Source organism: Phocoena sinus, chromosome 19 (assembly GCF_008692025.1).
Source record: "Phocoena sinus isolate mPhoSin1 chromosome 19, mPhoSin1.pri, whole genome shotgun sequence".
Classification (NCBI taxonomy): Eukaryota; Metazoa; Chordata; class Mammalia; order Artiodactyla; family Phocoenidae; genus Phocoena; species Phocoena sinus.
This window is the reverse complement of record NC_045781.1, coordinates 14,454,512-14,519,071: the sequence shown is the minus strand read 5'-3', so window position 1 is coordinate 14,519,071 and position 64,560 is coordinate 14,454,512. Positions and strand designations below refer to the sequence as shown.

The 64,560-nt window shown below is 40.9% G+C and overlaps 2 protein-coding genes across 7 annotated transcripts in view; one reads left to right on the top strand and one right to left on the bottom strand.

The window, feature by feature from the left end:
- Positions 1–8,459: 8,459 nt before the first annotated feature.
- On the bottom strand, positions 8,460–42,574 carry ZNF585A (zinc finger protein 585A). 3 transcript variants are annotated; one of them, XM_032614452.1, is made up of 6 exons: positions 42,466–42,543; positions 40,679–40,734; positions 39,649–39,846; positions 32,156–32,282; positions 27,826–27,918; positions 8,460–8,797 (listed from the first exon to the last, which is right to left on the bottom strand). In XM_032614452.1, exons 3-6 carry the CDS (start codon positions 39,724–39,726, stop codon positions 8,781–8,783), a joined length of 315 nt encoding a protein of 104 aa, XP_032470343.1. In that variant the 5' UTR covers positions 39,727–39,846; positions 40,679–40,734; positions 42,466–42,543; the 3' UTR covers positions 8,460–8,780. The 3 variants fall into 3 exon arrangements, with proteins under 3 accessions (XP_032470343.1, XP_032470341.1, XP_032470342.1); XM_032614450.1 differs by lacking the exon at positions 8,460–8,797 and adding an exon at positions 19,321–26,565 and having other exon boundaries at positions 42,466–42,551; XM_032614451.1 differs by lacking the exon at positions 8,460–8,797 and adding an exon at positions 19,321–26,565 and having other exon boundaries at positions 39,649–42,574.
- Positions 42,575–54,617: 12,043 nt separating this feature from the next.
- The window catches only part of ZNF383 (zinc finger protein 383), a 15,734-nt gene continuing 5,791 nt past the window's right edge, over positions 54,618–64,560 (top strand). Inside the window, exons 1-4 of one of the 4 annotated variants that reach the window (XR_004347098.1) lie at positions 54,618–54,894; positions 59,040–59,217; positions 60,446–60,502; positions 62,687–63,217. Coding sequence is in view for 2 of the 4 variants with exons in the window: in XM_032614596.1 (XP_032470487.1) it covers positions 60,494–60,502; positions 62,687–62,813; positions 63,122–63,217 (232 nt within the window). In the remaining 2 variants the exon portion in view is untranslated. Of the gene's footprint in view, positions 54,895–59,039; positions 59,218–60,413; positions 63,218–64,560 lie in introns of those variants that run through there. The other 3 variants (XR_004347097.1, XM_032614596.1, XM_032614597.1) reach the window with 3 other exon arrangements.

Below are 64,560 nucleotides of genomic sequence, written 5' to 3'. Positions count from 1 at the left end.
GTGATGAGAGTTTCTCATTGGCTGAGTTGCTGGGGTAGTGGATTTCTTGTAGGAGATGCAATGCACATCTCTTCTTGCTGAGGCCTGTGATTGATGATTCTTTCCTGTTGATTCTTCTGTTGGGGTCAGTTTTTCCTGTAATTGACATGGAGTGGTACTGCCTGAGAGCTCCCCTTTCAGGCCGCCCTACTCCATTTGAGTGAGGATTTCCTTTATTTTCATGCTCCAGAAGACGACTTGAAATATTGGTGTGAGTGCCAGCAGTTTATTTGACAGGTAGAGGATGGGTAAGTGAGACAGGGGAGGGATGGAAACCAACACAGAGTGCATCCATGAGCCAGAGTACCCCTGTGAGCAATGGTGGCTCAGTCCTGTGGGGAACTCTGGGAGATTGTGTAGAAACCACCTCCAAACTGCCCCACTCAAGGGTTGATGAAGCTGAGATAGTTATATGTCATGTCTGTTTCCTCATTGTTGAGGGCTATTGTAAGGGCCTTAAAGCTGTAGCATTTTCAGCCTGCCTCATGGGCAGATCTGAGGCAGAGTCTGTAGTTGGGAAGAAGCCAGCCATCAGCATATGGGCATGGTGAGTGCCCAGGCAAAGTGGTGGGGTAGAGACAGCATTCACCAGAGTCCTGTTTTTAATGCATCCAAAGCAGTGCTCTGCACATCACAGGCATTGTTTTGGAACATCTCTGGAAATGATTGCCTTGTCCTATGAAAATAGCTTTAAAAAAAGAAATTCTATTTGGTGGTCTTACCAAGTGGTATAATAGCTGACCTGTAAAATAGCTCTCAACAATTCCTACCTCCTGGTAGTCACACCCTTGTGTAGTCCCCTTCCACGTTGTACCAAGGCAGATTTGTGAGACTAATAGTATACAGTAGAAGTGATGTAACTGCTGAGATTAAGTTGTAAGTGACACCTCAGCTTCTGTCTTGGAGGTGCTCATGGCCTTTCTCTCAAATAACTTACTCTGGAGAAGTTAGTTGCCATGTCATTGAGGACACTGAGATAGCCTATGAAGAGGCCCATGTAGCAAGGAACTGAGATCTCCTGCCAACAGCCAGGGAGGAACTGATGCATTCTTGTATCAAGGGGTCATCTTGAAAGCAGATCCTGTACCCTAGTTAAACCTTGAGATGACTGCAACCACATGAGGGACTCAGAACCACCCAGCTAGCAGATCCTTGACCTTCATATAATGTGTAAGCTATTAAATATTTGTTTTTAGCTGCTGAGTTTGGGAGTAACTTGTTATGCAGCAATCGGTAACTTAGATGCTGTGGTAAAAATGCTATAATTGACATCTCTGGATTCCTTAAACAAGTTCCTAAACTTGTGAGATTGTTCTATCAAATCAGAGGGGATTATTAGCAATTTCCTCTTCTCCTGCATGATAGAGAAATTAAAGGCCTATGGCTCTGCTACATACTTAAAATTTAGCGAAGAGTTTAAGAGTCTTGCTTCACTTGAATTAATACAAGTGGTTTATGTGACAGTGCTTTGAAGTGATTATAGTAATTAACAAAAACGACCATTTAGAGAGTGCCCGTTACATGCCTGGCCTGTTGCTGGCCTTCTCACTTCAAGGGCTACCCTCATTCTAGCACCAGTCATAAAGGCAGAAGGAAAGAGAGCCTTGGAATGTCTTATGCTGGGAATTAAATGCTCTGCTTCAGAAATGACACATATCATTTCCTCTCACTGCTCACTGAGTAGTCACCCAACCACATGATAGAAATACAATCTTACCATAAGCTTGGAATGGGGAGAGCTAGAAATATTTAAGGAACAACCTTAAAAACGTCCACAAACACTATGAGAACAATGTTATCATCACCATCCTAAAGAAAATGCACTATAGAGGTGAGGTGACCAATCCATAATCACTCAGCTAGAAAGTAAAAAAGAAGGACTCTGAGCCAGGTATGTCTATTTTATACGAAGGTAAAGGATCATTACCATTATTGTTAAATTTTTTACTTCAGTATATTTAAGGCACTGAATTAGGGAACAAAGAGAAGACTGAGGTCTCCAATAAAAATAAAGGATACTCAAGATGTTGAGGTCTGGTGGGGGGCGGAGTACACAAGGAAAGAGAAAATGGGTAAAAGGAGAGTGTTTACAAACGAGTATACACTGTAGGATTCAATTTATGTGAAGCTCAAGAACAGGCAAAACAAATCTGTTGAGTTATAAATCAGAACGCAGTTGACTCTAGTGACTGTTGAATTCTCTGAAGAGAATTTCCTGGGGTGATGAAAATGTTCTATATATTGTTTTGGGTGGTGGTTTCAAGAGTTGTCAAGACTCATCAAAGTAAACACTTATGATTTGTGCATTTATCATATGTAAATTGTACCTTAAATTTTTGAAGAAAAAGAGTGTTCAGGGTATTGAGTGATCGTGTGGTCTAGGGAAAAGAGAGAGGCATGGAAGAAGAACTGACAGCACTTTACTGTAGTCTGTGGAAAGATGAGACCCTGGCAAGACCATCATGAACACTTATGGCTTATGGCAGTGCCCCCTCTAAGCAGAGGAATTAGAGGAAGGAGCCTCCAAGGATTTGTGGTTTGGCAAATTAAAGGCTCTGGGCTAACCCAGCCTGCACTGACCATCAGCTCTTATTTATTCCCTCAGCTAATAGATCTCAGCCTGTTGAACCAGATGTGGTGGCCCTCTACACTGTCATCATTTAAAGGGATACCGGGCCCCAAATGTGGCCTAAAAGGAGGCATAGCTCTTCCCTGTTCTGGAGCAGAAAGGACTGTGCCCTGACCTGAGTAGGAATAGGGCTTTGCCCTTGCATGAGTGAAGACTGTTCCAGATCTAGATAGGATGTGATGGATGTGACTGTCCCCTGGATCAAGATAGATCTTGAGAGTAGCCTGGCATGAGCTGAGGCTGCACCCCATCCTGTTCTGTCTGGAGCCAGGGGTGGTGGTGCTGGTGGCAACTGGCGATACAAGTCTCAAAGTATAATTTTCAAAATGTTGAAAATTAGAGTTCTTACAGGTATTCAGAGATATACTTAACTTACTAATGAGGGAACTAGCAGGATTGGAAATTTGGTTCAAAGTAAATAGGTATTTAGTCAGTGGAGTAAAGAATCTTGGAATAAGATTGCAATGTTAGATACAAAACTAATGTCCTACACAGCAGTAAAACTATAACCTTTAAGGTTATCTTCTCTTCACAGAATCAGTTTGCATCTATAACAGACAAATATATGAAATGTACCAGTTGTCTCCAAGTTAACATTTATCTATATAGTCTGCATCCTAATTAGTAGTAAAAAGCCCATCAAACAAAGTTACGTTCTGCTAGAGCAGTGGGTTCTCAAACTGGTGCAGTTTTAATCCCCAGGGCACATTAGGCAATCTCTGGAGATGACTTAGTGGGAGGGGAAGTGCTACTGTCACGTGGTGGATAGAGGCCAGGGATGCTTTCCACCATACAGAGGACAACCTTGCACAACAAAGAGTTATCTGGCCCAAAATGTGAACAGTGCTGAGTTTAGGGAACTTTTCTCTAAAATGATTTGTTAGACTTTGGGTGGGTTTGTTAGACCATGCTCTAGCATGACTTTGAAAAGGCACACAGGATAGTTTCCTTTGATAATTTTTAACACAAAATTGGGGAAATGCTGATAATTGTTGGATCTGGGTAATGAATACATGGTGATTAATCTTTTCTCTCTATTTTTGTGTATGTTTGCTTTTTTTTTCTTTTCTATATTAAAAGGTAAAAAGAAAAAAACAGTAGATTCTGGTCTTTTGCTTATGGTCAGTGCCATGTACCAGTGACCACAGCTAAAGCTCATGTTTAGACATAATATTTAAGTTTAAATATGTTTCTCTTTTATGACTTGGTTCCTTTACCCTGCGCATCTCCCAAGTCCAGGGGCTGTCAATTCTAGCTACATCTTAAATTCACCCAGATTTTTAAAATTCTAATGATTGGGATCCACTCTCAGCAATTCTGGCTTGCTTTTCCTGGGGTAAGTTTCTTTTTTTATCCTTTGTGAAGTTTATCAGATATGGGACATTATGGACTCACAACCTGAATCAGTCAATTCAGGAACTTCACACTATGAACTTGATTTGAGGTGGGCTTGTACCTTGATGGGTAGTATTTTGCAGGGCAAATGAGAATACACTCTGAAGGAGGGCATACCTATATTAGGCCTATGCCGCCACACATAATGTTCTCAGGGACAGTGACCAGCAAGCTGTCACAGACAATCAGTCATGCAAGGGAACAGAACCACATGAGTGAGAGCCTGCAGAAACAATAGTCAGTATAAGCAGTTCCATCTACTCGAGGCTGTGTGCCCGGCCTGCCCCTATTACAATGCTAAATGAAGTAAGTCAGATAGAGAAAGACAAATATCATATGATATCACTTATATGCGGAATCTAAAAAAATGATACAAATAAACGTATTTATAAAACAGAAACAACACACAGACATAGAAAACAATCTTATGGTTACCAAAGGGGAAGGGGGGAGGGATAAATTAGAAGTTTGGGGTTAACAGGTATACACTACTATATATAAAATAGATAAACAAGGATCTACTGTATAGCACAGGGAAATATATTCAATATCTTGCAATAACCTATATGGGAAAGGAATCTGAAAAAGAACATCTATCTATCTATATGTATGAGTGTATATGTCTGTGTGTGTGTATACGTACATATATATATATATATGAAAAACTGAATTACTTTGATGTACACCTGAAACTAATACATTGTAAATCAACTATACTTAAATAAAAAAATAAAAATTTTAAAACTGAAATTACTTACATGATTCTGAAACAAAATTATCTTAGGGAACATTTAGATGATAACTGATTGGACCAAACCAATGAAAAATGCGATCTCTTTGATCAAATGGGAGCCAAGGCATAATTAATTAACTGGAAGGCAAGCCACCACCAAAAGCTGTATTCATTTTTTATTGCTGCATAACAGACCAAAAACTTAACAGCTCAAGAGCATATCCATATATTAGCTCACAATTCTGTAGGTCAGAAGTCTGGCATGGCATGCTTGGTTCTCTGCTCTGGGTATCAAAAGGCTGAAATCAGGGGCTTCCCTGGTGGCGCAGTGGTTAAGAGTCCGCCTGCCGATGCAGGGGACACAGGTTCATGCCCCAGTCCCGGAAGATCCCACATGCCGCGGAGCGGCTGGGCCCGTGAGCCATGGCCGCTGAGCCTGCGCGTCCGGCGCCTGTGCTCCGCAACGGGAGAGGCCGCAACAGTGAGAGGCCCGCGTACCGACCGCAAAAAAAAAAAAAAAAAAAGCTGAAATCAAGGTGGTGGCCAGGCTGAGTTCCCATTTTGAAGGGTCTGAGGGAAAACCCACTTCCAAACTCATTCTTGTTGTAGACAGAGTTTAGTCCTTATGGTTGCAGGACAGAGATCTCTGTTTCCTTGCTGGCTGTTAGCCAGGAGCCACTCTCAGCAACTAGAGGCCACTCTCAGGTTCCATCCATATGGCCAAGGGCCCAGGAAACAGTAAATAAGAAACTATTTGAGGGGCTTCCCTCGTGGTCCAGTGGGTAAGACTCCATGCTCCCAATGCAGGGGGCGTGGGTTCGATCCCTGGTTAGGGAACTAGATCCCACGTGCATGCCGCAACTAAGAAGCCTGCATGCTGCAAATAAAGATCCCATGTGCCGTAACTAAAGATCCCACGTGCCGCATGAAGACCCTGTGTGCTGCAACTAAAATCCGGCGCAGCCAAAATGAAGAAATTTTTTTTTTTTTCGGTACGCGGGCCTCTCACTGTTGTGGCCTCTCCTGTTGCGGAGCACAGGCTCAGCGGCCATGGCTCACGGGCCCAGCCGCTCCACAGCATGTGGGATCTTCCCGGACCGGGACACGAACCTGTGTCCCCTGCATCGGCAGGCGGACTCTCAACAACTGCGCCACCAAGGAAGCCCTAAATAAATATTTTTTTAAAAAAACAAACTATTTGAGCACATGGGAATCTTCTTAAATTTTCTGTGCCATAGTTTCAGCATCTTTAAAATGGTTATAATAATTAAATTGACATGGTTATTAAGTATGTTAACAAAATGAAAAAGAAAGATCCTTAAAGCCTGCCCACTCCCACATTTTAGGTTTTTATTATGGCCATAACCCACTTCCAGTTATGTTTGTCCAAAATCATCACACTTCATACTTAAAATGAGTGTATTTATTTATTTTTATTTTATGCAAGTCATACCACAATAAAGCTAATTTAAAGCATACAGCCTGGATACAAAAGTAACTATACCTAATATATAAAAAGATATAGACAATTTGAGTTTTGGCAAAGAAAGCTGTTATAGAAGGAAAATTATCCAAATGGGGATTTTCGTGGCATTCAAATAACTGAAAGAAAGGACTCAACAGATAGGTTGAACAGAGATTAGACATGGGGGAGGAAAATGTTAGCCAAGTGGAAGAGATGACATGAATTCCAGAATAGAGTATGAGGAGAAAATGATAGAGAATTAAGACCTAATACAAGCACAAGGTATACAGTACCTTGTAAAAGTCTCACATTTGTGAAATTGGGATACTAGAAGGTAAAAAGACAGAGAAAGTTCAGACTTTTGGAGATTCCAAAATTGACAGATGACAACAAGGCACAATTTTAAGATGCACTTAGAACCCCAAGAGGACTAGCAACAACAAAAAATCCTAATTAGGATCGTAAAAAGGAAATTTGCTAAAGGCAAAAAACAAGATCTTAGAAGCTTCCAGAAAAATAAGAATGGCCTTCAAAGGAGCAAACATTGCACCAAGTCCATTGCATTGGACTTTTATTTTTTGCGTTGCCACGTCTTAGTTCCCCTACCAGGTATTGAACCCATCAGTGAAAGCACCGAGTCTTAACCACTGGACTGCCAGGGAATTCCCTAAGATGGGCTTAATGAAAAATAGTAGAAGCCATGAGATAAAGTGCTAATAAGAAAAAGCAAAAAGTTAAACACAATTGGATATATCTAAGAATGAAAAATGGTCGTATTGAAAATGAAATCACTGGACAACAGGAATAAAAAGGCCAAGAAGAACCATGAATTCATGGCTTCATCCCATTGTATTGATATGTGAAGCAAGCTGAAATGGGATTTTGCATCGAAACAAAAATTAATTCTGTACAAAGACAGCATGTCAACAGAGACGTATATGACAATAGCATGTCCCAGAAGAAACAAATATATGTTGGTGAGAAAAAATGATTTAAATGACAATAAAGAATTCTATTATAATTTCATTTTAATTTTTCTACAACTTACACAAAATAAACATGCATAAAGGTCATGAAAGATAAGGAGAGACTGAGGAAATGTGGAAGATGGCAAAAGGCTAAGGAGAAATAACAGCTGAATGCAAAGTGGATCCTGGATCAGAAATTTAAAAAGACATTAGTGCAAAAGTGATGGTCTTGTAAGGCGAAAATCCATCGACCTCAAAGGCAGCACGTCCCCATGGGCAGAGGAAGCCCATGTCCTGCCTTTCGCAGTGCCTTCTAGGAATCTGTTAAAAGCCCCTTCTCCCCGCCATTCTTCCTCCCCAGCCCCTCCCCCAACCTCTCTCTCCCACCCCCTTTAATCCTGTTTGGTAAGCCTAGCCTGGCCGGGCTTTCCTCCGCTCTCCGGGGCCCCAACAATCCATAAAATCTATTCATCCATCCAACTATCCATTCATCCATCCATTTTTCTATCCATCCATATCCTTCCATCTATCCGCTGGACCACTAGAAGACACAGGCCACAGGCCCTTGAGAAAACACAGGCCACAGCCTTCACCTGGCCCTGTCAACAGCCTAACGGCGCGCCGGCTTCCCGACAGCCTAGCTTACCCTTCCAATGACGACTGTGCCTGTCCTTCCGAAGCTAGCTGTCATCGTGTCCCGCGCATGCGCAGTGGGAGGGCGGGCTTCAACCCTGGCAAGCCGGGTTGTCAGAGAGTAAGAAGAAGAGGACATACAGGAGATGATAGGAGGTAGGGAGGGTGTGCCAGCCTTTCTCTCCTTGGGTTACCAATATCCCGGATCTCTGAGTATGCGCTGCCATCTTTGACGCCGCCGCCACCGCGGTAGCTGCTGGACCTGGTGGCGAGACGCAAAGTCTACCTAATTCTGGATCTAGATGAATGATAATGGACTCAATTGGAGTTGGGGAGAGGGAGGATGAAATCTGGTGTGGCGGGCGGCGATAAAGATCCCCAAGTCTCTGCTCAAAATTATGGTCGTGTAGCCTGAAAATCCGTTGGCCTCGAGAGTGGTTCCCTCCACTAGACGTGGGCAGAGGATGCCCATGCCCTAGCACCAAATGGGGCGCGGGACTCTGCCTCTCCCAGTGCCTTCTAGGAATCTGTTGAAAGCCCCTTCTCCCCGCCATTCTTCCTCCCCAGCCCCCTAACTTCATTCCCCCACTCTTAATCCTGCTTGATAAGCCAGACCTGGCTTTCCTCCACTCTCAGGAGGCCCAAAAATCCATCCATCTATTCATCCATCCGTCGATCCATCCACCTTTCCATTTATCCATCCATCCGTGCCCTGGACCACTGGAAGACATAGGCCACAGGCCCTTCATAGAGCACCAGACACAGCCTTCGCCTAGGCCTGCCAATTGCCGAGATCTCTGAGTCTGTTCCACGAAGCCACGGTGGCGCTCTCCCAGAGCCTAGCCAACCCGTCGCATAGCAACTGGCCTTGTTGTGTTTCTGTCCCCGGCACCAGCGGTTGGAAGGCGGTCTTCAACTCTAGCAATCTGGGTAGTCTGAGGCGAGAGGAGACAGGAGAAATGAGGGGAGTTGGTGGGAGGTAGGGAATGTATGCCAGCCTTCCTCTTCCCACGTTACCGACATCCCAGATCTCTGTATCTATGTCGCCTTTTTGACGCTGCTTGCGCTGGCACCGCCACCGCCACAATGGCAGCTGCACCTGGTGGCGAGATGCTGTGTAGACCCAAATCCAGATCCAGGTTGGTGGGAATGCTGTCAGATGAACGGAAGTGTGTGGGGGGGGAGTTGTCATGAAATCTAGTACTGAGCACGGCAAAAAAAGATCCCCATGTCCCCGCTCGAAGTGATGACCCCTGTCGCCCAAAAATCTATTGACCCTGAGAGCGGTACCTCCCCTAGACATACGCAGAGGAGGCCTATGCCCTTGTGCCACACGGGGCAGGAGTCCCTGCCTTTCCCAGTACCTTCCAGGAATCTGTTGAAAGCCCCTCCTCCCAGCCGTTCTTCCTCCCTCACCCCTCAACATCTCTCCCCCACCCCCTTTCACCCTGCTTGGTAAGCCTGGCCTGGCCGGGAGCCTCAACAATCCATCCATCTATTCATCCATCCATCTTTCCATTTATCCATCCATCCATTTATCCTTCCATCTATCTGCTGGACCACTAGAAGACATAGGCCACAGGCTCTTAACAGAGCACGGACACAACATTCCCCTGCACCTGCCAACAGCCAAAAGGCGCTCACGCTCCCCCAGAGCCTAGTGGACCAGTTCGATAGCAACTCCTTGTCATTGTGAAGCCAGCCACGCTCATGTCCCGCGCATGCGCAGTGGGAGAACAGGCTTCACCACTTGCAAGCTGGTTTGTCAGAGGGTAAGGGTGAGAGGACAGAGGGGACGTGGTGGGAAGTAGGGAGGGTGTGCCAGCCTTCCTCTCCTTAGGTTACCGATGTCTCAGATCTCTGAGTCTGTGCCGTCATCTTCCACGACGCCGATGCCACGGTGGCGGCTCGACCTTGTGATGAGAGGCTCTGTGGACCCAAATCTGAATCTAAGTGGGTGGTAATGGAGTCAAATGAAAAAAGAAGGGGAGATGCAATCTCATCGGCAGACAGAGATGAAGACCCTTGAGTTTCAACAACTCATTTGCAGAGGGTAGCAGGTAGAGGACAGAGGGGAGGTGGTGGGAGGTAGGGTGGTGGCTGGACTTGGTGGTGAGACACTCTGTGGACCCAGATCCGGACTGGAGTGGGCAATTATGGTGTCAAATGGAAGGAACGGGGCGGGGGGTGGGGGGAATGAAATCTGTTGCGGCAGAAAGCGATGAGGATCCCTAGTCCCCGCTTGAAGTGTTGGTCCTTGTCGCCCGAAAATTCATTGACCCTCAAGAGCTGCATCTCTCCTAGACATGGACAGAAAAGGCCCACGTCTTGGCGCCACACGGGACAAGGGTGTCTTCCAGGCATCTGTTGAAAGCCCCTCCTCCCTGCCATTCTTCCTCTCCAGCCCCAACCTCTTCCACCCCCTATAATCCTACTTGGTTAGCCTGGAAAGCCTTGGAAAGCAGGGCTTTCCTCCACTCTCGGGAGCCCAACGATCCATCTTTCTATTCATCGATCCATCCATTTATCCCTCTATCTATGCACTGGACAACTGGCAGACGCAGGCCACGGGCCCTTTAAAAGAGCACGGGAAAAAAAAAAAAAAAGAGCACGGAACACTAACCCTGCCAACCGTCAAACAGCGCTCTCGCTCCATCGGAGCTTATCGGAGCTTCGCATTGCAGTGGCAATGTCATTGTGAAGCCAGCGGCGCTTGGTCCATTTTGCGCAGTTGGAGGGCGGGTTCAACTGTGGCAAGGTGGGTTGTCAGTAGGGAGGAGAGAGAGGACAGAAGGAAGATATGGTGGGAAGAAGGGAAGGTGTGCTGGCCTTCTCCTCAGGTTACTGACATCCCAGGACATCCATCGATTCATCTATCTTTCCATTTATCCATCATTTATCCTTCCATCTATCCGCTGGACCATTGGAAGACACAGGTCACAGCTTTTGTCTGCACCTAGCACATGCCCAGAGCATAGGGGACTGAGTGCATAGCAACAATAGTGCTTATCATTGTGAAGTCAGCTGCAATCTGGCTTACATCCCACATATGGGCTGTTGGAGGGTGGGCTTCAATTCTGACAAGCTGGGGAGGAGAGAGAGGATGTAAGGGAGATAGTGGGAGGTAGGGAGGGTGCACCAGTCTTCCTCTCCTCAGGTTACCCAGATGTCTGCCGCAGCAGTGACTAGACATGGTGGCCAGACGCAGTCACGCCAGGTACCTCTGTGGACCTAAATCTGGATCATGGTGAGTGGGAAGGTGGGAGTGTCAAGTGGGAGGAAAGGAAGGGATTATACAACATTTTAAAAGTGGTGAGTGGGAAGGTGGGAGTGTCAAGTGGGAGGAAAGGAAGGGATTATACAACATTTTAAAAGTCATTTTATTAGGTGTATTAAGGTTTCTTAGTTACGTATTTTTAAGTTTTTACATATTAGATAGATACATGGAAGAATTTATCTTAAAAATGTTGGTGGGGGAATAGATGAAACAAGATTGATAATTGCTAAAGCTGAGAAATAGGTACATGAGCAAGCTTATTATACTATTCTCAATTTTTTTTTTTTTTTTGTCTGTGCCATGCAGCATGTGGGATCTTAGTTCCCTGACTGGGGATTGAACCCGTGCCCCCTGAATTGGGAGCCCAGACTCTTAACCACTGGACCACCAGAGAAGTCCCTGGGCAAGCCTTTCTTGGCGTTCTGTCCTGGCAAGGATATTCCTCCTCCTGGAGGGAAAACTCCAAGCTGTGATGTGAGGCTGTGTTTTGCCAAGGAAGAAGGGTGGCCTGGCTTGAACCAGCCAGCAGGGAGATACCCTTGGTCCTCCTCCCCAGAGCAGAGTTGGCAAACAGGGCCTTGTTGCAGCCACTTATTTCTGTCAGGAAGTGACCTGGGCATCATTTGGAGAGGTGGGCACACATGGTAACTGGCTGTGTCTGGGGGCCCAGTGTTAAGGGAGACAAGCAGGGGTATCTGGAGGGAAGATATGAGTCCAACACTGTAGTAAGAACTAAGTGTGTTTGGAGGTTGACCTGCTGTGTTTATTTCAGGGCAAGGCATCTTAGTCTTAGGTGTGTCTTAAGATGGACAGAAGAGCTTGGTGGTGATGTGCCAGGACTCCAGACTTTGAAGACAGCTGTTCCTGAATCCTGGCTCAGACATGTACACTGGTGGGTACTTGGGTCACTGATTGAAATTCTGTGTCAGGCCATCGTCACCTCCACAATGGTGATCATAAGAAAAGGTCGCTAATGGTTCCTGAAGGAACCACAGTGAGGAATAAGCAGTTTCTTCCAGGCCCCAGTGATTTTCACCATCAGCTCTTTCAAAGGCTTTCTGGGCTCTATCCCCTCCCATGTTCAAAGTTCTGGTGGTGGCAGCACACCACCCCCCGGTACATCTGCTAAAATTCATCACACACCAAAGGGAAAAGCAGTGCCTTTCATTTGATGTGGATCATGATGAAAGACAGTTCATTGATAGGAGCAGGGAGGTAAGAACATACATTCATCATAGGTAAGACACAGAAGGGAAATGCTCAGTCTGGACAGGGAATGGAGTCTCTTTGATGAGGTTAAAGACAAAATGGAACAAACCAAAGAAATGGAAATAGGGTATGGCCAAATCCAGATTGGGGTGGGTGGGAATGGAGTCTAATGGGGGAGGGGGTGATGAAATCTGGTGAGGTGGGGGAAACGAAGATCCCTGATTCCCCACTAATGTGATGGTAGTGTCAACCCCAAATCCATTGACTGTGAGAGCGGTACCTCTCTAAGACAGTCCCAGGTGCACCCTCAACACCATCATGAGGAAACGCTACCATTGCTAGGCCTCTGATCCCCTTGGTCAACCTGGCTTTGCCTTCTTCCACTCTCAAGAGTCCTAAATATCCATCCATCCTTCTATACCTCCATCCATATATCTGTCCTTCCCTCCATTCATTCACTGGACCCACTGGAGAAACTTTCACAGCCTGCGCCCGCACCTGGCCTCTGCCAGAGGGCAATCCTTCTCCCACACAGCCTGGAGGACTCTAGCTTAGTAACCTTGGTGGTCATTGCGATGCTCACAGCACTCCTTGCTCGCACATGTGCAGTTCAAGGGTCGGGTGCAACTCTGGGAGGCTGGGTGGAGTGGTGCGGGGGAGGGGCGGCAGATGGCGGGTAGTTAGGGAGGGTGTGCTCACCTTCCTCTACTCAGGTTACCGAGATCTCACATATCTGAATCGCTGCTGCCACCACCACCAGCACCACAGCCACCGTGGTGGCGGCTGGCCTCAGTGGCTAGACAAGGACACACCAGGCACCTCTGTGGATGCACTTTCGGGTCGGGGTGGGTGGGAATGCTGTCAGATAGTGGAATGGGGAGGGCTGGAATATGGTGAGATGGGGGCAATTAAGTTCCCTGAGTCCCCACTGAAAGTGATGGTATCCACCGAAAATCCGTTTTCCCTGATACCAGTACCTCCCCTAGTTGTGGGCCGAGGAGGCCCCTGACTTGGCGCCATACCCCAGGGGACGGTTCCCTGCCTCTCTCAATGCCTTCCAAGAGAATGTTCAAAGTTTCCCCTCCTCGCCTGTCCCCAACCCACCCCACCCCCCACCACTACCACCACCTGGGCATGATTGTGGGGGATCTGGCCATGGAGGGCATTACTTCCTGCCGGTCAGGCACACCAGTTTTCTAGCACCTTCTTCCCTGGACCGGGGCAATGGGAACACAGTGAAGAGCAATACATGCAGGAGGTACAGAAATGTAAGTCTGACATGCCCAACTGGGATCCTAGAAGGAATGGACAATGGAGAGGAAGAAGTGTGCTTCAGACACAGCTTTGAGGATCCTTGGACCAACCATGACCCCAAGCCATGCTTTGAATCCCCCTAAGACCCCAACAATTGTCATGAATGAAAACCATAACCAGGACCACAGAGGAAATGCTCTGAAGGCCAACCCAAGACGTGAGAGGCTTGGGGAGGGGATTGTGTGAGGAGAAAAAGCAATAAAAGAGTGATTTCAAAGGAGCAAACCTCATCTCAAGGATCTCTGAAATTTTAACTTCTCAGTGAGATCAGCTGAAGCCAGAAGATTAAGTGTTCATGAACAAGAACACACAGGTAAAGTGGAATTGTAATTCTACCACTGAGGAATGGAAAGGAAATTGCAAATGAAATACTCAGGGGACTTCCCTGGTGGTCCAGTGGTAAAGAATCCACCTTACAATGCAGGGGACACGGGGTCGATCCCTGGTCAAGGAACTAAGATCCCACATGCTGCGGGGCAACTAAGCCCACGCGCCACAACTACAGAGCCCATGCACCCTGGAGCCTGTGCGCCACAACTAGAGAGAGAAAACCTGCACGCCACAACTAGAGAGAAGCCTGTGCACTTCAATGAAAGATCCCGCATGCCTCAATGAAGATCCCGTGTGCCGCAACTAAGACCTGATGCAGCCAGAAAAAAAGAAAGAATGATGAAGTAGAAGGTGAAGGACAGTCTAGTATATACATCTCATGATTTATATATAGACCTTTGATTTGGTATGGAAGCCGAGTTCCTTTATATGAGGTAAGAATATCAACCGAGACACCTGGCTAATCATTCAGAAATATATGTTGATAAGGAAAACTGATGTAACTGACACCATAGAATTTTGGCATTCTTTCATTAGGAAGCTTTTCTTCTTAACACCAAATCAACACAATTTGAGGTCATGAAGGACAATGAAATACTGAGGAAATTTTAGAGGCTGGAGGCAGCTGAGGAGATATTACTACTTGTATCCAATCCAGGAGCAGAGAACAGGACATTAGTGAAAAAATGGTGAATTTGCCATAAGGTCTCTAGTTTAGTTAAGAAGGTTGTCTCAGTTACTTTCCTGTACATGGTGTTTGCACTATGGTTTGGTAAGTTTTTTCTTTCTGACAATAGATTAAAAGAAATCAATAACAGAAGGAAAATGGAAAATTCACTATGTAGAAATTTTAAAACACACTTTTGAAAAACCAGAGATTCAAAGAAGAAATCAAAATGGAAATTAGAAGCGATCTCAAGACAAACACAAAACAAAAATACCAAATACCGAAAGCAGTACTAAGAGGGAGGTTTATAGCAATAAATGCCTAAAAAAGAGGAACTATCTCAAAAAAAACCCCCCACAAAACCCAAACTAGATTTACACTTCAAGGAACTAGACAATGAAGAACAAAACCCAAAGCTAGAAGAAGGATGGATATAATAAAGATTAGAGCAGAGATATTTTTTACTAGAAATAGAAAAATCAAAGAAATTAAAAGTTGGCTTTTTCAAAAGATAAAGTTGACAAACCTTTTGGCAGACTAATAATGAAACTAAATAAAATTGGAAAGAGGAGACATAACTGATACCATAGAAATAAAAGGGATCATAAGAGATTACTATAAACAATTATATACCAACAAACTGGATAAACTACAAGAAATGAATGAATTCCTAAAAATATACAACCTACCAAGACAGAATCAGGAAATAGAAAGTTTGAATGGAGTTATAAGTACTAAGGAGTTTGAATTAATAATCTGAATCCTCCCAAGAAGGAAAATCCCAAGTAACAGATGGCTCCACTGGTGAATTCTATCAAACATTTACAGAAGAATTAATGCCAATAATTCTCAAATTATTCCAAAATTTGAAGAGGAGGGTAAACTTCCAAACTCATTTTATGTGGCCAGCATTACCCTGATACCAAAGTCAGACAAAGATATCACAGGAAAAGATAACTAGAGTAGTAGGGTTCAAGATGGCCACTTAGGAGGATCTTGAACCCACCTCCTCCCGTGGACACATCAAACCTACAGCTACATACAGAACAATTTCCACTGAAAGAATCCCCATAACTAGCTGAGTGGCTCCTACACATTGGGTGAATGAGTAAAAACCCACGTTGAAACAGGTAGGAGAGGCTGAGACACAGTCTTGCCATAAAGACCACCTCTGCCACAGTGACCCACAATGAGGAGGGAACTCACAAACCTGAGCTTCTCCCTGAGGTGCAAAGGGTTTGAATCCCACATCTAGCACCCCAACTTTTAAGACCTGTACATGAAAGATGAGGTCCCAAAACCTCTAGCTCTGAAAGCCAGTGGGGCTTGCACCCATGAGAACCATGGGGCTCTCTGAACCAAGGAAAACTCCAAACTCTCTGATGCTGAAGCTGTACAGTCAGAGACACTGCCCATCCCTTGATGACTGTAGTTAACACCACAGATTTCAAAGAATAATGTCCTTTGGAGTGTGCTATGGACTGAACTGTGTCATCCCAAAATTCACAAGTTGAAGGCCTGATGCTTCAATGTGACTATATTTGGACATAAGGATTTTTTAGGAGCTAATTATGGTTAAGTGAGGTCATAAGGGTGGGGTCCTAATCCAATAGGATTGGTAGCCTTATAAGAAGAGGACAGAGGAAGATCGCGCTCTCTCCAGGCATGTACACCTAGGAAAGGCCATGTGAAAACACAGTAAGAAGTGGCCAGGTAGGAAGCAAGTCCTCGTCAGAACCCACCCAGGCTGGCACCTTGATCTTGAACTTGCCAGGCCCCAGACTGTAAGAAAATTAATTTCTGTTGTGTAAGCCACCCAGTCTATGGTATTCATCTAGGCAGCCCAAGCTAAGACAGGGGGGACTTGGATTAGATAGGACTCCATGGAGCTACTCTTTATTGGCTTCATGCACCACTAAATGCTGATATAAAGCTCAGGTAGGAAAAGACTCCCAGGTAAAAATAAATTTTAAAATGAAGCCAAATCATACAAAGATTGAAATGTTAATCATTCTTATAATAGGCATAGTTATAATAATGATGTTAGTAATTTACTGTTTCTATAGGGCGAGTGAGGGACAGGGGTAGAGGAATAACCAGGCTTTTCAGATAGAAGTATTACAACCACACTATAACTACTCCATTATAACTAGAGTCTAATTGTATACAACACTATGAGTGACCATACTAACACTGACCTTTCAGAGTCACATTGCATGGGGGTTAATACAATGGACCTTGTAGCCAGCTGGCCTGGGTTTGAATTCCCCCTGTGCTATTTACTAGCTTTGTGACCTTGAGCAAGCTCCTCAACTCTTAAGGAGTCGGATACCTCATCTGTGAAATAGGGATAATAATTGAGCCTATCTTAAGCACTGTTGTGTGGACTGGATTGAGCTTATAGATTTAAATTGCCTGGAACAGGGACAAGTGCACTCAAATAGTAAAATTTGCTGCCATCATCATCATTAGCACTGTGGACTGAGTTCCATGTCATTTAAACCTCACAGAGACCTTGTAGTGTGGACCATCTCCCTTCGGTTTACAAGATTGTCATCATTCTTAATAGTGGTATCAATTATTATGATAGTATTAACATAAATGCAAATAATCACACTGCCAGCATGGTAGCCAGCCTGCAAGATTTCCCTTAATGAATCTTGCCTCCTGGTATTCAAACTTCTGTGTAGTCCTCTTCTACAATGAATAAGGTTGACCAGTGTAACCAATCCAACCACCATATTGTGAATACATTCAAGAAGACTTGTGGGGTCCATGTGGTGAGGTATTAAAGCCTTCTGCCAATAGTCATGTAAGCTAGTTTGGAATCAGAGCCCACAAACCCCAGTAAGCCTTCAGATTACTGCAACATCTGGCCAACATCTTGACTACAACCTCAGGACAGTTCCTGAGCCAGAACCACCAAAAGCTAAGCTGTTCCCAGATTCCTGGCTCTCAGAAACTGTAAGAGAATAAATGTTTACTGTTGTTTTAATCCATTAAGTTTTGGGTACTTTGTTACATAGCAATAAATAGTTAGCTAACCTACTCAGCAATGCATTATAAATGTGCCACTTTCCAGAGTGCAATGGAACCCACCATGGGTTCTCAGAATTGGCATTAATAATAATCATAACCTTAATATAATTCAAATGATTGTATTAATGTTGGGCTTACATTGTCCTGTTTCTTAGATGGGAACAGAGAACACCAGTTTTTGTTTTAGTAGCAATGTCCAATATTATAATATTAAAATAGCACAATAATATCAATAAAGGAGTAAACTAATTGTGCCTATTTCACAAAGGAGAAAAAACATTGCCCCTAGGGGTGGGGCTATTGTTGTATTAATATAATGCAGACAACAACCAGAAGGTAGCAGAAAGCAGAAGGGACATGGGATTTCTTAGTATCAGAGTTGATGTTATTCATGGTATCTTAGTAATTTGAGGCATACAATAAATAATGACAAGGATTCTGATATTAGTTATAAATTATAACTATTAATTATACTTCAATAAGAATATAATTGTAGAATTAAGTAAAATAGTTAATAAGTGGTATGGTATGGTACAGCATATGGTATGGAAAGTGGGGTGAGCTCAGGTGGGGTAGGATATAATATAGATAACAGTCACTCCAGCTCAAGTAGCCCTATTGAATGCTGAGGATGCAGGTCTCAGCTCACCCTGACATTAGGGCAAGTGCCCATGACAACATTGGCTTTAACCAGACCTTAGCCACAGGGTCCACGCCTGCCACACTAGGCCTGGAATCCTCCACCCTGCCACCTTCCCCTTGTCCCCTGGGTTTCATATCCACTGGTGGCTCTTCTGATAGAGCAGGCAGGGCAGACTGGACTGAATGATGGGTTATGAGATTGAAAGTGCTGGGGTGGATGCTGCCAGGATGGCCCCCTGCCTGCGTGTCCCCCACTATTGTCCTCCCTGCTCTACATAGCCTACCCACCACAACCTGGAGGAGGCTTAGTAAGGAGACACAGTGCTAACTTGTGGATGCTGGGGGAGGATGCAGGTCAGATACGCTGGGGAGGGGAAGGATGGGATGGCCAGGGGAGAAAGGGCGTGGTTGTGCCGGGGCATGAGGAGGGGAATTAAATCTCAAATTAGAGGACCTATAACCAACCCACCCTCCTACCCCCTCCTTCCTCCCCACAAATTTAGCTCACCGTGTGGAGCACTTGGTCAACCTCACTGCTATTGCTATCATTCATTCATCCATTTAACAAATTTGTACTGAGTTTCTACTTTGTGCTGGAACCATGCTGGCTGCCTTGGACACAGCAGGAGAAAGACAAAGTCCTGACATCATGAGGGTGATGGTCCAGTGGGGAGGAAGGAATGATAAATCAAAAAAAGAAACATTTAATATTAGGTCAGACGGTGGTACTTGCAGCACAAATATAGTACAAAATAGGAAGTGACTCCAAGAAGTGTGTTACTTCATATACAATGGTGTGTGTATGTGTGAACTCTCCAAACAGAAGAGGACAGCAAACTGCATGAACACTGGGGAAGCAGAGTACTCTCAGAGAACACAGCCAGGCAAAGGCCCAAAGAGAAACAAGCGTCAGCCATGTTAAGAACAGCCAGAATGGGCGTGTTGACAGATAGTAAAAACGTTGACCAGCTACAACTGCAGGTTCTTCAGACCCTATGGCCTCTTTTATTATAGTTATAACTTTACACTATAAACATTAAATGTAAACATGTAAAAATACAAATAACTGAAACTTTATGTGAAAAATTGATATACAAAATAGAAAAAAATTACATACTCCAATATATAATCATACAGTACATATTACATACATATAAAATAAACATTTTTATTGTAATAAGAAATATACAATAAATGGTATTACAGTGTACTATATTACAAATATACATTATTATAGTATATAATGATATGGAGTATAAAATTATAACTAATGTACAAGTCTAATTATGTATAGATATTTATAATCTAATTTCTAATAAGAAGTCTTTTATCAAACATAATTTAAATTATCACACAGTAAAACATAATACTTTTGAGATTCATCCACGTTGTAACTTGTGTCAGTGAATCATTCCTTTCTCTGGTGTCATAAATCAGCCTTTTTATGGCTGAGTAGTATTCCATTGTACAGATGTACTACATTGTGTTTATTCACCCACTGATGGACATTTGGGTTGTTTCTAATCTTTTGGTGATTATGAATGCGGTTTCTGTGAACATTCGAGTATATAATTTCTCATTTCTCTAGGATAAATACCTAGGAGTGGGATAGCTGGGTCATAGGATAAGTATATAGTTAACTTTATAAGAACTTGTGAAACTTTTGTCCAGAGTGGATACCATTGTATATCATTCCCATCAGCAATGCATGCAAGTGTCTATTGCTTTACATCCTTGCCAACTTTTGTACTGTTATTTATTGCCATTCTGATAAGTGTGTAGTGGTATGTCATTATGGTTTTAATTTGCATTTTCCTGATGACTAATGATGTTGAATGTCTTTTCATCAGCATATTTCCATTTGTATCTCATACAACCATATGGATGAATCTCAAATACACTAAATGAAAGAAGTCAGACTCCAAAGGAGACACATTTTTACATATATATGGATACACACACATTTATATGACATGTGAAAAAGAAAAAACTATAGAAACAGGAAACGGATCAATGATTTCGAGGGGTTGGGAGTGGATAGAGAGATTGATTAAAAAGGGATAGGAGGGAATTTAGGGGAATAAAGGAACTGTTCTCTTGGTTGTGATGTTGATTACATGATTGTACACATTTGTCAGAACTGTACACTTTTAAGGGTGACTATTACTGTGTGTAAATTATACCTCAATAAAGCTGACTTTAAAAATATCTCAGTACTATAATATTATGTTACAGTAAATATAAAGGAGAAATAATTGAAAGTAATTTACAATAAAATAATATACATTTCCCTGTGTGAGGTTTTGGTACAGCCATACAGAGGTTGATCTTGTGTCAACTTATAACTAGTAATATCATTAACAACAGGGACCCTCTCATTGGTCTCCACTAGCCCTACTCCCCTCAAGTGACCCATATTAAGTCACTTCATCCTCCATAACTCTATTTTACAGGTGAGGCAACTGAGGCTCGGGGGAGGTTACTGGACATCAGGGTTGGCACCTGGATATTAATCCACATTGACAGCTTTCACTATTCTGCTTGTTTCATTCCTCATGTAGTAAATGGGAAGCTGTTTGTGATCTCCTGGGTCTCCCAGATCCTCCCCAGCCTACTCCAGAACAATTCCCTGGAGGGTGTCTATGAGGCTAGGACCTGATCCTCATCCCTTCTCCATTCCCCAGGGTTCCTGTCCAGGCAAACAGTGGGGACTTGGAGAAGCAATACTGGGGGACTTGCAGTAGCCACACTAAGTGGCTTCATGAAGCAATGTGGGCAACGGGGAATCAGTAGACACTGTGTTACTGAGGGCCAATAGGGAAATAGCAGATATTACCAGGATTTAATGGAAGAGTCACAGATACTGTATTAGTGGGTAATGAGCACCAACAGACTTTGTGCCAGTTGTTAACGGGGGTCCTACAGAGATGGCTAATGTGAAGTTTATGGTGCCTTATCAGTCATTGCCCTCATCTGGGGAGAGGGAAGCAGGTTAATGGCACACACCAGTGTTCAGAGAGTATGGGGGCATCACCACATACTGTGTTGGGGATGGTTACAAACACTGTTAGGTGGAGTAATGGAAGATAACTGGTCACCATCATTGTGATGGACAACACATGGAGGGAAACACAAGCCATCCTGATAGAGGTGTAATGAAAGAATCAGGAGATAATGTTAAAAGTTGGATTAGGTGGGGTATATCATGGTTTCCTACTCTGAGGATTGTAATAAGCAGTCATCAGTTACTATTTGGTGAAAGTGGTAATAAATGGGGAGTATGGAGGTTACCAGACTGTTTCACAAATGTGGTGAAGTAATACACATTATGCTGGAGGTAACTGGAAGAAGTAATGAGAAGATCTCCAGACACTATTTCCTGTAATAAGAGGTGACAAACACAGCGATGGAGTAAAGTCAAAGGGGGATAATGGAGGGTGTCCAGACATTGTGCTGGGGTAGGTTAAGAAGGGGGTAATGGAGAGATCTCCAGACACTCTCCTGCGGGATCAGCAAACACTGTCCTAAGTTGGGGGAAGATGGTGGGTCGTAAAACATTGAGTGAAGCCCCAGAAATAGTGCTGAATGAGTTAAAAGGGAGTAGTGGGTCACCAGATACTGTTCTAACATAGAGAAGGGTGTACAGTGGCTCATCAGATACTGTGAAGGGGTGAGATAAAGGGGAGCTAATGATGGATTAGACATGGATCTAAGGTGTGGTAATGGGGTATGTCACTAATCACTGCCCAATTTGGGTGAGGGGATTACAGGAAAATCCTTAGACCTGTCCCCTTAACCAGGTTCTGTCCCCATTCTCAACCCTCATGCTGCTATTCACAAAGGTGAGAAGATTTCTGTACAACCCAACTGTTTCCCACTCTCAGCATTGCCAATGGACTGACTTGAAGGAACCATTTTGCTGGTTCATTTGGCCACCCAGCAGCTGAGCTTTCAATCAGACCCTCTGCATGCATCTGTGAGACCACTGCTGCCCCAGTCTTAGGTTGCACACCTAACTTTTAAGGAAGGTCAACCCTTCTCTGCTCTTGGCCTCTCCATATTATTAGCTTTGGGCATACCTGTCAGGGCATGATAAGCAGGTCTGTAGGTCAAGTTATGGGGTAGACAAGGCCCCATCAAGGTGCAATTGGGGTAAGGCAGGACTGTGCATGCTCGGGCAGTGTGAGTGGGCTCTTTTGTGATCACTTTGGAGCTGACTGTGGTATTTCAGAATCATTGAAGGGAATCCTGAAACATCAAGCATCAAGTCCCATCCATGTGGGAGTGATTTCCTGTGCCTCAGTCCCTTCTTTAAATGGGCTGGCGTCAGAGCAAAAGGTTTACAATGATGTTACAACTTTTAGAACAGGAAGGAGGCACAGCCCAGGTAAAGACTGGGGGTGAAAAAGCCTTGTGTGTTTTAGACAAGTTGGTTCTCCCCATCGGAGCATCTTATGCTGCAATACAGAAAGGATCAAAGGGAAGTCATGGGATGAGCATGGTCAACACTCCACAACGTGCACTCATAGAAGGACTGTTGTATGTCAGGCATGGGTCTAGGCTCACAATGGTGAACAAAATGGGGAAAAACATTCTAGAGTGGGAACCATAGACAAGTGAAATATACAGGGCATCATGGTAATAAGTGTTATGGAGAGGATAAAGGAGGAAGGGGAGGATGATGGAATTTTAAGCCAGGCAGGCAGGGGAGGGCAGGGCAGGCCTCTGTGAAGATATGCCATTGGAAGAAAGACACAACAGAGTAAACCACACAGATATAATGAGGAACTGTGCTCTTTGAAGAGGGCACTGCAAATGCAAAGGCCCTGAGGCAGGATCTAACCTGATGTGTTTGAGGCACATGGGGGAGAAGGTCCTTGAAGAGTGCATGGAATGAAGATGGATAGAGAGAAGACAGTGAAGGTATGTTGGGGTTTGTTTTAATGAGTTATTGATTCATTATTGTCATTATAAAGGTCAAGTCATTAAGGAAGGCAAATGAGCTGGAAGCACTATAAAACTGTAACAGCAAGAGGGAGACCAAGGTGAAGAGTTGACTGAGGTGACCTGAACATTCTTACTTCAGAAGCTTTCCTGAAGGTAATGGGAGCTCACAGGACACTATACTGGGGGCTAATTAAGGGTCAGTAAGTCTGGGAGATAATGGTAGTCAACACGAATAGGCAGTCATAATGCAATTATAGGGGTCAGAAGACAATGTGCTGTATGAAAGTTGAAAACACTCTACTGGTGGCTAATAAGGCGGGGGTACCATTCATGGTGCTAGAGGATAATGGGGGAGTCAACATACACTCTGAGGTTTATATCTGTATACATAAATAATTTTTTTATTGTGGCATCCCTTTCTTGATAAAAATATGCAATGGGGGATTAGATACGCAGACCACGTTTGATTCAACAGAAGAATGACACACAAAATTCTGTTAGGCAATGTGTTCTGCAACAAACATCTCACAGAACTTAGGGTTTATCATTATCGTATATATTATGCTGTTCTACCATTCAACTTGTTGGCATATTACCTATTCCACAGTAAACAGGATTATCATTAACATGACTTCACATAATGTTTCCAGTGCAGAATTTGCTAACAGTGTTCCATTACAGTTTTCATGAGAAGGCTTCTTCTAATGTACCAAACTGACAAAGTTCCTTCTCAGTATGAATGCCTCAAGGTTTACTGAGGCTGGTGACAATATGGGAAGGGGTCCTCCCATTCAGGGTCCTTTCAGAGGTCCTCTTCTGTATAGTAATGTATGACATTCTGATGGAGCATTTCTAGTTACGATAATATGCATATTTTTCTGTTGCATGAATTCCATAATGTAAAATAAAATCTGATCTCACTGAGGTTTTCTCAGAATGTTTCTCTCAAGTGTGAATACTCTGATGCACGCCGAGGACCGATTTCTGAACGAAGCCTTTCCCACAGACTACACACTTATAGGGTTTGTCTCCAGTGTGCGTTGTCTGGTGTTTGTTCAAATTTGATCTGTCAGTGAAGGCCTTCCCACACTCAGCACACACATAAGGCTTCTCTCCTGTGTGAATTCGTTGATGCACTTGGAGCTGTGATTTCTTAGTGAATGATTTACCACAGTCACTGCATTCATAAGGTTTCTCTCCAGTATGAATCCTATGATGTATAATCAGTTCTGACTTTTGTCTGAAGGTCTTCCCACATTCAGAACAGATGTAGGGCTTTTCTCCGGTATGAGTTTTCTGATGTTTACTGAGATTTGACCTGCCACTAAAGGCTTTCCCACATATAGCACACACATATGGTTTTTCTCCTGTGTGAATTGGTCGATGCACCAGGAGCTGAGACTTGGAGGTGAAGGATTTCCCACAATCATTGCATTCATAAGGTTTCTCCCCAGTATGAATTCTCTGATGAGTAATAAAGTTTGACTTCCGGATGAAGGCTCTTCCACACTCAGTGCACACATAGGGTTTCTCTCCTGTATGAATTTTCTGATGCACAATGAGTATTGATTTCTGGTTGAAGGCTTTCCCACATTCATGGCATTCATACTGTCTCTCTCCAGTGTGAATTTTCTGGTGTATATTGAGGTGTGACTTCTGGGTGAAGGCTTTTCCACAGGTATTGCATTCATAAGGTTTCTCCCCAGTATGAATTCTCTGATGTGTAATCAAGTCTGACCTTTGTGTGAAGGCCTTGCCACATTTAGGACATATATAGGATTTCTCTCCTGTATGAGTTTTCTGATGTGTAATGAGATTTGACCTGTTGGTAAATGCCTTCCCACATTTAGTGCACATATAAGGTTTCTCTCCTGTGTGAATTCGTTTATGCACGTGAAGTTGTGACTTGGAAGTAAAGGATTTCCCACAATTACCACATTTATAAGGTTTCTCTCCTGTATGAATTATTTGATGGGCAATCAAGTGTGCCTTCTGGATGAAGGCTAGCCCACATTTCATGCATATATATGATTTTTCTCCTGTATGAATTCTCTGATGCACTGTGAGTGCTGACTTCTGAGTGAAGGCTTTTCCACAATCACTGCATTCATAAGGTTTCTCTCCGGTGTGAATTCTCTGATGTATAATCAACTCTGACCTGTACGTAAAGGCCTTACCACATTCAGTACACATGGAAGATTTCTCTCTCATTTGTACTTTCTTATGTGTATTGAGGTTGGAACTATTGTTGAAAACCTTCCCATATTCGTTGCATATAGACGGTTTCATTCTTGTGTGAGTTCGTTGATGTACCTGCAGTTGTGACTTGGAAATGAAGGACTTCCCACAGTTACTGCATTCATATGGTTTTTCTCCAGTATGAATTCTGCGGTGCGCAATCAAGTGTGTCTTCTGGATGAAGGCCTGTCCACATTCAATACATATATAGGATCTCTCGCCTGTATGAATTTTCTGATGCATCTTGAGTGTGGACTTCTGCGTGAATGCTTTGCCACAATCACTGCACTCATGGTGTCTCTCTCCAGTATGAATTTTCTGATGTATACTAAGATCTGAGTTATAAGAGAAGCCTTTCCCACACTCACTGCATTCATAGAGTTTTTCTCCAGTATGAATTCTCTGATGCCTGAAAAGAGAAGATACTTGGAAAAAGGCTTTCCCACATTCACTGCACTTATAGGGCTTCTCTCTAGTATGAGTTCTCTGATGTGTAATGAATTCTGGCTTCTGTACAAAAGCCTTCCCACAGTCAATACATACATACAGTTTTTCTCCTGTATGCACTTTCAGATGTACCTTGAGTTGTGACTTCTGGGTGAAGATATTTCCAAATTCAGCACATTCATAAGATTTTGCCCCAGTATGACTTTTCTGATGTTGACAGGGTACTTGTTTATAGCTGAGGATTTTTCCACATTGATTATGGCCCCATAATTTCTCTCCTGTTGGAGTACACTCATGTTTAGTACAGGAGGAAATTTTACCATATTCAGTAATCTTATTAACGTTCTTTGATCCACTGTTTCTATTATGACCGTGTAAATCTAAATTATGGCTTAAAGCATTTCCATATAAGTCACACTGATGAGGTCTCTTTGGGGAAGGAATGTTTTGGCTCACATGAATTATTTTTCTGTCTTTATATTCATAATCCCTCTTTATAGTCAATATTTTCTTGATGAAAGCAACATCTCTTAAAGATTTGTTTTCTCTTTGTTGATAGCTCTCTATCTGGTCATCAATCTGCCACAATCCTTCTAGAATAAAATACAATAAAACGTCACTTGTAGCATCACCTTTCCTCTCAATGTAGAAAGAAGTTTTTCAGAAATTCTCTGTGAGGTTTGAAACCGAAACTCTCCTTCTCAAAGGAGAATAAGATGATTTTAGCTCAAATAGCAGCTAGCAGAGGCAAGAGAAGAGGGTCATATGGTTCATCCAGGTTGAACACAGTGAAAAGGGTGAGGGTGAATCATTGGCTGAGAAGACTTGGTGATAGTGGTGATAGGAAACATTCTGGGATACAATTCAGTTTATTTAGAATATGAACTCAATGCACTGTGCCAGGAAGTGAAAAAAGGCAAAGAACAAGATATATAGCACAATAATATTTATATAAACTAATAATACATACCCCAAGTCACTTTAAATATGAACTTAAAAATATGCTTCTATCATATAAAACAATTGCCTATGATGGGAAGTGAGAAGAGTATGGGGAAAAGAAGGAATAATGAATAAATTGAAAAAATAAAATAATAGAGAATCCTTACCCATACTGATGATGATAGTGTGTCCTGAATGAAGACATGATTAAACTCAAACCTCATCATATGAAGTATAGAAATAAAGCAATTTCAAAAATCAGCCAACCAGGCAGACAGCCCCCAGTCAGTGTGAAGTCTCAAGCAACCTTGGAAGGAAGTCAGAAAGGTACTCCTAAAGGTTAAGCAACAGTGACCTCTAAGTCATCAGTTGGATGAAAGACATGGGGAATGGGAAAGTGAGAAATCTTAAGTCAGTGACTATGGAGAAAAAAGGAAGAGAGCATGATTGGAGATAAAGTTCCAAAGCATCTCACAATGAGAAAGAAAGAAATGAAAGAGGACTAGCAGGAGTGGGACTGTGTGACATATAGTAACTTTTAAAGAAAGAAAATCCATGAATAGCTGAATACGTAAAGAATGAATCTTGGACAATGCGAAAGGCAGAAAGAAAAAAAGAATGTTATAGAAAAGGAGCATAACCAAGAAAAAAAGAAAATATCTATTGAGGCAGATTGGCATGTGATCCAGACGCCAAAAAGCCAAGGAAGAAGACAGTTAGAAATGACAAAGGCATTTTTATAAAGGCATTTAGTTATTTGAGAGGCTGATATCAAGGGTCCTCAAATAATACAAAAAAATCAGAACCTTCCAGAAGAGTCAGCTTAATAGCATTTCAAAGATGCCAGTCTTTCTCAAGATGGCTGAGATTTACTTCCCTGTCTCCCATCAGTCTGGGTCACACTCACTCACCTGGACAGCTCTGATGTGGGCTCTCACCCTGCAGTGCCCATGGCTCCTTTCCTTGCTCCAACATGAAAACCTCTGTTTCAGGAACTTGATACCCTGTTCATGAGAAATGATAAAAGTTCTGGGTCCAGCTAATTGTGTTACAGAGCCCAACCAATAGTCTTGTTCAATGAGGCTTTGTTCTACAGGAAAGTAACAGTGTATCTCTGAGAACAGAGTACAGTTAACCCTTGAACAACAGGGCTTTGAACCACATGGGTCCAACTTATAAATGGATTTTACGGAAAATATTGGAAAATCTTTTGGAGATCCGTGACAATTTGAAAAAACTCAAACTTCATAGCCTAGAAATATCAAAAAATGTTTTTAAAAAGTTAGGTATGGGCTTCCCTGGTGGCGCAGTGGTTGAGAGTCCGCCTGCTGATGCAGGGGACACGGGTTCGTGCCCCGGTCCGGGAAGATCCCACATGCCGCAGAGCGGCTGGGCCCGTGAGCCATGGCCGCTGAGCCTGCGCGTCCGGAGCCTGTGCTCCACAACGGGAGAGGCCACAACGGTGAGAGGCCCGCGTACCGCCAAAAAAAAATAAAAAAAAAATAAAAAAAAAATAAAAAAAAAAAAGTTAGGTATGTCATGAATTTTGTAGCCACCTCCTATTGCTATTGCAGTGAGCTCAGTGCTGTAAATATCCACTTAAAATGCCCTAATCATTGCCTCATGAGCAGTCCCTCTCTCCAGTAAATTGTGTATAGCAGTAAAAAGTAATCTCTCTGGGTTCTCACATATGTTTCATGTTTATTGCAATACCATAAACCTTGAATAATATCACAGGGCCCATACTAACATACTAAGTGCCACTAGTGATGCTGGAAATGCTCCCAAGAACAGAGAAAATTCATGACATTACAAGAAAAAGCTGAATTGCTTGATTGAGGTCTGCAGCTGTTGTTGCCAGCCATTTCAAGATAAATGAATTAAGTGTAAAAACCATTGTAAAAAAAAAAAAAAGAAAGAACTACATGAAGCATATACCAGCAGACAAAAAAACCCTGCATCTTTTTTTTTTTTTTTTTTTTTTGGCTGCACCTCATGGCTTGTGGGATCCTATTTCCCCAACCAGGGAGGACTGAATCCAGGCCCTGAGCAGTGAGAGAGTAGAGTCCTAACCATTGGACTGCCAGGGAATTCCCACCATGCACTTTTTGAGAAACACTTTTTTTAATCTTGTATTAAAAATGTAGTTTGTATGTGGGTACAGGATTGTTATAAGGAAAGCATTCCAGGACTTTGCTGGTGATCCAGTGGCTAAGACTCCATACTCCCAATGCAGGGGGCCTGGGTTCGATCCCTGGGCGGGGAACTAGATTCCACACGCCACAACTAAGAGTTCACATGTGCAACTAAAGACCCCGCATGCAACAATGAAGATCCTGCATGCTGCAACTAAGACCTGGCACAGCCAAATAAATAAATATTTTTTTAAAAAGCATATCTATAGATTCTAATATGATTTGAGAAAAAGCAAAGTCCTTATATGGTAACTTAAAGCAAAAGGAAGGTGAAGGGCTTAAAGCTAGAGAATTTAATGCCAGTAAAGGATGGTTTGATAATTTTAGAAAGAGGCTTGACTTTAAAAAGAGATAAGAGAAGCAGCTTCTGATGACCAAAAGGCAGCAGATAAGTTCCTAGATGCCATAAAGAAAATCATTCAGGAGAAAAAAGATATCTGCCTGAACTGGTTTTTAATGCAGATGAAAGTGCCATATTCTGGAAAAAAATGCCACAAAGGACTAAGGAAGAGAAGTGAGCACCAGGACAGGAACCTAAATCCTAACTAACTCCCCTGTTTCGTGCAAGTGCAGTCAAGTTTATGATTAGGACAACCCTTATCTATAAAGCTGCTAACCCCTAAGGCTTGAAAGGAAAAGATAAACACCAGCTGCCAGCCTTTTGGTTGTAAAACAAGAAGGCCTGAACAACAAGAACTTTCTTTCTGAATTGGTTCCATTGATGCTTTGTCCCTGGAGTCAGTAAGTACCCAGCCAGTAAGGGACTGCCTTTTGATATTGGACAATGTCACTGGTCACCCAGAACCCTGTGAGTTCAACATCAAAGGCAACGAAATGGTCTACCTGCCCCCAAACACAACATCTCTAATTCAGCCCCTAGATCAGGGGGTCACAAGGACCATTAAGGCTTATTACATATGGTGGTCTATGGAAAGGACTGTCAACACTGTGAAAGAGAAACTTGATAGAGAGAACATCATAAAAGGCTGGAAGGATTACACCACTGACGATGCCATCGATGTTATAGAAAAAGCCATGAAAGCCATCAAGCTTGAAACAATAAATTCCTGCCAGAAAAATTGTGTCCAGATGTTGTGTATGACTGCATAGGATTTACAACAGAGTAAATAAGGGAAATCAAGAAAGACATTGTGAATAAGCCAAAAAAGGTGGGGGTGAGGGTGTGGAGGATTATCTTGGAGAAATTTAAGAGCTAATAGACATCACAGCAGAGGCTTGATGAATTTGAGGGCTTTCGAACCAATGCCAGATGATTAGAAAGAAAACATGAAGAAGCAGTGCCAGAAAACAAGTTGACATTAGACAGTCTGGCAGAAGGTTCAGATTTACTTAAGACTGCTTTTGATTTCTTTTACCACATGGACCTTTCTATGATATGGGCACTGAAACTAAAGCAAAGGGTGGAAGAAGAGTTGGTATGGTATAGAAATATTTTTAGAGAAATGAAAAAGCAAAAAAGTTAGAAATTATGATGTATTTCCATAATGTTACATCGAATGTGCCTGTATCTCCTGCTTCCCCTCTTCCACTTCCCCCACTTCTTCCACCTCTGCCATCCCCGAGACAGCAAAACCAACTCCTCCTCTTCCTTCTCCTCCTCAGCCCATTCAATGTGAAGACAACGAGGATGAAGACCTTTATGATGATTCACTTCTACTTAAAAAGCAGTAAAGAATCATCATGCTGTACAGTTAATAAACTTATCTGTTGTGTATACATGTGTCTTCCTGTAAAAATCTAATAACTGTACGGCAAGAACTGTATGAAGAGTTTGTGTGTCATCGTCATCATCACTGACTAAGTATTCATCACGTAGAACATCATGTACAAGACTTGTATTGAGGTGGACAGCCTATCCTTACATAGGCATAAGGTGAGTGTCATTTAATATAAAATTAATAATGTGTTAGTTTTCTTACTGTTTTATAACTCTGCTTTCCAAGAAGTGCATTATTGTACAGTATGCCTCTCTTGTAATTGGAGAAACTGGGTATCAGCCTATCATCACAGGTAAGTGGTTTATTCTTAATGTAACAATGTTTCCAATACTGCATTATGAATATGACTATAATACTGTATGCCATAAAAATTTTATAACACTTTATTCATTACTGTATAGGCTAGGCTACCATGAAACCGTCATATCAATTACACTAGGCTACCATAAAGCAATGATATTGCTACTTCTTCATTATCAATACATGAATCGTTCATTACACCTATAAATAAATATGAATTTCATTTTCACATTACCTTTTCATTTTTGATGTCTAGTGTTGTAATATATATAACATCTATAGTGCTTTGTATCATTTAAGACAATATTGATGTAGGCATTGACAGACGATTCACCTTATAAATAGATGACATAAACTTATGGTATTGATAAATATAGTACAGTAAATGTATTTTCTCTTCCTTATGATCTTCTTAATAACCTTTTCTCTAGCTTACTTTATTGTAAGAATACAGTATATAATACATATAACACACAAAATATACGTTAATTGACTATTTATGTTATTGGTAAGCCTTTCAGTCAACAGTAGACTATTAGGAGTTAAGTGTTTGGCAAGTCAAAAGTTGTATGTGGGGCTTCCCTGGTGGCGCAGTGGTTGAGAGCCTGCCTGCCGATGCAGGGGACACGGGTTCATGCCCCGGTCCGGGAGGATCCCACATGCTGTGGAGCAGCTGGGCCCATGAGCCATGGCCGCTGACCCTGCGCGCCCGGAGCCTGTGCTCCACAACGGGAGAGGCCACAACAGTGAGAGGCCCGCGTACCTCAAAAAAAAAAAAAAAAAAAAGTTGTATGTGAATTTTCAACTGTGCCAGATCTGCACCACTAACCCTTGTGTTGTTCAAGGGTCAACTGTAAAATTCAGAGTGCCCAAAAGGGATAAAGAATCCTGGACAAATCAAGGACAAAACCATCATATAAGTCAGGTGTCTCACAGCATTCAGCAACTGAGAATAAAAACACTCTCAGTGGGGCCCTTCTTTCAGACACTCAGGTAACTGTGCTTACCTACTGAGAGCAGGTGGCTATAGGTCTCCAGCATCACATCCCGGTACAGGTTTTTCTGATCAAGGTCTAGCTGCTGCCACTCCTCTCTGCTGAAATCTACAGCCACATCCCTGAAGGACACTGATCCCTGTAAGGGCACATTCCTGTTCAGCATGAATAGTTAGTTTTGGGGGATGGAGAGACTATATTTAGGAATATGGAACTTAGGTTTTGTTGTTATTAATTTACCTCCTCTTTTTAAAAACTCACCCCCCATTTCCCTAACATTTTATTATGAAATTTTACAAACATACAGAAAATTTAAAATAATTGTGTAGTGAAAACCTATATAACCACCACTTAGAATCTATCCCTAACAATTTACTCTACTTGTCTTGCCACACATTTACCCATCCTTTTACCCATCAATCCATATTACTTTTTTGTTCATTTCAAAGTAAACTACAGATGCCAGTACACTTCCTCCTAAATACTTCAGAATGCAAATCATTAAGTAGAGTATAACATTTTTTTACCTTTTTTAGGTAAGCTTTACATACAATGAAATGCACAAGTCCTCAGAGTACCATTTGAAGTTTTGACAAGTGCATACACCTGTGTAATCCAGGAACTTTTTAAAAAATGGTATTGCATATAGGGTGTATATTAAATATCTAGTTTTACATAATATTTTATGGAAGAAAGAAAGCCAGTAAAGAATTTCTGCTATTGTTCTATACTATGGTCAGTCAATTACTCGTTTTTCAAAACTGAAGATTGAAATAGGCTCTCTTGTAGTTTTCTAGCAACTGGATGAATGACCCGTGATACAATTTCTGAGCAATTTAGGACCAGCCATTATGCTAGCCCTGGGAACACAAATGTGAATTATTTATGTTTCTAATCTTCTAGCAACTTAAAAGACTTGGAAAATAAACAAGACCTATGTTTTAAAAGTAAAGTAAAAGAAGACACAAGTTCACTAAAGTGTCAAAAAGTAAATCTCTATGTGGAACACACTGAGGTCCCCAAAAAGGAAAAATACATTCCACATGGGTGTGTAAGTTTATTATTAGTTGAGGAATTTAAGTTGGAAGATGAGAAGTATAACACAGAACGGGGAAGTGAGGAAGGTCATTTCCCAGAAAAGACAAGCAAAGGTGTGGATATAGGAAAATACATGATGAGTTTGGAGAATAGCAAATAGCTCTATGTAAATGAAGAGAAGTCTGCATGACAAGCCAGGAAGGTGGTTATGGGAAAAACAGTTTGCTCATAGAACAAGTATGAATTTTCCATTTTAAGTAAAGATAATTAAGGTAGTCAGATTTATATTAAACATTTTTTTTGTATAAGACCTGTATTGCAGAATAACCAAATAAATGATGAGGAACAGTTCCTTACAAAATGATTTCTGGCTAATAAATGAAGAAGTTAGGATAGAATTAGAATACCATCATCTCATAACTCCTAATGAAATAATGAGTTTAGACAATAATCATTAAGGGTTGCTCAACTGTTTCAGGTGAAAGGCTGAAGAGAAGTTTAAAATGCATGAGTCAGCTAGTAACAATGGCATCCACTCATCAATTTTAACATCACAAAAAGAGAGATAACCATGTATTATGTGCCTCCTGACACGATATAGTAATTAATTTCATACCACCCATTTTTAAGTACTTTTACAAAATATAAAGAAAAATACAACCTGAATCTCATTAAGCCTCCAGATCCAACAAATCATTCATAGGTAATATGAAGTACAGAGGAATACGTTGAACAATATCAAGACCAAAACATGAGCTAAATCCAGAAGGCAGAAAATGGCCTGTTTCTTCAAAAAATAAATTACAACAGAAAAAATATGAAGGAGAATCTTTTCTTTATTAAAAGAGACTTCAGAGTCATACTAACCAAATGCAACTTGTGGACCGTGTCTGGCTCTTAATTAAAGCAAACCAACATTAAAAAGATATTTATGGCATGTTTCAAATTCAAATAATAACTGGGTATCAGATGATACCTAGGAATTACTGATATTATGTTTTAGGTGTGATAATGGCTTAATGGTTATGTCAAACAAAAAGGAAGAAAAAAAGAATTCTCATCTTTTAGAGATATACATGAAAGTAGTCACAGATAAAATGGTTTTGGGGATTTACTTTAAAATAATATAGCAGCTGGGAAGGGGGGTAGTTTTAGACAATATAAGAATGACAGAATGTTGATCACTAATAAAGCTGAGTGATAGGTACAATAGATACATGGGCTCCTTATACTATTCTCTTTACTCTTGAATACATTTACATTTTTTTCATAGCAAAATGTTTTTTAAAAAGCATGATCTTCCATATTAAAAAAATCTAATCTGGAAATGCATAATTGAAGGAATGGCTATTTCCACCTGGAGTCAAACACTTAAAAAAGGGATCTATAGGAACCTGAAAGCCCACACTCAGTAAATTATAGAAATAATAGACAGGGTATTATCAATGATATAGAAAAACAAACAACAGGATCTAATCAACATTTATAGAATACTCTAACCAACAACAGCAGAATACACATTCTTTTCAGGCATCCATAGAACAATGACCAAGACAGACCATATCCTAGGCTGTGAAATAAATCTCAACTGGAAAGAAATGAAATAATATGAAGTATATTCTCTGAAAATAATGGAATCAAACTAAAACTCAATAACAGAAAGACAACAGAAAAATCTCCAAAGGAATTATATTAGAAAACAGTAACAAAAGCTATCTGGAAAGTCTGGAAATAACTGGAAGTTAATCAACACACTTCTAAATAACCTATAAGTCAAAGAGGAATCCTCAAAAGAAATCTAGAAAATACATAGAACTGAAAAAAAGTGAAAATACAATGTATCATTGGGATGCTGAAAGGGAAATTTATAGAAAAGGGGAAACAAATGACCCAAGTAAAAAATGGGCAGAGAATCTGAATAAGACATTTTTCCAAAGAAAATATACAGATTGCCAACAGATAATGAAAACGTGCTCAACGTCACTAATGATCAGGGTAATACAAGTCAAATTCACAATGAGATATCACCTTACACCTGTCAGAATGTAACAACAACAAAAAAACCCCACAAACCCAAGAAATAATAAGTGCTGGCAAAGATGTGGAGAAAAGGGAATCCTTGTGCACTACTGGAAGAATGTCAATTGGTGCAACCACTATGGAAAATAATATGGAAGCTCTTCAAAAAATTAAAAATAGAACTGCCATATGATCCAGCAATTCCATATCTAAGTATTTATCCAAAAGAAATGAAAATGTTAACTTGAATAAATATACACACCCCCACGTTCACTGCAGCATTATCCACAATGGCCAAGACATGAAAGCGACCTAAGTGTCCAATGATGGGTGAATGGATAAAGAAAATGTGGTATTTATATATGCATTGGAACATTATTCAGCCATAAAAAAGGAAATCTTGCCATTCTCAACAGCATGGATGGACCTCGAGGGCATTATGCTAAGTGAAATAAGTCAGACAAAGAAGGACAAATACCGCATGATCTCACTTTATGTGGAATGTAATAAAACCAGCAACTGAAGTCATAGATATAGAGAATACACTGGTGGTTGCCAGAAGCAGGGGGCGGGTGATGGGTAAAATGGGTGAAGGTGGTCAAAAGTATAAACTTCCAGGTATAAAATAAGTCACGGGGACGTAATGCACAGCATGGTAACTATAACTATAGTTAATACTGGATTGTATATTTGAAACTTGCTACGAGAGATCTTGAAGGTTCTCAACACAAGAGAAAATATTTGTAACTATGTGTAGTGATGAATGAGAACTAGATTTATCGTGGTGATAATTTCACAATATATACACATATTGAATAATGTTGTATACCTGAAAATAATATGTTATACGTCAAGTACACATCAATTTTTTAAAAAAGGAAAGGGGAAAGGTCTCAAGTCAATAATCTAAATTCCTACCTCAAGAAACTAGAAAAAGAAAAGCAAAATAAACAAAGCAAGCAGAAAGAAGAAAATAATAGAAAACAGGTATCAAGGAAATTGAAAAAAAGATACAAATTACCAATGTCAGGAATGAATATCGTTACAGATATGGCAGCCATTAAAAGAAAAATAAGGGAATACAAAAATTCTATGCTAATAGAGTCAGCAACTTAGAAGAAATGGACCAATTCCTCAAAAACCACAACTACCAAAACTCAACAATATGAAATACATAAGTTGATAATCCCATAAACCATTAAATTAAAATAATAATTTAAAAGCTCCTGGAAAAAAAAGTCTCCAGGCCCAGATAGTTTGTTGTTTTTTTTTTTTGCTGCGCCGTGTAGCATGCAGGATCTTAGCTCCCCAACTAGAGATCGAACCCGTGCCCCTTGCAGTGGAAGCAGAGTCTTAACCACTGGATCACCAGGGAAGTCCCGAGATAGTTTTACTAGAGAATTCTACTAAACCTCTAAAGAAGAGTTAGTCCCATTTTTACACAATCCCATCCAGAAATTAAAAGAAGAGGAAGCACTTCCCAACTAATTTTTTGGGGCCAGTATTATTACCCAAAGCACTACAAAGACAGTACCAAAAAGAAAACTACAGACCAATATCTCTTGAGAACTTAGATGCAAACATCCTAAATGAAATACTGCCAAATTGGATGCAGCAATGAATAAAAAGAATCATGCATCACAATAAATTGGAATTTATGGGAGAATTCTCTGTACTATATTCTGCATGCCCTTTGAATCTATAATTATTTCAAAATAAATAAAACATTGAAAAAATATATTGAAGAAAGTTTATTCTCATAACAGAGCATTTTGAAATGGGCAAGACCAGAAAATAAGTCACGAGAACCACTGCACAATTCAGGTGAGAGAATACAAATTTCTTACTTATCTAAAGTAAGGCTGTAGTAAGGCTATAGAAGAGATTGATACTAATTATTAAGGAGGTAAAAGTGATACCGAGTGTGAAGGTGAGAAAAAATGACTGATAACTCTCAGTCATCAGTTTTGTGTTGCTGTAGATTCTGAGGTCACAGACGAATTTAAGGACTAGAGGAGGGGGCTGGGGGAAAAAGATAAATAATATATTTTGTACATACTAAGATTTAAGTGATAAGACATATACAAGGATGGACTCTAGGCAGGTGGATAGAGAGCTAGTAGGGAGATGATGATTCAGGAGTTAAATATACAGAGCAGGTCACTGAATTCGGGGTAGGGAATGAGCATGCAGGAAGGACAGAACAGAGAAAGTATTAAGGATAAGTATTAAAGATACTTGTGGTTTTTAATGTCTAAAATTATGATGCTTGAAAGATATCTTTTTTTTTTTTTGTGGTAGGCGGGCCTCTCACTGTTGTGACTTCTCCTATTGCAGAGCACAGGCTCCGGACGCGTAGGCTCACTGGCCGTGGCTCATGGGCCCAGCCGCTCTGTGGCATGTGGGATCTTCCCCGACCAGGACATGAACCCGTGTCCCCTGCATCAGCAGGCGGACTCTCAACCATTGCACCACCAGGGAAGCCCGAAAGCTATCTTTTTTATTTCTTCATTTAACTATGTTCAGAGATTACAGTTTGCTTCTTTGTGATGTGTTGATTCTGTTTATGGGGCTTAGAACATTGTCATTTCTTTGAAAATGTTCCTTATATACTTGAAAAGAATACATATACTCTAATTTTTCTCTTTCATACACTTGCATATTCACAACCTACTCACATCAAAACCCTGGCCCCTAAACGCTATGTCATCAAGAATTAAATGGGGAATCAAGAAGATGTCATATTTGTAGCTTTGACTCCGCACCAATTGAGGTTCTTATAAACAATCTGTCCAGGAAAAATCTCCTTACTCAAAGATAACAATAAAAATCTCCTAATGTACAAAGATACTATAAGCAAAAAGAATGAAAAGAAAGAGAGAGATTAAAAGGAACATGCTAGAAATAAATTGCCACACAATAAAACACATTCACCATGAATTCAAGGAATTCACTAAAACAATCAACTACTTAATGAAATAAATAGGGATATAAGAGTCCAAAGAAGAAATAATGAAAAAACAAGTTAAGAAAATGGTTATTTAAATTTTTGAAAAAAAAAAGGCAGAACTCAGTAAAGAAGTAAAAAAGAAAGAAAAAGTAGCACAGAAATGAAGTTCTCTCTGAAAGCAATAAAAACATTCAATGAAAACACAAAAAGTGGCAAGAGCAGATTAAGACAAGTAAGCAACATGAAATGGAAATAAGGACTTTTAAAGTAAAATAGAAAAAAAAACCAAAAATAGAGTTTAATAAAAACATCCAACAAACAAAAGGATCCTAGAAGTAGTAGTATAGAACTCTTATCATTATTCACAGTACAAATTTAATAGATATTGTCTAAAAGAGTAAAAGATTTAGTTCAAAAAGTTAATGCGATAAGGGTGACACTAAGAGAACTAACCAAACAAAGAAGAATCTAAACCCTTCTAATTACCAGAATGACACAGAAACAAAAGCAAAAAATACAGAGTATACAGTAAAAGATACATAAAAGAAACATCCACATCAGAAGTGTAACATAAAAAGCATCTTTCCACTGCTGTACAGAGAAATGCACAAGGACCCCAAAGGCTGACAGTAAAAGGATAAGCAAAAGGCATTTTTGGATATGCCAACAGAAAGGAAATAACAGCCTCCATCTTAATATCAGACAGAGCTGAATTCTAAGAAAAGATATTAAACAGGACAAGGACACAATCCAAAATGAACTTGAGATGTCATTACTATCACTGCAACAAATTACATAGCATCAAAATTTATAAACAGAAACTATAGGCAATACAGATAGAAATATACTCATGGTGGGAAACGTTAAATAATATCTCTCAGCTCCAGGAGATAAAGAGGAAAAAACAAGCCACATTGTAAAAACCTCCTAACTACATATTTTATTGATAACAAAGTCTATATCTGGAAATATCCTTTTCAAGTGACTCTGTAACATTTAGAAATATTAAACATAAAATTTGCACACATACACAAAGTTAACATTCCAAAAGCAGAATAAAATCAATGCAAACAATCTCTCCAAAGGTGCAATCCTAATTTTATTAAAAGGAGAATTTTTTAAGTAAAAGTCTTAACACCTACAAGTGAAAATGTGGTAAATGGTAATTAAAGATTTGATGGGAAATTTAGTATGTTCCTAGAAATCCACCCTTTCATCTAGATTTTAAATTGAGATAAGTTATTTTTCTAGATTATTTTTGAACATTGTTTTGCTGTGAGTAGTTAATACATTTGATTTCTGAATCTATGCTCATAATTTTCAGTTCTCTTACTGTCATTGATGGGTTTAGACATCAAGGTTAATATGGTAAACAAAATAAAACAAACACCAAAAACAACGTTGGGAATAATTTTAGATATCTTTACATAAAACTTTGTTGTAAAGATCAAACTACTCCCAGAATGAATTTCCACCCCCTGGAATTCCTCCTCCTCACCTCACATGAGCTTCCATGTTCCTCTGGAGCCAGGCCCAGGGATTTCTGGTGAGAGGTCCAATTAGCTGGCATGGTCATGCTGGGTCTCAACCTTTATTCTCTCAGGAGCCTAAAGTTTGGTGGACATCTGTAAACTCAAGCAGAGCTGCTAAGAAGAGGTGAGGTGGAATCTGGAGGAAGATCTGACCCAGGGGCTCCCTGGAAAGATAATGTCCACATGGTCAGTCATCACATAAACATCTCCAGTGAACTCCAAGGTGTAGTTCCCTGAGCTAGACACCACAGGGCCGTGGTTCTCAAGCTTGAGCGTGCATTCGAATCACCTGGAGGGTTTGTTTAAATACAGTTAAAAATCCCCCCACTCCCACCGTTTCTGATTCAGTAGGTCTAGGGTAGGGCCTGTCTCAGACTATTCGGGTTGCTCTAACAAAATACCACAGACTGGGTAGCTTATAAACAACAGAAATTTATTGCTCACTGCTCTGGAAGCTAGGAAGTCCAAGATCAAGTCCATGATCACGTTTTGATGAAGGCTCTCTTCCTGGTTCATAGCCAGCACCTTCTAGCTGTGTCTCCACATGGTGGAAGGGGCTATGAAGCTTTGTGGGGTATCTTTTATAAGAGCACTAATCCCATTCATCAGGGTTCTACTTTCATGACCTAATCATCCCCCAAAGGCCCCATCTTCTAATACCATAATTTTGGGTATTAGAATTTCAACATATGAATTTGGGGGGAACAAACATTAAGATCATAGCAGGGCCCAAGAATCTGCATTTCTAACTAGTACCCAGGTGATGCTAATGCTACTGTTCCAGGAACCATACTTTGAGAACCAGTGCTGTGGAGAACATGAAGTTTAACAAAACCTGTGATAGGTTATTAGTCATGGTAAACTATGGGAAAAAAACATGAGATATGGAGTGACATTACTGAAGATTTGAATTGCAGCTCTGCTACTTTTCGGCTATGAGAAAATGAGTAAGTTATTTTTAGCTTTAGTTTCAAAAATGAGAATGAAAGTGCCTACCTCATAGAGTTACGAAAATGAAATGAGATGATGCTTACAAAATACTCAACACTTCCCTGGAATACAAAAAGCATCCAATAAATATCAGCAATTACTATGCACTATTAGATATTAAAAGTTAACATAAAAAACAATATAATCAAAGCAAGTAAAACAACAGACAATACTGATTTAGGTATGTGACAAAAGTGACATTCAGGGCTTCCCTGGTGGCACAGTGGTTGAGAGTCCGCCTGCCGATGCAGGGGACGCAGGATCATGCCCCGTTCTGGGAGGATCCCACATGCCGCGGAGCGGCTGGGCCTGTGAGCCATGGCCGCTGAGCCTGCGCGTCCGGAGCCTGTGCTCCGCAACGGGAGAGGCCACAGCAGTGAGAGGCCCGCGTACCGGAAAAAAAAAAAAGAAAAAAGTGACATTCAATTGAGTGTACACAAGACATTCATTGCATAAATGGTGCTGACATAACTGGCCTTCCACCTGGAACAAAACAAACTAGATCTCCATTGCACACTATACATTAGACTGAATTCCAACATGAGTAAATATTTTAAGTATATGTATTTTAGAAATCTCAAAGAATATTAAAATAAATTTTAGGAGTATACGTTTGTATAACATTCTGGTGGAGTCAGAGGGATCTTATTGTACATGAGAGAAAACCCAGAAACTATAAAAGAAAAACTAAATATTTCTGATTCGATATTTCCTAATTATATGTTAAAATACACCTTAAAAATAAAAATGAAGATATATATACATAAAAGTTTCAATATGTGATGACAGGTTATCCTTATTGTTAAAAAAAAAAAATCTAGCAATCAAGTGGAAAAAAAATAAAAGCCCAGGGGAAAAAAAAGACAAAGGACATGAAAATTCACAGAAAAGTACACTTAGATGGCAATTAACCCAAAAGGTGCCAACATTACTGACGGGAAAGTGCATTAGACCAATCAGACATAATTTTCCCTCAGAACTGTAAAAACTTTCTTTTAAATGCTGGAAAGCATTTTGGAAAATGAGCTCTTTTATAAATTGCTGGTGGGTGCTTAAATTGCTATAATATCTTTTGAGTTAGTTAGTTATATCTATTATTGAAAATACACATAACTGCTCCTAATAATATTTCCAAATATATAAAGCAGAAACTGGTTGAAGGAAGGGCAAGAGGATAAATAACTTTTCCAGTGTGAGTTTACCTTTCTCGGTAATTAATTAAGCAGACAAAATAATATATATAATGCAATGCAATCTATATGAAACAATACAATACAATTAATAAAGAATACAATTGTTTTTATGTAATAGATGTGACATTTATGAAAACTGACCCTGAACTGGGCCACAAGCAATTTTTACACTCGAGCGTCACCCAGAGGCATTATTTGAAATAGAGAATGCCCTTCTAAATGATTCATGGATCAAAGAAAACATTAACTGAAATTCAAAAAACAAAAACCCAAACACTGAAATGGGAGCAATAAAGAAAATGCTTGTGAGTATTTAAAAAGCAAGCTCATCACAGACCCCATAGATTCCCCATGCTGACGCCCCAGGCCCTATCACTGACCACAGACTCCCATCACTGGGCCCCCAAATCCCAATCACTCATCTCAAAGATACTCACCATTGCCCAGGACCCCATCACTGACCTCTCTCTGACACCCAATAACGGACGCCACAGACCCCACCCCCCACCACTGAATCCCCAAACCACCATCACTAACTCCACGGACAAGCCTTCCATCATTGACCCCACAGAATTCCTAATTAAGAGCAACCAAAATCACCTCAGAGACCTCTCGGCATTAACGTATGAAGAAGCTCCTGACACAAGCAGCAAATACGCCTCCCAGAGCCACTTCCGCTTCCAGTCGGGCCTCTAGCACCTGACGGACTGTTGGTATTGCGCATGCTCTGAATTACCCTGGAAGCCGCATTCCGCCAACAGTCAACACGGCGAAGAGACTTTGTTAGGGACCTTGCGCAGTTTCCCTGAGAGGCGCTGTTGGGCAGAGAACATGGCTGCACCCAGTGTGCTTCTGCGCGCGGGCTGCCATCTTGGAAGCGTATCCGTTCCGTACAGCGAAGGAAGAGGCCTCCTGTGGGTTTTTAGAGCGACGCAGGGGTTGCCACAGAGCATGTGGGAGTGTGGCCCTGGACTAGGTGGGCTTCCGGGAGGAGGAAGGTTGGAGATGGGGTGCCGAACTCCATGTTATGTTTAGAAAAACCTAAATTGCCCCTCAGGAATCAGCACCACGCGGAGAGCAATTACCTGCTTGGAGAAACCACCAGGAATGTGGAGGGCCAGAAAGAAAAATGTCACCAAGGGAGAAGGACAAACGTCTTACGTACCAAGACTGGATCCTGGGAGAAACCACCAGGAGATGAGGGGGGGGAAAGTCAGGGTGCTACAATCCACTTTTCGGAGAATGGAGAGGTCCGCCCCTGGACAAAAACACTTGGCAACAGACAAATGTCAGAATGGGCAATCTGCTGCAGGAAAGGTGGTACAGCCCTTAACGTGAGAAAGAACTGGGGGAAATAGGGTAGAACTCAGAGTAGTCCTATCCTTTCCAGAGAGATACAGCCCTTCTAAAGGGCTGGTGGGGCGAATGGAGACTTGATAAATCCCCATTAATCTTCGTTAGCCTTCACCTTAACTACTGCAAGTAAAACAATAGTAGGCAGCAATAATAAAAAATAATAACAGTTTTTAAGATGGTCAACATGTGACTAAAAGCACTTAAGGAAAACTGCTATTTTTATTTATTTGTAAATTAAAATCTAAGTAATAACAATGTCCTTACTATATAAATGAAGCGTTAAGTCCAGTCTGACTGCTCCCTTAGCTTCTCCTATATGGAAATTCTGGAGCAGCTAACACTCTCCCTGCTACCATAACACAAGTCCGTGTGCTGACGCACAGTGAGGCCACACAATATCAAAACGTCAGAGTTTGGAACAGAGAAAAGGTTACTGCAGGGCCGTGCAAGGAGATAGGTGGCTCATGCCTTTAAAAACACCCCAAACTCTCTAAAAGCTTTCAGCAAAGCCCTTTTATAGGATAGGTGAAGGAGGGGCATGCTTAGTTGTTGGAAGCTTCTTGGTGTCAGATCCTCTGTTCTTGAGATGAGGTCAAAGTCAGGTAACGATGTTCCTGTAAATCTCCACCAAACAAACGTTACTCTCTGTTCTGACAAGAAAGGGAAAGGTCCCAAGGCACAACTTTCAGCCTTCGGGGTCCAGGCCTGGCTAAGAGAAGGGGGTCCCTGTGTGTGTGTGTGGGGGGGGGGGAAGTTACCCTGCCCTGGAGTGTTCGTCCAGCACCCAGTCTGGGTCCTCCCGCCAGTGCCCAGGCCTGGCTGAAGAGGCAGTTCTCAGTTGGTGGCTCCCTCAGGGCGAGCTCCTCAGACCCTGTCTAGCTGCTGTCATCGCTGAGGGAGCCAGGCCCCCAGGACCCAGCTGGCCCTCAGGCCGCCCTAACAGTGGGGGCCAGGTCCCACAGACCGTCTCCCATGGAGACTGCCTGTGCCATTAGGTCGCAGAGGCAGGGACGCAGGAGAGGTTCGCCACCACCTCAGGGTCTGGGCCCGGCCAGTGGGTGGTCTTGGCAAGGGCTCTGGAGCCCTGTAGGACACAGCCCCAGCCTGTTCCCTGGGCCCCCCAACTCACCTGCCAGCTCGAGGCCAGATGAGCTGGAAGGCGCCCGGCAGAGGACCTGGATTTCCCTCTTACCCCACTCTCCACCTGACGACCCCGACTCCCCCAACGTTTGGCTCAGTGCCCCTCTAATGGTCACCTGTGGACAGTTCCTTGCTTGGGGGAGGGGCCCACTGCGGCGCCGACCAGTGGCTGAGCAGGACCTCTAATGCTGCTCTAACCTTCTGCATTATTGGCCACGGGGTAACTGTTGCCTGGTAACGGGGTGCGGGGTAACAGAGGGCTGCACACTTCAGCACTGTATTACATCCCCACCCCCATCCCCTGCTTTTGGGGGACTATGAGTGGGAGTTGTAAAGACAGTAGTTAACAATACTGTATCGTATACTTTTAATTTGCTAAGAGAGTAGATCTTAAATATTCTTACCACACACACATGAAAAAAAAGGTAATTATGTGAGGTGATGGATGTGTTAACTAACCTTATCATGGAAATCATTTCTCAATATATCCATGTATCAAATCATCACGTTGTACATCTTAAATTTACACAGTGTTATATGTCAATTATATCTCAATAAGGCTGGAAAAAATACATAAATTACCTCTTATCTGAATTATAATAACCCCTATATGGTTTACTTAGTTTCAATCCCACCACCACCTATGGCAGAGACAGCTACATGCTACCCAATACACTTTTTTATCTTAAATAACAGAATTCAGATTTTAATTGAAGCAGCAATGTGCTCAGCTGAAGGATTATCCTGCCTCTCTTGAAGCTGGGTGTGTCCATGTGATTAAGTTTGGGCCCCTGAGATGGAAACAAAAGTGTTGTGTACTACTTTCTGTGATATCTCCTGAGAGGGCTGCTTGAAGAGAGGGGACCCAAGTGAGAGGTCAACACTTTTTATCCTCTACAACCTTTTTCTTACTTCCTCCTTCCCAGAATGCGTATGTGTTTGCTGTAGTGGCAGTAGACATTTCAGATCATGAGGTGACCTTGAGGATGGAAGGGTCAAAGAAAAATTGCACTGAACAATTTAAACAGGCAAGGAAGACTTTACCCAGACTATTGCAATAGGGGTCGAGTCTATTCTAGTAGGAGAGAGAATGAGCTCAACTCCAAATACAATAGGGACAGCTTGGGATTTATAGCTAATAGGCAGGTCGAGGGAGTCAGTGGATGGAAAATTACTAAGAGGAACTTGGTTAGGTATCAAGAGTTGGGGAGATTCTTGTTAAACTGGTTTGGCAGTCGGCCAAGGACAGAAGGCCAAGGATAAGGTCTATTCCAGAAGAGGGCTCAGGGCTTCCCTGGTGGCGCAGTTGTTGAGAGACCGCCTGCTGATGCAGGGGACACGGGTTCGTGCCCTGGTCCGGGAAGATCCCACATGCCACGGAGCGGCTGGGCCGGTGAGCCATGGCCGCTGAGCCTGCGCGTCCGGAGCCTGCGCGTCCGGAGCCCGTGCTCCGCAACGGGAGAGGCCACCGACAGTGAGAGGCCCGCGTACCGCAAAAAAAACAACAACAAAAAACAAAAACAGAAGAGGGCTCAGAGAAGCCTCGTTAAAGTGTGATAAGGAAGAGTTGGACTACACGTTGGTTCTGTTTCTTTTACTTTAATCTTTGCTTTCTGCTGCTTTTGTTCACTAAAAGGATACTGTCAGTGCATAATGGCCTGCCCTGGGGAACACTGCCTTTGTTCAGGGAAACATCCGGAACCTGTTCCACCTGTGGATGGCTACAAGAAAGAAGAAATTAACACATCCCCTCCCCGAGGCTGGCCATTCTGGATGATATTTGCAAAACATATGGCCTTTTTACTTTACTTCCTCATCTCCCCCTCCTCTCTGTGCTATAAAAGAAACTGGCACCCAAACCCCAATAAGATGGTTATTTAGAGACTTTAGTCTGCCATCTTCTCAGTCTGCCGGCTTTCCGAATAAAGTCGTATTCCTTGCCTCAACACCTCATCTCCGATTTATTGGCCTGTCGTGCAGCGAGCAGAGCGAGCTTGGACTCAGTAACAAAAGTTTTTGGTCAAGGAGGGAGTCCTTGTCAGAGCTACATGTTAAGATAATGGAGCAGTAAGAAAGGAGCCTGGGTACTTAAGACAAGAAAAGGAAATAAGACGTATCAAAAATTGCAAACCCCAGGAAAACAAATGACAAAGCAATATAACTAATAAACTGATTTGGCAAGAATGGAAGTATTAAAAAAATCAACTGTAAAAAATTAATTGTATGTCAGCAATAATCAGAAAATATAACAAAAATCCATTTCATTTATAATAACTAAAAAAGTTCTAAGTTCTGAGAAATAACTCTTAAAGGAGATTTCAAATACTTTCATGTGTAAAACTGTTAAATCCTAATGAAGGACAAAACCAATCTCAATATAGGGATGGATATCCCACATTTATGGAAGGGAAGCATAATATAGGAAAAATGTCAACTCTTGCCAAATTAAATATAAATTCAAGGTAATTCCAATGAAAATCTCATAAGGAATTTTTATAATATTTGACAAGCTGATTAAAACTGGATGTATGAGGATATTTATGTAAGAAGCATAGCTAAGAATATTGTGATGAAAGGAAAAGAGGGGAACTTTATTAGATATTGAATTGTAAAACTAAACTTTAAAAACAGCGTATTTTATATAAAAATTCAAATAGAAACAGAATATAAAAACCTGAAGAATCATGTGTACCTGAGAATTCAGTAATGTTTATCCTCTTTTCTCTTATAGTCAATTATTTTTTCATCTTAAGAAATCCCTTCCCACCTCAAGGTCTTTAAGATATTTACCTATATTTTCTACTAAAGGTGGAAAATGTGATGCAATATAAAATACCAAACATAACCTTTGAAGTATTCTTACCAAAAATATTTAACCTGAATCTAAACTAGGTACTAGGTCTAACTTCCACATAATATAGATCACAGAGGAACAAGTTAAATAATACTTTAAGTAAAGAATCAGAAAAATTCAGGACGTGGAATATTCTGTTAAAACTACTGGCACAGACTCTTAAAAATTAGTATCATGGAAAAAAATTGGTTCTAGATCAAGAGGGATAAAGTAAAAGAACAACTAAATGCAATGCATGCATCTTGACTGACTTCTGGTTCCCTACCCTGCCTTAAAAAAAAAAGCTTTTTAAAGAAAAACTCTGAAAGTAATTTTGGGCACAAATGGAAAAATATTAACATGGACTTAATATTAGATGATATTACAAAATTATTCTGATTTTTCTTAGATGTGATGATATTATTGTGGTTAGATAGGAGAATGTCCTTATTCTTAGCAAATACATGATGAAATATTTAAGGGTGAACAGTGATGATGTTTGCAACTATTCAAATCAGTCAGCACACCTTACAGAAAATCTGCCATTTAAAGTTTTCTAGGATTCTAATTCCTTTTGATTTTCATTTTTTAATACCTAAACTTCATAGAACATATTTATTTTCCAATACAACATTTTCCAGCCAATGATTAAGAAAGTAACAAAATGATGTATGGGGAAAGCCTTTATGTACACTGTAAATACAAATGGTACCCTATCAATGATGTGTAGATGATATAAAATGTGTGCCAAGTGTCAACAAAGCAGACGCATAGCCATATCAATTGCTTGGTGATGACGAAGTAAGGCGTTAAACACTTTAAATCCTAATGACAGCTTGTTACTTAAGGCATTGTATTCTGTTTCACTTGCATTTTAGGAAATTGCTTGGGGATTTGGAGCTATTGTTAATATTTAAATTTTATCCAGTTAAAAAAATGGGAGGATAAAAAAAAATTGTATATTTACAAATACAAAAATTCAATAACATTAATTTATTATTAAAAACTAGAGTTTTAAAGCTTTAATTACATTGTCATTGAAACATTGTTTGTACTTAAAAACTTATTTGTAGTGTCTGGAATATGCTTTAAAAATACTACAGAAAAAAATATTCAGACAGGACTAGTTGAAACAAGGTTGGCAAAAGTTTGATAACTGTTAAAGCTGAATGGTACATGGGTTGGGTGGGGGAGGGGGGATGTTCATACTATTCAGTCTACTTTTGTGTATGTCTAAAAATGTTTAAGATAAAAAGTAAAATAATAAATGTTTTGTTTGGCTAGATTATATATGGACATGTGTGGAAGACATGGCTGTCTCACCAGAGTGTGAATTTCTATGTCTCAAAAGCCTGCTATTATTCACATGGTCTCTTTTTAGGTCTTGGGGCTCTTCATGTCTATAAGCAACTGAAAAACCAAGATTTGGCTCCAACAAGTACAGAAATTCTGTACTCTTGTCAGTTTCCTCACTTCTGTAGGAGCTAAAAAAATTGAATGGTCCCTGGGTTGCCTTCAACACAGCTAAGGCTGCAGCCATTTGTCATTCTCAGTAATTTTTCCTTGTATTCTTGTCAATTGATCAGTATTCTCTGGGATCTTATTTATTGACTTTTTAAAAAATGTTTCTTTTCTCGAAGGCTAGATTCCAAATCCATAAACTTTGGGGTCTGACAGGGCACCTTTCCACCAGACCATCTTTATTGCTTCCCAGGTGACCACTTGATAACCCCAAAGTCTTGCTCCCTCACCTTGTTATAACTCAGGAGGTAAGAAAAAAAAGAAAGGAACGCTGAGAATTTATCAGGCATGATTGATGAGTTCCAAAAAGTTCAAGGTGGTTAAGGGCTGTCCTAATTGTCAGGTCGACAATGTGGGGAAAAGCTGTTGAAAATGAGAAAAGTTTATCCTTTCTATGTGGGAGTCCTTTTAAAAAATTACATTGTTAATTCATTTGGCTCTTCAGATATTCTGTAAACCTTTTCAGGATGGTGGAAGGGTTAAAATGACGACTGGCAACAAAAAGACTTCCAAATATTAGGTTTGATGCTGATGAATCTCTAGAGTTTTACAAACTTTTTATTTTTAGTCATCTGAGTGTGGGTGAGATACTGTCTCATTTTGGTTTTGATTTGCATTTTCCTAATACAAATAACACCTAACGGTGTTGAGCATCTTTTAATGTGGTGATTGGTCATTTGCATGTTTGACTATTCAAATACTTTGACCATTTAAAAATTGGGGTTATTTGTTTTTTTATTGAGTTGTAACTATTCTTCATATATCATGAATAAAAATTACTTATCAGATATATGATTTGAAAATATTTTCTGTGGGTTGTCTTTTCACTTTCTTACTGGTGTCCTTTGAAGTACAATATTGTTTGAGTTTGATGAAATCAATTTATGTTTTTGTTTGTCATGTGTGCTTTTGGTTGCAAATAAAAGAAGCCATGTACAACCCAAAGGTTACAAAGATTTAGTCCTATGTTTTCTTCTGGGAGTTTTATAGATTTAGCTCTGATATTTCGATCTATGATCCATGATCCGTTTGAGTCCATTTTTATACATGGTGTGAGGTAAAAGTCTTCATTCTTTTGTGTGTGCTTATCCAGTTGTCCCAGCATCATTTGTTGAAAAGACTATTCTTTCCCCCATTAAATTGTTTTGGCACTCTTGTTGAAAAATCAGTTGACTGTAAATATAAGGGCTTGTTTCTGCATTCTCAATGCTAGATGTCTATATTTTGTGCCAAGAATATGCTGTCTTGATTACTGTAGCTTTGCAGTAAGTTTTGAAATCAGAAAATGTGAGTCCTTCAACTTTGTTTTGCTTTTCTGGGTCCCTTTCAATCCATATGAACGTTAGGGTCAGCTTATCAATTCTTACCAAAATCAGGCTGGGATTTTGATAATGTGCTGAATTTGTATGTCAGTTTGGGGAGTATTGCTTTCTTAACAATATTCAATCTTCCAATATATGAATATGGGAAAGCTTTCTCATTTTAAGGTCTTCTTTAATTTCCTTCAACTAAGTTTTACAGTTTCTAGTAAACACCATCTTGCACTTCTTCTACTAAGTTTATCCCTAACTAGTTTTTGAATAAAATGAAATTGTATTCTTAATTTCATTTTTGGATTGTTCATTGTTTGCATATAGAAACACAATTGATTTTTGAATATTGATCGTGTAACCTGAAACCTTGGTGCATTCACTTGTGTGGATCCCTTAAGATTCTCTATGAATAAGACCATGGCATCTGTGAACAGAGTTTTACTTCTTCCTTCCCAATCTGGATTCGTTTTATTTCTTTTTCTTGCCTAATTGCCCTGTCTAAAATCTCCAGTACAACGTTGAGTAGAAATGGAGAGAATGGGGGCTTCCCTGGTGGCGCAGTGGTTGAGAGTCCGCCTGCCGATGCAGGTGACATGGGTTCGTGCCCCTGTCCAAGAAGACCCCACATGCCGCAGAGTGGCTGGGCCTGTGAGCCATGGCCGCTGAACCTGCGCGTCCGGAGCCTGTGCTCTGCAACAGGAGAGGCCACAACAGTGAGAGGCCGCATACTGCAAAAAAAAAAAAAAAAAAAAAAAAGCAAGAAAGAAATGGGGAGAATGGACATTCTTGAACAGGCTTGTTCCTGATTGTCTTAGTCCTTTTGGACTACTATAACAAAAATACCATAGACTGGGTGACCCAAACAGCAAACATTTATTTCTCACAGTTCTGGAAGCTGGGAAGTCCAAGATTAAGGTGCTGTCAAATTCCACATCTGGTGAGAGCCCACTTCCTGGTTCACAGACAGCTATCTTCTTGCTGTGTCCTCACATGGTAGGGGGGCAAGGGAGATCCCTGAAGTCTCTTTCTTAAGGGCACCAATCCCATTCATGATGGTTCTATTCTCATAATCTAATTAACCCTAAAGGACCCACCTCCACATACCACCACATGAGGATTAGGTTCCAACATATGAATTCTGGGGGGGCACATTCAATGTATTGCACTTAGCACAAGAGAAAAATTTCTGCCCTTTACCATCAACTACGATGTTAGCTCTGCATTTTTCACAGGTGTCATTATTAGTTTGAGGAAGTTATCTTCTATTCCCAGTTTGTTGAGTTGTTTTGTTTTTTATCATGAAATGTTACTGGGTTTATCAAACGCTTTTCTGGATCTACTGAGATGATCATATGACTTTTGTTTTTATTCTGTTAATATGATGTATTATTTTGATTGGCCTTCATATATTGGACCATCGTTGTATTCCTGGAATAAATCCTAGTTGGTTATTTATGGCATATAATCTTTTAAAAATTAATTTATTTTATTTTTTAAATTTTATTTTTGGCTGTGTTGGGTCTTTGTTGCTGCACGCAGGCTTTTCTCTAGTTGCAGCGAGTGGGGACTACTCTTCATTGTGGTGCGCAGGCTTCTCATTGCGTTGGCTTCTCTTGTTGTAGAGCACAGGCTCTAGGTGAGTGGGCTTCAGTAGTTGTGGCATGAGGGCTCTAGAGCACAGGCTCTGTAGTTGCGGCACACGGGCTTAGTTGCTCCACGGCATGTGGGATCTTCCCAGACCAGGGCTCGAACCTGTGTCCCCTGCATTGGCAGGCAGATTCTTAGCCACTGTGCAACCAGGGAAGCCCTATGGCATATAATCTTTTAAATATGTTGCTGGATTCCATTTACTAGTAATTTTAGAGAATTTTTGTGTCTGTCTTCATAAAGTATATTTGCCTCTAGTTTTCTTTTCTCCTAATTTCTTTGTCTGATTTTGGCATCAGGGTGATACTGGCTTCAAAGAATGAGTTGAGAAGTGTTCAATAGCTTTTGAGCATTTATTTTGTATAAACTAATCCACACGTTTTCCCTGATCCATATGGTGTTCATGAGAAAAAGATACTTTTATCAAGATTTTTGATGATGTTGTACATAGAGCACAAGTCATTTGCTCAAGGTCACAAATAGTTAATTTTCAGAACTCGGATTTGAATCTCAGGCCTGTCATAATCTGAAGCATACAATCTTCCTAACAAGCCATTTTATTTCACATTTTACTCTGTTCCCCACAGTTCTTTTCTTCCCTCACCTCTGTAATTGCTGCATCCATACTCTTCTTTCTTGTCTAAGAATTTCTCCTGCAAACTTCGCTCCATCAGGTCCTACTCATTCTATCTACTTCCTCCATCTTCTTCCACTCATAACATTTTAGTGTCTTTTTTATTCATTTGTTTTGTTTTTAGCTATTTTTACATATTAATCATCATCCTGTTTATTCTACTAAAATAAACCACCCTATCCTTTATATTACTGTCCCTGGCTCTCAAGTCACCCTAATTCACATCCTCATTTTAGGGTGACCCTAAATTATATCTATACCTGAATTGCAGCTTGATTGTGAACAAAAATAATTGGCATTCACTCTCTTGATTATCCTTTTGGCTTGTTCCACTGATTTCTGGTGCTAAATATTATTGAGTAGAAACTTGACACTAATCTAAGTTTCTCTCCTTTAAGCAACTGTAGGTTTTCTCTGATACTGGAGTCTTCTTCTAGCTTACAGACCAATAACTTCAGTCAAAACTGAGACATATTTTAGTTTTCTGGATCAATTTCCCTTAAACTTGACTCCTGATCTTGGCACATGGCTTCCATCTGTTACTCTGTTTGCCCTCTACTCTCTTCATGGCAGTTCCCTCTCCAAAGTTTATCTTTCAAGATAAGCACTTAGTCTTCCTAAAATGATTTTCCCCCTTATGTCTGGAGTCTTCTCTAATAGGATTTACTAGCTCCTAAGCATCACTCTCACTTCTGTTCACCAGTCCTCATTCTATAGCGTGCTTTTACCTAATATCAACTGTATTGGGAAGTGCTCATGTGTATTTTGGAGCTCATGGGCTTTTCCTTTCTCCGAACTTCACAGAAACTGGAGTTTTCTGTTTTGGTCCCTTTTTGTGACTTTTAATTGTTTCCAAGAGGTGAAAGGGATAACATTCATATCTAAGGGTTTCCTTGGTGGCGCAGTGGTTGAGAGTCCGCCTGCCGATGCAGGGGACGTGGGTTCATGCCCCAGTCCGGGAAGATCCCACATGCCGCGGAGTGGCTGGGCCCGTGAGCCATGGCCGCTGAGCCTGCGCGTCCAGAGCCTGTGCTCCGCAACGGGAGAGGCCACAGCAGTGAGAGGCCCGCATACTGCAAAAAAAAAAAAAAAAGATTCATATCTAAGCTGTTGTACTACTGTAGTGAACCTTTCCTCCCCCTCCCTCCCCGCCCCCCCGAGTTTGGGGAGTCAGGGATCAAACCATGGAAGACTGGAGAGGAATAAAATGTAACTCTAAACTCTGCAAAGGGAGTAGAAATTTGTGAAAGGAAAATCAAAATGGAGTCGGTATTATGAAGAAAGCTCTCTAAAATGTAGCTGGGAGGCCATGGAGGAAGTATGACATGCATTCCTCAGCCTAGATGGAATCTCAACTTCCAGAAACTCAAGATGCTTGGAAGACACTTCCCCTAAAATAACTCAGTGACAGCCTATCCCTTAAGGACAAATATTTCCTTTCCTGCGGTTAGAGTTAATCATAATTCCTTCCAGACAACTTTAATAACTTTGTGGGGTTTGCCTTCATAAGCCCCTGACTCTCTTCTGGAACACTCTTTCGGTTTTACCCAAATCTGTCTCCAGAAGTGCAATTCCTAACACCCCACCAAATAAACTCTTATTTGCAGCCTTCTGCGTTTTCTTGGAAGACAAACTGTACCCATGAAAACAAGATCCCTAAGGCATGGAAGGGTGTGGGATCCACAGCCATACAAGGAACAGAGATATGATTTATAAAACACAAGTTTGAAACTGTGTCAGACGAATTGGTTTGCTTCTCCAAAAGGCAAATAAAACTGATGGTACCAGAACATGCACCCTGAAGTACCACTGCTTTCCAGATGAAGAAAATGAGGTAACTCATCCAATTTCAGCTATGGACTTAACACAGTGGGGCCATCATCAGAGTCAAGACTACCATCCCCAGCAAACACACTGCTGGACGCTCCTGATAACCCGTCCCCATCAGCCCCATTCCAGGCTGTCTGATTACTCTCCTTCAGTTTCCCTGGTGCGGTTCGGGTCTGAGACCCCTAGGTTACCGCTCCCCGATCAGCATAGGTCCCACACCACGGTAATCCACGGAGGAAGGCAAAAATGACGCCTTTCTCAGTCCGGAATATTCTCAGAGTGAGCTACAGCTCTTAGAATAGTCCTGGCCGCCACTCAGTCCTTCACTGCGGCAAGCTCTGTGCAAGCAGCCAACCAAGACAACCTTCTACGTGGGCGGGCGCCTCACCATTCCAGCTCTAGACTACATTTCACAGAAGCTCTTGCGGCTCCAAATCAACTTCCGGCGCGAATCCAGCGACATTATTCTATTTCTCAGGGAATTTATGGCTCCCTGAGATTGGCCGGGCCCTAGGAGGAAGCTTATCTCCGGGGTGTGGGGACTGTATCTGGATCTCCAGCCTCCTGGCAGCAATTCCGAGAGGCGAGAAGAAGTGTGGCTTGGCCCAGGCTGTGCAGAAAATCCGAGGGTCGAGTGACATCTTGTTCGAGCGGATCTGGCTCCGGACTACATTTCCCAGGCACCCTGGCGGGTATAGGGCTGACCCTTCACTCGCCTGCGGGACCCTAGGCCTCCGGGGAAGGGGAAGTGCAAGGTGAGCAGCCTAGGTCCCGGGGCCTCGACTAGGTTCCGGAGGTGCACCCCTGGTAGTCTGAAGGGACGGTCCAGGCGGGTCCGGAGTCTCGGGCCTGTATGATTTGATAAGACTGGGGGAGGGTGAAGTGTGGGATTCCATGTGTGCGATTTGTGACCTTATGTGACTGTGCGCGCTGTATGCGCGTGTGATTGTATATCCCTGTGGTGGGTGTGTCACTGTGACTGACCATGCGCGCAGAGCTCTGTGTGCAGGTGTGACTGTGGATATCCTCGTTGTGGTGTGTGACTGTGAAAGTGTGCGGCTCTGTGTGTGTAGGTGTGACTGTGCCTCCGTAGTGGGACTGAGATTGTGTGTGTCCATACAGCTTTGTATCATTGTGTGTGTTGGGGCGGTGGGGAGTGCTGAGAATCTGTGATTATGTTGCTATGGCTGTGTTATCAGAGGGCTGCGTGTGATTGTGGTTTTATGAATGTTAGCAGTACTAAGTGTACTGATGTCTGACTGTGTGAGGATGTGTAAGTGTGATCATGTAACTTTTTGTGGCACTGAGTGTGCGGTTGGAGGGTGCCTGTAATTGTGCCAGGCTAACAGTGTGTATGTCCCAGTGGTTGATATGTTAGGTCAGGACAGATTTTGGTCGTGGGCCGCAGACTTTTCCCCTTCTGAAACCAGGAATGCTCAGGACAGCCTAGTCTCCTCTGACCTTTCTCCATCCTTCCTCTCCATGGGTGGCAGGTGTGGGTCCAGGGTAACCTCTGATCTGATCAGTCTGAGCCACGAGAAGGGCCTGGCATTTCATGATTCCTTTCTCCTTCCTCAGCTCTGCTTTTCTCAGAGAGGTCCCCAGAGGAGAAGGAGGAATGGCTGTTGACCAAGCCAAATACAAGGTGCGCTGGGGTTTCCTTATTGCTTTATAAGTACCCTGGTGCACCTATGCATGCTTTCCTAGGGTATAAACATACCAATGGAATTGCTGGGCCATAAGATACGTGTGTATTTTCAAATTTCCTAGATAATGCCGGACTGATTTTCAATATGGTTGTACCAGTTAAATTCTTACCAGCAGATTATAAGCATAGTCATCCTGTATTCTAATACTTAGTCACTTGGTATTTTAATTTTTGATGACTCTTCTCATATATCACATGGTTTTAAAAGTATAACATACATTCCAAAAAGTACAGAAATGAAAGTATATGACTTGATGAATTTTAGAAAATGAGCATATTTGCTTAACCAGAGCTCAGATCAGATCAGGAAGTAGAACATTACCAGCATTCTAGAAGCCCTATTCTTGTTCCATCCACTCACTATCCACCTCTCCTGAATCTATAGCCATAGATTAATTTTACCTGTTCTTGAATTTTATATAAGTAGAATCACACAATATCCACTCTTTTGTGCTTGACTTCTTTTTATTCATCATTACATTTTACATGTAATATGAATGTACTACTTAATAATATTATGTAGTATGAATATGTGAGACTCATCCATGTTGCTTCATGTAGTATAGGTCATTTATTATTGTTGTTGCTTAAAATTCCATTGTATGAACATACCACAATTTATCCTTTCCATTATCTATTGGTATTTAAGCTGTTTTCAGATCGGACCTATTATGAGCAAGACTGCTATGAACATTCTTGCACATGTCTTTTGGTACACTTATGAATGCATTTCTGTTGGGTATGTCCCTAGGAGTGAAATTTCTGTGGCATAGGTTATGCAAATATTCAGCTTTTTTTTTTTTTTTTTTTATGCGTTACGCGGGCCTCTCACTGTTGTGGCCTCTCCCGTTGCGGAGGACAGGCTCCGGACGCGCAGGCCCAGCGGCCATGGCTCACGGGCCCAGCCGCTCCGCGGCATGCGGGATCCTCCCAGACCGGGGCACGAACCCGCGTCCCCTGCATCGGCAGGCGGACTCCCAACCACTGCGCCACCAGGGAAGCCCAAATATTCAGCTTTAATATATACTGACAGTTTTTCTAAATAGTATCAATTTACACTCCTGACTCACTCTCATTGTATGGGAATTAGACTGTGGGACAAGAAGCTTTACTAGAGATAAAGAACAATAGTTCATAATAAAAAGGTTAGACTACTAGTAAGATATTACAGTTCTAAATACATAGACCTTCATAAAATGACTTCAAGTATATTTGACGGAAGTAAAAGAAGTAGTAGACAAATCACAGTCATAGTGGGGGATTTTTAGCACTTGTTTCAATAGCTGATAGAACAATCAATAGAAACTGAGTAAAGCTATATAATATTTGGGCAGTGTGATTGACAAACTTGACTGAAATGATATATGTAGAACAGTGTACCTTACGACTACAGTATATATCCTTTTCAGATGCATATGAGACATTTATCCAAATTGATCATGTGCTGGACCATAAAAGAAATCTCAGTAACTTTCAAAGGATTGAAATAATACTGTATGTTTTCTGTCCACAGTGGAATTCAGCAGAAGTCAATAACAGAATGATATTTAGAAATATCCCAGTGTTTGGGATTTAAGCAATTGTATTTATAAATAACTGGTGAATCAAAGAAGAAATTGCAATGGAAATTAAAAATATTTTGAACTGAAAGATAATGAAAATATAACGTCAAAATGTGGGGTGTTGCTAAAGCTAAACCTAAAGAAAATATAGAGCTGTAAATGCATACTCTAGTAAAGAAGAATGTTGAAAAATTAATGATCTATGTTTTCATCTCAAGAAGTTAAGGAAATAAAACTGAATACTAAATTAAACCCAAAGAAAACAAAAAATAGGAAATAATAAGAGCTCAATATAAATTTATGTGTATTGAAATATAAAGTAAATATATAATTGAGAAAATTAATAACTCCAAAAGTTAATTTTGGGGAATAAATAAAAATGGATAAACCTCTATAAAAACTTAAAGAAAAAAGGGGAGATAAGACACAAATTACCAAATTAGATATGAGGAAAGAAAAAACACTACAGGGTAGATTTAAAGCTGAGCTCCCAGTTTTTGGTCAGTACCTGGGACTAGGTTGTACAGTATAAGAGCATTAGAACCTGAACTGGTGATCATTAAGCTGAGTACCTTTTCAACTTCATCAAACATGTTGATTTCTGTTTTTAGTATAGATTTTTAATTTTGTAACTCAGTTTCTTTTTTTAAAATTATTTATTTATTTTTGGCTGCATTGGCTCTTCATTGCTGCACACAGGCTTTTCTCTAGTTGTGGCAAGCGGGGCTACTCTGTTGTGGTGTGCGGGCTTCTCATTGCAGTGGCTTCTCTTGTTGTAGATCATGGGCTCTAGGTGCACGGGCTTCAGTAATTGTGACACGTGGGCTCAGTAGTTGTGGCTTGCGGGCTCAGTTGCTCCGTGGCATGTGGGATCTTCCTGGACCAGGGATCGAACCCATGTCCTCTGCATTGGCAGGTGAATGCTTAACTACTGTGCCACTAGGGAAGTCCTGGGATTGACTCTTAATGGGGTTTCTTTTAGGGGAGATGAAAATGTTCTAAAATTGGATTGTGATGATATACTAAAAAACATTGAATTATATACTTTAAGTGAGTAACTTACATGGTGTGCGAGGTATATCTCAATAAAAATTAGTGGATTAGAATCTAGATAAAACAATATTGTCTGGGACTTTATAATTGTTGAAGCCAGTTAGTGGGTACATGGAAGGTTTTTTATACTATTTAAATTCTACTTTTATGTATGTTTGGAAATTTCTGTATTAAAAAGTTAAAAAAAAACTAACCTAATGCCTAATAGTGAAATACTAGAAGCCTTCATAGTAAAATCAGGGAGAAGGCACTATCAACAGTATTGTTTAACTTTTTTTTTCCTAAATCTATTAGAAAAGCAGTACTCCATAGGAAACAACTAGAAAACAATTGCTTTGTTCTTTCCCATAACTTCTACTATCAAGCTTCTCTGTGAGCCATTTGATTTCTTGCCCATGGATAAGCTTTTCAGTCAGTGTTAGATAATAAACAGTGTCCATTTCACTGAACTAATCAATACCATAAACTTTAAAGAAAAAGTTTAACCTTCTGACTCCTTGAACTAGGAGTTTGCAGTGAGATAACTTTGATGATTGCTTCTCTTTCCTTTTCCTGAACTTTTTCTCCATCCCACTAGGTATTCTCAACTCCATATGGTAAGAGTATGTTTGATTTTGTACGAAGCTGCCAAGCTGTCTTCCAAAGTGGCTGTACCATTTTGCATTCTCACCAGCAATGAATGAGAGTTCCTGTTGCTCCACATCCTGGCCAGCATTTGGTGTTATCAGTGTTCTGGATTTTGGCCATTCTAATTGGTATGTAGTGGAGGGGGCTTTTATTAAGACATTAAAACATATTTTTAAATTATATAGAGAATGTGGTACTGGCAAAATAATAAAGAGATCACTGAATCAAAATAGAATCACAAATAAATCCAAACATGTATCATCTATGATAAGGGTAGCATTTAAATCAGTAGACAAAATACATTCCATAGTCATTATTCTAAGGCTCACTTTTTTTCCTCATTTCAACATACCTGAAATCAGGTTATATCTTAAATAGTTTCTTTCTTTCTTAGTGACATATAAAATAATGGTGCATTTTATGTCTTATGAAATATTATTCGCATGTGTTTTAAGTACACCAGGGTAGCCCTCTCTGGGGGGAAATAAAGTAGGATTCTTAAATCATTTCTTATACTAAAATAAAATAATAATTGCTAATCTTATTCCATTGTCTTTTACCAAATAATTTTATACCAAAATAAAATAATAATTGATTAAAGATTTAAATGTAACAAATGAAAGCATTAAAATTAAAAAAGAGAAATTTATATAAATATGTATAGGTAAGAAAGATCTTATCCCAGAGCTAGAAAAGTTGACATTTTGACAGTTTTGTGTGGGTAAAACACATAAGCAAAGTTTTTTGTTTGTTTGTTTTGTTTTTTAACAAATGAGAGCTAGAACATAAGGATGAGGAGTGCCTCAGTGTGGGTATGGGTGCAGGGGTGTGGTAGGGGGAATTTGACTTTCTCAGGCTTGGGAAATGAGACTTGATTTGGGAAGTCTTTAGTCCTTCTAATTAGATTGAACTGTGTTCCTGGCCAAAAGCACCATTTAGGTGAGTCTGGCTTGGGGACCTGAGGGCTACAGAGGAGGGATCTGCTCAGGGCAAGTCATAGCAGCGCTGTCTTGGATTCAGAGCAACAACAGCACTGAGATGGGGCAAGGTCTCGCTTGAATCACTGGCTGAGACAGGAACCTGGGTTGTTTGGGTGAAGGAGAGGCAATAGGAGTCTGTGTTTCTTTGGATTGACTAGCCAGGATCCATCTTACTGCAGCTAAAGCCTGGGGTTTCTGGAGCTGAGATAGGAGGGGGATTTATTCCATATTCCCACTCACTAGAGTTATATCCTAAGACCAAGGGAAGTAGAGGTAGTTTTGCCTGGAGAGTCTGAAAGCTGTAAAGCCAGTGTTGTTTCTAGAGCATTTCTTTGCTTCCCCAGGCCTGCCTTCTCAGAACACTATCCTTTTCCAGGAGAACAGCCCCAAGGAGGAGTGATCATCTCCTGTAATACTGAAAGCCATGGCCCAGGTGAGTTAGTTGATGCTCTTTCTTACCTTCCTGACATTCAGTTCTTTCTAAGAAAAAAAAAATTTTTTTTTAAAGGGCATGTGAGCATTTGCTTTCTTTCTCCTGACATTTCTGGCTATGAGGGTTCCTTCAGGTCCTGGTCCCTATTTCCTCTCATTCTAGTCAGATAATCCTATTATCATTCCTAAGTGCTCCTATTCTTTTGACTCAGTTTTAATATTTTCATTCAGTAAATAATTGAGCATCTCTTTTCTCAGCCCTTTCCCAGGGACTATGATGGAGAAGAAATGCATTTTCTTAAAGGAAACAAGAGTAGATTTGTAGAATAAACTTGTCCTGTCTGGGCAGTGATTTGACAAGGTGGAGGTATGAGTTGCTTAGCTGAGACAAACATGGAAAAGCCAAGATTATCTCTACAGATCAGTATTCTCCAGTAAAATAGGACAGGAGGTGGTATTGGTAGCTCCAAATATTAGAGTGTTGCAAGGTCTCCTGGTTTATGGGGCTTGGAGGATTGTTGGGTTGGTAGCTGATACAGGCAGATCTCTGTGACTCTTTTAGGGTATCCATGAAGAAGTCCAATTTAAGTTTGAACAGGAAGTGTGAGTCATGAGGAATTTCCAAATGAATCACCAATTTTCTTTATCTCAGAAATAAGGATAAGGGTGATGGATGATTATAGTGAGTTCAGCCACTTCATAACTTGTTGAGATCAGAGGTCTCAGAAGAACCTTCTTTAGAAAGCTTTGTTATAATAAATTCCAGACACAGAAAAGTAGTCTTGTGAACTACCATAAGCTCACCATTAAGTTTCAATTATTATCAACTCACAGTCAATCTTGTTTCATCCATACCTCTACTTGTTTCTTCCATGCACACTCCCTTAACCTCACTCCCACACACAGGATTTTTTTGAAGCAAATTCAAATTGGTATGTATCTCTCAAGGATAAGGTTTATTTTTTAAAAAAAAAAAATCATTATGCCATTATTGCATCTGAAAAAGTTAAAAATCATTTGTTAATATCAATAGCCAGTGTTCAAATTTTCATAACTGTCTACTTTTTTAATCATTTATTTGAATTAGAATCCAGAGAAGGACTGTGCACTGCAATTGGTTAATATGTCTCTCCAGTCTCTTACTTTGTAGGTACCCCTTCCATCTCTTTTCTTTCTGTGCAGTTTTTGTTGGGAAAGAAAAACAGATTCATTTGTCCGCTGTTTGGATTTTGCTGATTTCTTCTCTCTGGTATCATTTAAGTGTTTCCTGAGAGTCAGTAGTTAGGTCTAGAAACGTGGTCAGGTTCAGTTGGGATTTTTTTGTCAGGAATATTTCCTAGGTGGTGATGTGTGGTTCCATTAGGGGGCGTATTATTTCTGGTTCTCTTTCCTTTTGTAATGTTAGCCACCAGTGATGATTATTGTCTACATTTATTAATTCATTAGAGGTTGCAAAATGATATCTAAATTCTGTCATTCCTTCTTCATAGATTAGGTAGAGTACTATCTGTAAAGTAAAATGTCTCATCAAATGTTTGGTTACCCTAAAGGACAGTTTGTATGGAAAAGAATGTTTGATTCTTACCCCTTATTTACCAGTTTTTAAAAGAATGAGTTGGTCTCTTAGAATCCTACAAAGATGGCTAGTAATTTTTTGTTCAATATTGTTATGAGCTCATGGATTTAAACATTTTTGATCTCATCAGTCCATTACATTTGATCCTCAAATTATGCTGTCTTTGGCCAATGGGAGGCTTTTCAAGTAGGTTCCTGCGTCCTTTTAACATGATTCTAGTAGTTTTTGATAGCTCTCTTGTTTTCTGATACAACAGAATGTTCAGACTCATCCTATGCATTTGACTCAATTCTGAAATTGTCTCCTTCCCAACTTTGGTTACTTTTATTTGAATACGATACTTAGAGACTACAATCTAGACACTAGGGATGCTCATCACTACTGGGTTAATTATTGTTTCTAGGCCTTTTCTATGGACTGAGTGAGGAATTTTTTTTTTTTTAATACGAAATAAACGGACAACTCTTGCACCTGTTTCTAGGATCTAAAGATCCTGGTTCTTAGTGACACCAATATAATTGCTCTTTGCTTTACTCCCAAATATAAACACAGTAGTCTCTGAAATATTTCTTTTTGTTACACAAATAATACACGTGTCTGTTGTTTCAGGGATCAGTGATGTTCAGTGATGTGTCTGTAGACTTCTCTCAAGAGGAGTGGGAATTCCTGGACCCTGCTCAGAGGGACTTGTACAGAGATGTGATGTTGGAGAACTATAGCAATCTGGTGTCAGTGGGTAAGGGCATCTATCCCAGTAATTCTGAGTTCTCTGGAATGTCTGTTTCTTCCACAGTGAATTTCTCAGCTGCTTTTCAAGCTACCAGCTGAATTTCTGCTCCCTGTTCCCAAGTAAATGGTTTGAACTGAAATGAAAAGGAAGAGTGGGAAATGGGCAGCTCCAATTGGCTGTGGCTGAGCTTCATCTTCTTTGTTTGACTGTTCCTGTAGTGGCATCTCTTCCTTGATCATCAAGGGACTGGATCTTACTTCTGGATCAGATTTACCCACAGCATAACCATGTTCCATATCTTTTCTTGTGAGCAGGACTTTACATTCCTAAGCCTCAAGTTATCTCCTTATTGGAACAGGGGAAAGAGCCCTGGATGATTGGCAGAGAGCTGACAAGAGGCCTGTGTTCAGGTGAGTGAGAAATGATTGGACAGAAGCAGGGCACTACAGGCAATAACTCAGTTGATCAGTGAAGAAGCAGCACCTTTGAGATGTTATCTTGGAAGCTCCCATCAAAACCATAGGCCTGTGGGAAAAACTAAGTCTTTTTAGCACGAGTTTACAAATGACCTGTTTCATTCCTTCCCTCACTTACTGCTTTCTACTACTCTTCTCCACTCCCCCTCTTAATTTCAAGTAGAAGGTGCCCTTCACATCCCCCACAAAGAAAACTCTTTTACCCATATTTTAGATTCAGTTCCTTGCTAGCTTTTCTTCCTCTTCGACTCATCTAAATGTTTTCTGTTACAACTCCCAAAATAGTATATGTGTGTGTGCGCGCGTGGGTGCATGTCTGCATGTATCTGCACTGCCCCTCCCTTCCAAGTACTAGTCTTCCTTATAGCTGCTGGCCAATGATTTGGGTTCCTTTGGATAGAATTGAGGGAGTTCATGAACTTGGTTGAAAAGAAAAAAATGCATCTTTATATTCAGTATCCTCTAATTGAACTTTAGCATTTCTTCCTGTTATGGTATATGCAACAAACCGTAGTAGTGTTAGTAGTTCCTGTGACTTTGACATGAATGGAAATCACAGATATTTTCATATCATTTTATTGTTGCTGTAGACATATTGAAATACCATTTATGCTCATCACTATTTCAGAATTACTATAGTATTAGGCTCACTGCTAGGTCTTACTCTTTAATGTGTTTATAAAGAAGAAAACTCCAGGCAGAGGGAAGAACCCCTGTGAAGGCCCTTCTAGGAGGGGAAAACTTGGTGTATTTGAAGAACTGAAAGAAAGCTAGCGTTGTTGGGGCCCAAGAGCAAGCATGTGTGGAGTGTGAGTCGAGATTGGAGAGACAAGTAGGAACCACATTATTCAGCCTTTGCCAGTGGTTATGAGGAGTTTGGATTTTGAGCAGTGGAAGGCCAGGCCAAATGTCATTTTTGTGCCTGAAGAGATTAAAAACTGTGAAAACTTGGTGGGGATCTGGGTTAGGAGGCTACTTGAGTGGTCTGAGTAACAGATGATTCTGGTTTGGAATAGGGTATTGGCAGTGGAGATAGAAAAGCTACTGAAGAGCTTAACTAGATGAAACTTGCTGAAAGGTCCTATGGAGGTAGGAGGAAGAAGAACACGCTGAAATGCATTCCCTGTTTCTGGCTTGAGATGTTCTAATAGGCTCCATTTTGACATCTTCACACTGTTTAATTTGCCTAAAATCTCCATTTTGGGTAAGAAATTGCTTTATAATAATAGTTATCAAATACTGAACACTTTACTCAAAGACATTCACTAACACTTTTC

Coding starts and splice junctions, on each gene's coding strand:
- ZNF585A (XM_032614451.1), bottom strand. CDS start 39,726: ATGACCATGCCAGCTAATTGGACCTCTCACCAGAAATCCCTGGGCCTG. Junction 32,283..39,648: donor AACATGGAAGCTCATGTGAG/GTGAGGAGGAGG, acceptor GTGCCCTTACAG/GGATCAGTGTCCTTCAGGGA. Junction 26,566..27,825: donor CCCACATCAGAGCTGTCCAG/GTGAGTGAGTGT, acceptor ATTTTATTCTAG/AAGGATTGTGGCAGATTGAT.